Source organism: Coffea eugenioides, chromosome 8, assembly GCF_003713205.1.
Source record: "Coffea eugenioides isolate CCC68of chromosome 8, Ceug_1.0, whole genome shotgun sequence".
In the NCBI taxonomy this organism is placed as follows: Eukaryota; Viridiplantae; Streptophyta; class Magnoliopsida; order Gentianales; family Rubiaceae; genus Coffea; species Coffea eugenioides.
The window spans coordinates 4,250,169-4,311,116 of NC_040042.1; the positions used below are offsets into that span (position 1 = coordinate 4,250,169).

The 60,948-nt window shown below is 33.6% G+C and overlaps 4 protein-coding genes across 5 annotated transcripts; 3 read left to right on the forward strand and 1 right to left on the reverse strand.

The window, feature by feature from the left end:
* The first annotated feature begins 11,886 nt into the window (after nucleotides 1-11,886).
* Nucleotides 11,887-14,265, forward strand: LOC113779685. Its single transcript, XM_027325368.1, has 4 exons — nucleotides 11,887-12,275; nucleotides 12,393-12,590; nucleotides 13,000-13,215; nucleotides 13,490-14,265. Exons 1-4 carry the CDS (start codon nucleotides 12,273-12,275, stop codon nucleotides 13,760-13,762), a joined length of 690 nt encoding a protein of 229 aa, XP_027181169.1. The 5' UTR covers nucleotides 11,887-12,272; the 3' UTR covers nucleotides 13,763-14,265.
* A 26,840-nt stretch (nucleotides 14,266-41,105) lies between these two features.
* LOC113781018 (protein TORNADO 2) lies at nucleotides 41,106-43,573 on the reverse strand. The gene is made up of 2 exons (XM_027326843.1): nucleotides 42,923-43,573; nucleotides 41,106-41,609 (listed from the first exon to the last, which is right to left on the reverse strand). Exons 1-2 carry the CDS (start codon nucleotides 43,418-43,420, stop codon nucleotides 41,298-41,300), a joined length of 810 nt encoding a protein of 269 aa, XP_027182644.1. The 5' UTR covers nucleotides 43,421-43,573; the 3' UTR covers nucleotides 41,106-41,297.
* Nucleotides 43,574-47,522: 3,949 nt separating this feature from the next.
* Nucleotides 47,523-52,850, forward strand: LOC113781503 (28 kDa ribonucleoprotein, chloroplastic). Of its 2 annotated transcripts, XM_027327450.1 has the most exons (5): nucleotides 47,523-47,975; nucleotides 48,287-48,385; nucleotides 50,420-50,707; nucleotides 50,839-50,931; nucleotides 52,387-52,466. In XM_027327450.1, the coding sequence occupies exons 1-4, from the start codon at nucleotides 47,598-47,600 to the stop codon at nucleotides 50,923-50,925; spliced, it is 852 nt and encodes a 283-aa protein (XP_027183251.1). In that variant the 5' UTR covers nucleotides 47,523-47,597; the 3' UTR covers nucleotides 50,926-50,931; nucleotides 52,387-52,466. The 2 variants fall into 2 exon arrangements, with proteins under 2 accessions (XP_027183251.1, XP_027183250.1); XM_027327449.1 differs by lacking the exon at nucleotides 50,839-50,931 and having other exon boundaries at nucleotides 52,387-52,850.
* A 4,720-nt stretch (nucleotides 52,851-57,570) lies between these two features.
* On the forward strand, nucleotides 57,571-58,968 carry LOC113779900 (RING-H2 finger protein ATL52-like). The gene has a single exon (XM_027325675.1). The coding sequence runs from the start codon at nucleotides 57,798-57,800 to the stop codon at nucleotides 58,884-58,886; it is 1,089 nt and encodes a 362-aa protein (XP_027181476.1). The 5' UTR covers nucleotides 57,571-57,797; the 3' UTR covers nucleotides 58,887-58,968.
* The last annotated feature ends 1,980 nt before the right edge of the window (nucleotides 58,969-60,948 follow it).

Sequence of the window (60,948 nt, forward strand, 5' to 3'; positions counted from 1 at the left end):
GATCCCAACTACCCAGATAGCTATCAGCATTAATAGAAAGTGGAACCCGCATCTACAAATTTTTACTAGTTTTTTAGTTGATAAAAAATGGTTTTTTCTTATCTCTACCGAATCAGCCTGTCATAATTATATGAAATACGTCACCAACTTTGATTCAACCTGGTTAATTTTTTCGGTTCACAGTCTCCTCCGTTTCTTGAATCTAAGAACTCTTGCTTACCATTCTTTCCACCTTACCATTCAATCCAACTTTTCCTCATAGTATTTATTTAAACACAAAATATAAATAGAGAATACTCTAAGCAATCGCAAGAAAATTAGAAGAATTTTAAATGCATTACAAAATTATTGTGAAATTACCATGACGCACAATTCGGTTATAGTAAAATGACAAAAAAAATTTTTATCTTTTCTGATACGTTTAGTTTCGATAAAGATTTGAACTCGAGACCTCACACATCTCCTCTGGATGATTCCAAGTGTCATTGAGGTGAAGGCCATTGGTTAAGAAATGACAAATTTCACCAAAAAAGTGAATTGCAATCATTCATTCATTTATATAAATATAATAATCCTCACTTCAAATTGCCGTTTCCTTCGAGTTAAAGGGTCGGAGAAAGATAAAAGTTTGAGTCAACTGCGTCTGTGTGAAAACGCTGGACACGCAGAAACAAAGGAGGCCTGTCTTTTACAAGCAGTACAGTACTGGTGTGCTATGGCCCAAAGGCTGTGGAAGAATTCCATATTGTAAATGCTGTGTGGACATTGCGTCTGCGGACCCCTTTTGGTGGCAATTTGGTGGCTGTTTCTAGTCTTCTCTGGTGTGCCGTGACCGTTGGGTTGAAGCCCTTTTCTTCTTTTGACTTCATCATATCATAGAATAAATAAATAAATATATATATATATATATATATATCTCAGCAGACGACAAGGCTTCTAGACTTCTAGTCAATTTTATACGTCAAGTAACTCACGAAAGGGAAATGTTAAATTCCACTCCGCTTTTTGTTAATTACACTTTCAGTATTCGTTTTATCGTATGATCTAATACATAAAAATCATATGATAAAAATAATAACAGGAGCAAGACTAACATAAAATGGAGTGCGATTCATATTTTCCTGTAAGAAATTAGATCAAATCTTTGACTATTCCCTTTTCAATTGAAAATTGAAATTGCTGGTGTTGCATTATTATTGATCTGAAAGGACTGAATGTATGTATGTCTTTCTAGCATCTTTTAATTTCACCCCACTTTACTAAACAACTTTATGTGGACATTCAGTTAATCAGTTATTAGTTATAGAAAAGGAGTTGTTGGTTCTACAAATTTGAGGAGGAACTCTCTGTTTGGTAGTTCTTTTACTGCTCATATCAGCATTAGCAATTCTTTCTTCTTTTTTTTTTTTGGTCTTATTTTCGTCATAAATAGTAACAATCCCATCTACATTGATAACATAAATTGGTAAATAAATGAGGATTATGTCCTTCACTAATGATATTTGCTAATTGAAAATTGCGTCCATGGAGAGAGATGAGGATTATGTTTCCAAAAGAGTGAACATGTCATGAAAACCTGGGTCAGGATACATACCGTGGTAATTTCTGAGAAACTCCAGAAAATGGAATCAATCATTTTCCTTTGCAATAGGAAGTCAAGGTCAGCTAAATTGATACGTGATGTTTTCATATTCGCACCAATCAGTTTCCATTGCTAGTGCCTAGTATTCAAGGTTTCTTGATTAGTATTAGTATTGAACAATGGCCTATTTAGAAGTGTTAACCAATGTATACAAGCATTAAGTTGTGCATTCTTTCACGGTTTGTATTGAAGAAAAGGACGGAAAGGAAAGAATAGGAGAGGATGCTCTAGTGGAAAAAAAAAAAAGAAAGGAGAGTTGAGGAAATCTAAGTCCATACATCTTGTTTAAATTACGGAGGGAAAGGAAAGAAAACGATCGTGTGTTAATTACCTTTTTATCGATAATTAAAAGTCTATTTTATAAACACGTAATATGCTTTTTAGGAAATTTTAAAATTTTTCATTAATTTTGGTGTGTTTTTTCTCCATTTTCGCCCCCATTTTGGACGAAAAGCAAACAGACAAAAAGTAACTAAACATTATCCCTCTCTTTCCCTCCCAAAAATAAAATCCAAACATAAAAAACTTATCCCTCCATTTCCTTTTCTTTCCTTTCTCTCCCATTCCCTCAAACCAAACTGTTGCTAGATGTATTACCAACAAAAGCTGAAACTAATTTTTTTTATTAAAAAAAAACCTCGGTTTTGTTTAGTAAATTATGCGATTACAAGTAAGCATTGCTTTCAAAGTAACAGGAAATATATATGAAGTCTTCTTGTCCGAGTTTGTCTACTTAAGTTTGTAACTTTGAATGGAAAAAAATTAAAGAAAATTGTTTGACTTTTATAATACTATTCTGAAATAACGATTGCTAACATCTCTATTTTTTTGGCACGATACTTGGAAAAGAATTCTATGCACCATTTGCCCTACCCAATTAATTAAACTAAAGTCCTGTTTCGAGGCATGTTCTGGCTTGCTTTTATCTAGGTATTATTTTGAAAGTTCTCCTCTAACTCTATTCCTGATTTTGTAAACTGATTTCTAAAGCACATTGGCAAAAGTTACCAATAAGTACGATATTAGTTTAGTTTAAAAGATTAATCTTTATTACACTATCGGTGTATACACTGACGGATCTACATGCATGTCGCATCATTTAAATACCAAACTTTGCATGTATAATATGCATTTAGACTCGCAAGTGTGTGCACTATCAACGCACAAAAGGTTTACTCTTAGTTAAATGCATAAACACTAATAAAAGCATGAAAAGGACAATGGTAATAATATCACACGAGAGATATCGGGTTTCTATTTTCACAAATTTTTAGTTAAAAACAATGAAAAAATAACGCTATGTTATTTGTAACATTAATAAAAACATGAAAAGAATAATAATAGTAATATCACATGAGAGATATTGGGTTTCTATTTTCACAAATTTTTAGTTAAAGACAATGGGTATGCCTTTTTTTTAAATAATTTTTTCCAGTAGAGAGGAGGGATGGAACTTAAGAAACGATGAGAGAATAAAGAGATTTTGAATTCAGAACTTCTAATTTCTGGAGCCTCAATCTTAGTCGTGTTATTTGTTATTTAGATATTAGCAACTTTGCATTTCATAAAGTTTTTATTAAATAAAAAGCAAAGTATATTTTCTAGGTAGATGCATCTCGAAAGTCCTCCCAAAGAATTTATAAATTCTTCAAACATAAGTGATTCTATACTTCAAGAAACGAAGTATTGTATACCAATTGTCTACTGTGTAGGTTTATTTGGACAGAACATTATTTGAAAAAGTTACTGTAATATTTTTTATAATATTATGTATGTGAGATAAAAAATGGTTAGAAATATGAAAAGATGGACAAAAAAAATATATTTATGATGCAAGAAAAATTATTTAAAAAAATTGGGCTATCCGAACACACATGTCACCTCTAACGTTAGACAAAACCATTTTTCTTTGATGCGTCTTGTTTGCGGACTTTGATTGGCATACAGTGGCGCTACTGCTCAACAATTCTGCAACTAACTTCTAACTGCAGTTCGTTTTTCAATCATGACACCTCAGACGTAGTCAGCCTACATTTATTTCTTTTCAATTTTTTTCTTTTTAATGGTAATATTTAAAATGTTTGGCTTAAACATTTGTATTTATTCACAGACGTACGGAAATAATCTTCTCTCTTATACTTTCTTTATTCACTGCATTGATTTTTCTAGTTATGACGAAAAGATTATTCATTATAAATTGTGAAAAATGGTTAGTTGTAAGAATCTTGAAAGGGATTTTATGGAAAATGTGTAATCTTTCGACAACTTTTAACTGCAATTTTTTTATATATATAATCACCAACAGTTAAGGAATTACAAGTGCAACAACTCTCATATTCTGTACAATTATTGATATGTTGTCATGTCACCCCGTGCACATCCTCACCAAATTAATGGGCTTGTTTTTTCTAAGAACTGAAAGAAACACACACACTCACTCAATTAGAACAAACACAGGAGTAACTCGCTTCACTCAATTAGAACAAACACAGGAGTAATTCGAAAGAGCGATCCGAAGGCAATCTAAGGGGAACCCACAAGAAACACCTATCCAGCCAATTGGTGACAGGAAGGTGCTCCCATGGATCTTAAACCCAGAGTGAAGACCCCACGATCTTTCGATGTGGGATGGTAGTACATTCTGTACTTGTGAAACTTGAATTGTGAGTTCTTTATCTTAAAACCTCAACCATTATTATTCTGTGATGGTTCTTTAATAAAAAAAATGAATTAAGTTTGATAATTGAACTATTATTTAAACATGTGTTTGGTAACAGTGAACAGTCCAGTCGAGATCAATGGAAGGTTGCTGTCTAATAATTTATTTTCCAATTAGTTTTTCAATAATGTCTTTCTTCCCGTTCCATTCTAAAGAAAACCAAAAAGATGTTCAGCAACTGTATGGATTACTATTTTTTGAAATTTTTGTAGAAAAATGTACTATAACGATTTGATGTACGTGAGATAAAAAGATGATTGAAAAATGTATTTATCAAAAACGTAAAATTTTTTCGTTAGAAAATTGCAATCCAAAGAACACTAAGATTTATAAATTTGGTTTTAGATCTAATAAAAATCTACTCCACCATGTAGAATAACATCATGCGTCCAAACTGGGAACCCATGATTAAAAAAGTAGGAATCATTAAAGTTGATGCTTGGATAACCTTTGAATGTTGTACTTCCTTCCACTCAATTATGTTTGACACATCAAATAAGCCTCCTCAATAATTGAGGTCCGATATTCTTTAGGCAAGAGCCGTATACAACAAAAATCCACACATCAAAAGATGCTAATAGGTGTATTATTCCTAGAGCTTTATTGATTGCCCTTTAATCACACAAAATTAAAATCTTTTCCTTGACTACTTTATTTGGCTTAGTTGTTTCTATTATTCTGTTCTTCTTTCAGCCTACATTAATCACATTTTTTAAGCGTACCAAAATCTACGTAAGGAAGGTTAACAAGAGTACAATAAAGAAAGAAAATGACTCTTTCTTTCTTTCTTTTTTTTCTTTTTTTGCTCCCATTTTTGAACAATAGGAAAGAAAAGGACTTCTTGGTGTAAATATTAATTTAATTAGAGCAATCTTATCTGTAATTTCCAAATAATTTGTTTTAGAGGGACCATCATCCCAAAACTAGGATCTGTAACCACGCTAACATATATCTTGTGGTTGTATTTTAATCCCTAGGTTTTATCATGATTAATAGCAAGACGCTTGAAGTCTATCGCTTTCTATTGTCTTTAAAGCACTAAAAACCAAAGTTGAATATTTCCATTGGTACTCGTTGGTTGATCTACCGTTTCATTATTCAAGGTGGAATCTGGAAGCCCACCCACTAATACTCTGCAGTTACATTTTTTTTAATATACGATTTAACAAGATTAATATTGATAGAAACGTGTTTGGATTGCTATTTTTATACAAATTTTTTTTTTAAGTTTTTGAAGGATAATATTTAATATATTTTTTAATCATCTTTTAATCTCACATGCATTATTTTTTTGTATAATTTTTCCGGGCAGGGAGGTGGGGTGGAATTCAAGAAGCAAGGAAGCAATAGGGATATTGGAGTCACGTACATTGTATCTCGAAATAGTACTATGACATTGTTTTTGCTTTCAAAAACCCTAACAAAAATGCAATCCAAGCGGCCTCACTCTTTGAAGTGACTCTACGTGGATGTGTACGTATCAATTAACCAATATAGAGGAGTGCTTGAATTTTCTTTTCCCTTTTTTCTGCCCTTCTTTCCTTCATGTTTTCTTATTTTTTATGTTTGTTCAAGTTCAATTTATTTTTTTTTTTGCTACCCGGACTTGGAATAAGAAATGCCTCAATTCTTAGAACCTAACACTTTAACCATAACTTTACCTTATGCAATTCAATAATTGAAACACAGCAAACCCCACATTTCTTTGTAGAGTGCAAGGGTTTTAAATGGTAGTATGGTATGAATCAATCAGTTATTAAGTGTACTAATCTGGCATGATCATGTGTTTTCATAATAATTAGGTTGAGAACTTATGACTTTCTATACCGGGCAAGGGCGATGTTCCCCATCCGTTTTTGTTTACCCCATATTATCAATTTTTTTAAAAATTTTTCTAATTATAAGCACTAAATCACTTAATTACCATAGAAGAATGATATTTTGCACTTCCAGCTATTTTAGAATTTAGACGGGTCGAAAAACAAAGAAAATTAATGGGTTCAATAAAATAGTTAGAACCTAGCTTAATTAACTCAGACTTCGCATATTGCTGACATGAATTATGAAAAATCGTATTTATGAATTGGTTTATCATTTTGTAGTATCATATAATTAGTCCCCTCCATCAATAGATGCGTGCAGCATTACTCATATTTGTCGAGGCCAAAATTTGCCAATAATATCTAAACAAATTATGCTGGCAAATTTACATGAGTGGCTCTAAAAATTGGAGCATAATCCAAATTCGAGACTGAATGGTAATTCTTTGAAAGGATGTTGACATCTCGTCTAATTTGATTGTAGGCTTCAGAAGATGTTGTAATTTTGCTAATAATGATTGACGGGACATTGTTTTGCTGGAAATTTTTTTGGACCCTTCTAAGTTTGTACAAATATATTTTGCACGAAAACAATAAAATAAAAAGATTTTTTTAATTTTTTCAGCAAGAAAAAAGTGGGATTTAAAAAAAAAAGAAAAATAAAAGGAGACAGAAACTGAAAGGCTAGTCTTGCTAACAAAGTTAGTACCTCAGGAAAGATTGATATGTCATGACCTTACAATCAACTTACATGTTTCATTGCCTGGAGTCGGTACTCCATGTCTTATGGTCGTAAATTTATCTCTTGGAATACATAAATTAAGCTTTCACTTCAGTATAAAATAGAATCTAAACAAATCGCGTTCAACAATTTTTAATTAATGTATTAATAATATTGACTTCTGTTTTATCCAAAAAAAAAAAATCTAAACATGTCATTGATAAGAATGAAGGTAATTAACATAAGGTTTTGTGGTTTTGGAGAAAATTACAATTAATGAGACTTAATCATGAATAGCTTTTTGGTACACTTTAAGATATTGGTACACTTTAAGACTTAATCATGAATAAATTAAGCTTTCACTTCAGTATAAAATAGAATCTAAACAAATTGCATTGAATGATTTTTAATTAATGTATTAATACTATTGAGTTCTGTTTTATCAACAAAAAAAAATCTAAACATGTCATTGATAGGAATGAAAGGTAATTAGCATTTAGCACAAGTTTTTGTGGTTTTGGAGAAAATTACAATTAATGAGACTTAATCATGAATAGCTTTTTGGTACACTTTAAGATATTGGACAAGCAAAAAGCTGTTATTGTCTAGCTTGTTAAATCCGCAATTTTCTCCAAATGTTGTATGAAACAACTCACATGTAGTCCAAGAGAGTCCACTCTTTTGGAGGATAATGCAAGAAAAGTGTTAAAAAGTAGTACCACAAATTATGGGGAAAAATACACAAACATTCACTGAATTGAGTACTATAATAGGTGACAACAGTCATAATTCATAATTATGGGTATCTTTGTAAAGAACATTAAATCGCTATTTTAGGAAACATTTTGCAACGAAGAAAGACCGTCTGTAGGTTTTTTTTTTTTTTTTGGAGGGTTGAAGCTACCTGTGTTTGGCAAATGTTGCTTCCACTGCGTGGTTTTTTATGCTAATAAGTTGTATCAGAATCCTATATTCAAGAGTTTGATTTTAGGATATTTGTGGAACCTGGAGGGTGTACAAAATTTTTGATAGAGGAACTTGTACCATAGAAGGATACAGAGATTGTGGTAGAGTACTCGTATATTGAAGAATTGGATCATGAGAATTGGTCTTGGAGTACTCATTCATTGATTGAAATTAGGGAAAAGTGACCCTAATTGAACAGAAGTCCATAAAAAAGGAATTCTGTTGAGATTGTTGGTATTGTGCAGTGATCAGGGAAAAAGATCCTGCCAGATTATTGATTGTCACAATAGTGTTTGATCAAGTTTGGAGCCAGGGAAGTCAAGAAATTCAAGTAGGGAAGAAAAATTTTGTGAAAGTACGTAAATTGTTTTGAATTGCCATAGATAGAGAATTTGTCAATGGTAAAAATTATTATCGTAAAAAAGATTATGAAAGGCATGATTTATTAATTGAAAGTTACGTGGATTGTTATTCAAGAAAATATGGTGATTCTAATTGCGAATAGATTAATATGGATGACTTTTTTTATCTAGAAGAATTAGCAACAAAATTGTATACAGTATGCATCAGTATGTAGATGGGTATCAATTACAAGTTGCACTTGAGTCACACTACTACAAAGACTGCAAAGGTGACTGAAACTCGTAATGTCATTGGAGATGACAACTACTAGAGCTTGATTCGAGAGAGACATTATTGACATATTGTAAACCAAACAATATTTGCATATTTAGTAGTTTTAGAATTATATTTTTTATTTGGTAACTATATTAGATTTGATGTCACAATTGATTTAGAAAATAAATTGAGTCATGTTGTTGTATTATAATTAGAATAACATTTGTGATTATGTTTCTCTATTTAAGAACTTGGAGTTCTAAGTTTGTAGTTGAGAGAAATTAGTGAATTGAAGTAGAATATTTTGTTTCCTCTTGTGCCTTTCTTACTTATAAAATTTTAATATTGCTTCCGCTGTATGATTTTTTGTGCAAACACCCTAGATTTTTTTCTTTAAAGTTCCTCCCGTTTCACCGAAATTGGACCAAAGGCTCAAGGGCTCCTCTTGTTGGCTGCACAACTTGCACTTTATCCTTAGGTCGCGATCCAATGAATAGTCTTTAACTGTTAACAATATGATCAAAACATAGTGCGGAGGAATTATTGGAAACTGACTAAGCAATGAGGCGATACTCTTTTAGCATCACTACTTCTATGCTGCTAGGAGGAGAAAGTAAATATTAGACCAATTATTAGTGTTTATCATATCTAAGGGTGCATTTGACAAAATTGAAATCAAAAATTTGAAATTTGAAATCTGAATCCGTTAAGTGATTAAATTGTTAAGTACTAAATCTGATACATTTGAGTATATATCACATTAAGTGATAATTGAATAGCTTATCACTTTTTTTTTTGGAGTAAATTTTCTCTAGAAAATTTAGTGTTGCTTAATTGATTCAAATGTTCTATTTTTTATTATCAAATATGTCTAAACATTTTAAGATTTGAATCCATTAAATTTAAGTACTGAATTGGGATATCAAACAGGATCTAAGTGTAAAAATAAATAAATAAAACAACTGGAGAAAAAGGAAAATGATTAGGTTCGGTTTAGATTGCAATTTTCTGAATTTTTTGTAGAAAATATATTGTAGCGATTTGATATATGTGAGATAAAAAGATGATTGAAAAATGTGTTCACTGAAAACGTAGAAATTATTTGATAGAAAGTTGCTTTCCAAACAAGGCCATATATTTTTGGCCTGGTCCCAGAAAAATAAAATCCAAACCATTCATCCACGTGGTAAAAATGGCGAAATTGGATAGATTAATGTGAAGATTTTTTGGAATATGCTTCTTAGATGTGTCTAGACTCTGTAATGACTTTTCAAAGCAAGTGGTCTTTTTTGGAATACTTGGCCATTTTTTAGAGAATGCTATTATTCTTCGAAATGGTTATTGAGCTCCAACATTTACAAAGGAGAATATGATCTGCATAATTTTGAAGTTATACCCTTGCGGTCCTTAACCGCATATTTGGTCATCGGTCGAACAGGAAAAAGAATCACCAGTTGGCGTCCTTGTTAATTCCAGGACAAAACTGATGAGAATCATACTTTTCTGATCAAAGTTCAAACAAAAAAGAAGGTGCGTAGACACGAGCGAAACTGATGTAAACCCGATTTAAGTATGCATGCCTCATATGGCGAGGGAAAATCCATGGAATTTTGATTTTCTTTTTTGCTTAAATGACTAAAAGTGTTCTAAAATATAATTTTGATTGCTATTATGGATTAGTGGATTTGAAATTGAGGGAATGAATTTCAAATGACCAGATTTGAATTCCACAGAATTTAAATTACCTTGTTCACTTCATAATAACTTTAGACAATTAACAAAAAAAAAAAAAAGACTTGGAGTACAATCAAAATAACTGACAAGTTCTAGGCTTAAATATTAAAATTCCATTTTTGTGCCTCCTTTATCAACATTAGTGTCAAATTGAATTGGTATTTTTAGGAGTTTTGTAGAAAAATATATCATAACGATTTGATATGTGTTAGGTAAAAAGTTGATTAAAATGCGTTCGTAAAAAACGTAAAAATTTTTCTGTGAAAAATCAGAATCCAAACTGCCATCTTCAGCAAATCGGCACACAATAACCCGTTGTTTCTTCCCTCTAATTTCTTCTTCATTTTGGAGATCCTTCTATCATTTTTATTTGTAAGAAGGCATTAGAATTGTAAGACTTCATTTTGTAAATTAAATCATGGGGGCTGAATTGAGATTCTGAAATACGGAGAGGACTACTTTGGCAATGTTCGGTACATCTTTTTCTTTATAATTATAATTATTTTTTTTTTTTTTGGGGGAAGGCGTTATTCGAGCTCATTTTGACTTTGTCCAAGTTTGTCCTTTTGTCCCAAGCATTTTATTGAGGTGTTGATCCATCGCCGCTATTTTCACCAGTCACTGGAAATCCTCACACCCCATTTACCCCAAATTGTGCAAATTTCAAGCACTACCAATATTCAGCCCCACAAATTAAAGCAAAAACATGGACAAAAGAGAAAGTGAGACTCTATTGAATCAAATTAAATGAGGAAAAGACTCTCAGACAAACCATAACAATTCAACAATTCAAGATTAGATGGCTTCTTTGTAACTTACCAATGGACACCCCCATTCATTCTAGTTATAGACGAAGATGCCGCATTTGTAAAAGGGAATAATGCGCCAACTCATTGCCCCAAAAACCAAATCCTCGTGCCATTAAAATATTGCTTCCTCACCATCACTGTGGTTCTCCAAATAACCCTCTATCTCCTACCACTAAGAAAAGTATCCATTTGGATTTTTATTTTCTGGAGTTTCTGTAAATATATATATATATTCTTGCGATTTGATATGTGTGAGGTGAAAAGGTAATTAGAAAATGTATTTATGAAAAATATACAAATATTTTGGGAGAAAATGTCTTTCCAAAATAAAACTCATTCACTTGTTAATTTGGCTTGTTATTTTCTAAAGAAAAGAATTTTACGTTTTTCGTCAATGCATTTGTCAATCACTTTTTTTTTATATATCTTACATGCATCAAATAGTTGTGACACATTCTTTCTTTCTGGGAAGACTTCAAAAAATAGCAATCCAAATGGGTTAAAATCAACAAAAAATAAAAAAAATGTAAATACAAATTAACTACATGTAAATCCATTCACCGTATAAACACCGAAACACAAATTAACTAAAATCAATGAAAAATAGTAAAAGACAATAAAAATTATATGATAAGACCTAAGAGTGAATATGTAACACATGAAAATGAAAGGGGGAAAAAATAATCAATAAATAAGTGCAAATAATAAATACTAGAAAGGAAAGAAGGAGGTCGGTTCCTTGCACCCAACGTATCTCTTGGTTTTGCCTCGGACTTTGGTTCGGAATTTGCTCGTGTATATGACTTTGAAAGGATAAGAACAACCCTACCCCCTCTACTCCCCACCTCCACCCCATTCCCATACCAGACCCCCTTCCCTCCCTCTTTCTCTACAACTTTCTCTACAAGTACCCTCCCTCCCTCTCTCCGCCTCCACTTTCTTAACCCCTCTCCTTAACCCAACAATCTCTCTCTCTCTCTACACGAAATCGCTCAAACACTTACACGCACAACACACACTAGAATAAAAACAGCACTCCTCACCCAAGAGAAGTCCATAAATGCATTCAGTAGAAGAAGAAAATTAGTCCACTCTTCTTTAGACATATTGCAACTACTGGTAAGAAGAAGAAAAGAAACCCTTGCTTAGGCATTTGCTACAAATCATCGAAACTTTCAAGCTGGCGATCGAAAATCAAGAATCAACTGTTCCCCGCGAATTCAAGCCCAAAAACAGACGCATCATGGTATTGCCATTTTTCAATACTAACTGAATTTGTACAGCAATCTTGGAGTTTTTTTTTGAGAAAATGGGAATTTTGCTCTGTTTTTGGCTGACTTTTCTGGGTCTTGGTTTCTGGTAGGGAGCTGGAGGGCCTGACGAGGAGGATAACAGATGGCCACCGTGGTTGAAGCCTTTGTTGAGGGAACACTTCTTTGTCCAATGCAAAATGCATGCTGATTCTCACAAGAGCGAATGCAATATGTATTGCTTGGACTGTATGAATGGGGCTCTCTGTTCTCTCTGTTTGGCCTCTCACAAGGACCATCGCGCCATTCAGGTTTGATTTCAACGATTTTTGGTGGAATTTCTTTGGTTTTTCCTCCTTTTTTACCCAATTTTGGCATCTGGGCTTCTGCCATTTTTGTCAAAGTTGCAGCTTTTTGTATCAGTCCTCCTCTTTTTGCTACTAATAGCATTAGAAAGAAAATTCCCAAATCCTTCAATTTCCACCTTTTTCTAGTATTGTCCAATTTCTTTACAATAATCTTTTAGCTTCATTTCCGCATCCCTTTTCAGTTTTTGAACCGTTGACTTCAGAAATGGCATTTTTGTATTCAATGTGTTGAGTCATTTTTGTTTCACTGCTGATGAATGTATCGATTTGAATCAGCCTAAAAGGGTTGAATGTGTATTGACGTCCGGTGCTGTTTTTGTGTGTTTTTTTTTTTTGGCCTGATGATGAACAGATAAGGAGGTCATCCTACCATGATGTGATCAGGGTGAATGAGATTCAAAAGTATTTGGACATCTCATCGGTTCAAACCTACATTATCAACAGTGCCAAAGTCGTGTTCTTAAATGAGAGGCCTCAGCCTAGGCCTGGCAAAGGCGTCACCAATACTTGTGAAGTCTGTGAGAGAAGCCTTCTTGATTCCTTCAGATTCTGCTCTCTTGGCTGCAAGGTAAATGTCCATCAATTTCCATTGGAACCCAGGATCCTTTTCCATTATTAATGTCATCCCAAAAGTTGAATTGTTCCAATCAAATATGGGTGTCTCTGAGATCAATGGGCAGAGTTTCTTGTAAATTGTGAAATTGATGAATGAACATTGGAGGCTATTTTGGCATTAACGCTAAAGTCAAGATTTTTGGTAATTTGTAAAGACCAAAAAGAATTGAATAGTAGTCATTGTTTTGATTAATATAAACTTGATGGTTGGTTTTGATTTTTTTCAGATTGTGGGGACATCCAAGAATTTCCAGAAGAAGAAGAAGCATTCCCCTGAGAAGAAAAGGGCGGCACTGATGGCGGCAGCTTCTGATTCTGAGGACTCCTATAGCAGCAGCAGCCATGGAGGAAGGCACAAGAGCCCGAGCAGTAGCAATGGGAAGGTTCAGAGCTTTAGTCCATCAACCCCACCTCCAACTGCTGTTAATTACAGAACAGCCAAGAGAAGGAAGGGAATTCCCCACAGAGCCCCAACTGGAGGAATAGTTATTGAATATTAGCCCCTGCTTATATGTCTTAATTAGCTTAATACCCCAACAACTTATACTACACCTTAGATATCAGAATGGTACTGGTCAGGAGGTCCATTCCAAACAGCTATAGTGCTTTTTCACCTCAAAAAAGGCCAATGTTTGGAGGGAGTTCAGCTTACTCTTATTGTACATAGAAGCAGCCGCTAATAGAAATATGGTGGAAGTAGATGTGGGGGCGCAAGTGGGGAATAAGAACAATGTGGAGGACTAAAGGGTGAAAACAGAAGTTAGAAGAACTTTTGGACTTAGAAAATAAGCTATTATAGACTATAGTTTGAATATGAAATACAGTGGCTTTAATTTAAGGGAGTGATTATACATAAGCCTTTTTTTTTTAATATTTCTTAATAGTTTATGGTAAAGATGTAAATATGGTTTTGTAGTAGGGTTAGCAATGGGATAACAATGTACCCCTTGAAAATACTTTTATGCTGTTTATATATGGAATGGAATAATATTTTATAATGTAATTTTTTTTTTGAAGAAAAAAAAAGAGTCTTTTTGATGCTTTAAATTTCTGAGCATTGCATTGTTGTTATTTTGGGAAAGTCTTTTTGGACGGTCGAGGTAACTCCAGATGAATGGGGCCCACGGTGGCCGCCTCGTGGGATTGGTAGAAAGAAAGGCGGTATCACTCCCATTACGTGTCATTTGCTGATTGGTTCGTGGAAAGCTATGTGTCTTGGTTCGCGGAATCATGAATTAGGTCAGCCGCCCTTTGATATAATGCGGTTTCTTGGTGGAGGGGTTTTCTTATTGCTCCCAAGAGTTTAGTGGGGTGGGATTCGTTGTGGTCCGTCCGATTGGATTCAACGGTGGCGATCTTTCGGGGCTTTATCGTTGAGTGGGTTGGTTTCTCTTGTTTGTGATTTCGTGGCCTTTTGTTTTGATACTAGAAAGAAATGATTTTGACATTATTGAAATGGTTGGTCTATTAAGTGGGTTTGGATTGTGGGCATTGGTGCCATTGATGACTAATTGGAATGGTTTTTGAAGCCATCTAACAAAAAAACCTATTTCCTTTTTCTTGTTCTTTTTTTTTTTCTAATTTTTTGGTAGGTTTTAATTAACCAAAAAAATGTGGTTTCATCAATTAAGAACCTGAAAGAAAATTCCATAAACAATTTGGCAATGCTAGGGTGGAGGATAAGTATGCATTGCCATTGTTTATTCAAGTAGTTGGGGCTTGGAGGCACGTGAAACATGCACCCTACATGAATATTGAGCTCATGGGAAATGCCTTGATGAGACTTAGAAATGTGTGAATTTGAGATGGGATGGGATTCTTAGGGTAGGATGACTTTTGCTCCTGTGTATGGATGAATCAATTGAGCAATTAGTGCAATGTTTACTCCTCTCTCTTTTTGGGTTGATGATGTCTGAGAAATGTTAATCGCGCTTCACTTTTTATTAATCGTATTTGCGCTATTTATTTTATCATATAATTTGATAAATGAAAATTATATAATAAAAATGATAGTGGAAGTACGATTAACAGAAAGAAAAGTGAAATTAACAAAAAAAAAACATTTCCCTTTGTTGAATACTGCTAATTGTCATAATTAATAGACAATGATAGAATGCCAATATAGTCATAATTAACTAAAGCGTAGTCAATAAGGATTTCAATATGGTGCATTGTAGTGCTGATCTTTTTAATATCAATGAAATGATTTTTGTTATTTATAAAAAAAAAAAATGCACTAAAAGTAGTCAATAATGTTTTTCTTTTTCTAGCAAAGTAGTCAATAATGTAAATAATTGATATTGCTTGTCCTAATTGTTGTTACTTGTCCTTGTTGGAATCTTTAAGGGTGAGAAGATAAAGGAGGAAAACTATGATGGCATGTAGAATCTTTTTAAGTATTGGTTGAATGCAATTTTTGAAAGGAAAATGACAAAAAAGAAGGAAAACTATGATGGCATGAGTAAAAGGACATATCTTGGATCAACTTATTTTCGTTACAAGTATTATCAGTATTGCATAGTTCAATTAACCTACAGATATTTTAAATCCTACCAGATTTTGAATTTAATAGAATACTTTTTTTTTGACATCAGAAGAAGGTGTTCTTGCACAATGTGTTTGTATAGCAAATTATTTATACAAATTTATCCACTTGTATCATAAATACATTTTCAAAAATCTTTATGTTTCATATATATCACATTGAAAAAACATTACATTATTTTATTTATACAAATTTATCCACTTGTATCATAAATACATTTTCAAAAATCTTTATGTTTCATATATATCACATTGAAAAAACATTACATTATTTTTTTTCAAAAAAAATATTTCAAATAATCTCCTATGCAGATAAACGTATATTACTAAATTTTTTTTTTTAGTTCACATCCATAATAAGTTGCTCTAATTGAATTGTTTGAGGCATACAAATGTAGTAATTGAGTAGAATCCATGAACTTATTATGTTGTGCAGTACTTTTATTCTTATACAAAACCTAAGAGGATTGGATTTATCCTCATTTGCCACAAAAATTTGTTGAGATTATTTGCCATAAAATCTTTGCCATCCAAATTCAGAGCATCAAATTTACGTTAAATGACACATTCAAGTTGATAAGCATGCGCAGCTCATCAATGCTCCATTATGTTGACTTTTTAATTTCTTTACTACCAAATTTTTGTTGATGCTTCTTCTTCCGTCCTTTCCTCCTTTTCACTTTCTTGAAAGCTAAATTGTCTTTGCAGATTAAAATGACAAATTTGCCCATTCATTATTGGTGTGCCTTGGCGGTGCAAAGATTCCTTTTTCTTAATTGAAGACCTTTCTATAGCTATGGTCTAACATTCTAAGTAAATAGTACACCATGGTTCAATTAGTAAGAACGTCCGCTTCTTCTGTTTAGCGTGTTTGAATCTCATTGTCGACACGAGAACTATATTGACAAGCGACCTCTATAAATGAGCTATAGATCTGAAAGTATATCCTGATCCTGCAATGGTGCTCGAAGCCAAACCATCCAAACTTTTTTTCTAGTGAAGTACAAAACTAGTGCCAAGCATACTAGTGGTTACATGCAACATCCCGTTAGGAAACGGTAAAGGGCAAAAGCACAAGGAAATTAGAACAGCAAATAAATGGGAAATTTGGCAATATTTAATTTACCTTTCTGATTAGTCTTTTTTGGGCTTTAGAGAAATAAATGTGATTCTCCTTTTTGGTATTTGATATTCCCTCCGTCCCACTTTGATAGTTTTAGTTCTTTTTTCACATAATTTAAGAAAAAGTAGTTAACTTTGTTGAAACAATCAATTTAGGTAGCTATTTTCCTAAAATACCCTCACATTAATTAGAGTACAACTTTATGGAAACTTGAATTGATGGTAAAAAAAGAATAAACTCTCATTAAATGGGATAGGTTTATAGTAACAACAACTTACATTGAATAAGGGTATTTTAGGAAAATTAAAATACAACTACATTCTTCAATTGGAAAGTGAACTATAATTTGGAACAGACGAAAAAGGAAAACATTACTATCAAAGTGGGACGGAGGGAGTACAAAAAGTGATAAAGTTCACGTCTTTTCAAGAAAAAAGTTCTCCCCATGTTTAATTAATCTAGTGTTTGGAAACGTAAGATGTGATGAAATTTGGAATTGGGCTGACTATTATTTGTTAAGGGGAGACAATTACCATTGTCATGCAACATTTATTAATCTGCCATTAGAACAGCGGTATAAATCAAATTGTGCTGGATAATTTTCAACTATCTATTAATAAAATTTGCATTTATCAAAAAAAAAGTTCATCAATTAATCATTATGCAGCAACCCCAGTTCAAAATTCAAGGAGAAGGGAAAAAGAAAAAAAAGAAAAAGAAAAGAAAGGCAAACTACAACGTTATCCTTTATTTATTGTTTCCGATATATGTAACCTATAAATTGCAAAAATATGCACCTCTCGTTTTGTACGGATTTTTAAACATTATCCCAAAGGATCCTGTCTTCTGAGTGTTGGATAAAAAAACATCATCCAAAGACATTTTGTCAAATGCTTTTCAATTTTTTTCTTTTTCTTTTTCATTTCAAAAGAAACTTTAAACCTTATATTATACTATTATAGAATAAGAATGAGAATGAGTTTAAGTTTAAGAGTCAAATTAAGGGTCACCAAATTGAATTTCTTTGATTTAAACACACTACTATTTCTTTCTGAATCGAGATTTATCTACAATCACTACTGTTGTAAATGTAATCACACTGAAAATTCCAACAAAGGACGAAGTAGATTTCATTAGAAAGCTGCTTTATACCAGTACTACTACTACTTTTATTATAGACCCCTCCAACTTTGACTGTGATCTAAAAGTCCTTACAATCAAAAGCAAGGAAAACACATCGAACAAGTGTTGGAACTCACAAAAAGGAAAAGATCCGAAACTGACATGTGGCTGCTGATTCCTTCCTTAACCGTTTTTTCTGGTATTTTGCATTCCTTTCATGACTTCAATATATATATATATATATATTTTTTTTTTCTTAGTCGAACTCAACTAGTATTTGTACGAAGGAGATTTGTAGCACGTAACTTGCCTTGTCTCTTTCAGCCCTTTAGTTTTATATTTTTTTTCTTTTCTTGGTAATGAAAAATTACAAATGGTCAAAATTGCGTGAGCGATGACGGGCCAGGTGGCTCAATGACTACGCGTCAAAGTGTGCCACCGCATCAAGAACGGTGGTGGGTGGTGGGGACTCTTTGAAGTATGTGGTATCGATTCCTTGGCGGAACCGTCCACCTAAGGCCTCTGCCTGTGGGAGGATCCTTCCTTCCTTCCTTCCTTCCTTTTTTTTCTTTCATTATACTATATATTTTGCCTGTGAGGAGTCTGCCCCCTCTCGAGTCCTTAACTTTGAGTGGAAGATGGCGATAGATTAGCAGCAACACGTACCGCGTTATTATATGACTCATCACACGTGCACCTCATCAACTAGCTCTTCACTATGCTCAAATTAATTATCCTTTTTATTTGTACGAAAACAGATGCAGATATCTATAATTTATATCCAAAAAAAAAAACTATTATCCCTTTTATTTTCTCCAAGGATCTTCAAGTTTTCCATCACTAAATTGTTAGGAAATTGATTTAATTTCTTTTAAGCAAGTTTCTTATTTTGTGTGGAAGTAACTAGTTTTCTAATTGATTTTAGTTACTTGAAGTAGCAATCAAGAAATTTTCTATTTGTATGAGTTTAGGAATAGGAGTTATTTCCTATTCTGAACTAGTGTAGGAATTAGCATTGGTTTCAATTGTTATTTGGCTTTTGGCCAAATAATATTATTTATAAATGGATGGGTTGACATACTACACAAGAGACACACAAGGGGCACACAAGAAACGACATGTAACCTTATACATGAGTGGTGAGAGGGGATTCTTGAGAGATGAGAGATGGTATACAAGAGTCGGGTTTGGGTTCAAATTGTATTCTTGTATAGGATTTTTTTCTCATAATAAAGAATAGATTTCTCTCCGTGGACGTAGACTCAATGATGGAGTCGAACCACGTTAAATATTGTGTGTCGTTTATATTTCATGCTTGTGATTTGTTTGTTATGAAATTATTGCGTACTTGATATCTCAATAGTTATTTATTTCGCGCTTGAATCCTAACATAAACAACTATAAATTTACAACCAACGAGTACAATAGTACACTTAATTTGGTCAGGAGACTGACTTTTCTCCTTTCTCTATCAGATAAAAGTAGCGTAAAACTGTTAGATGAAAAAGGAAAAAAAGACTATGAATTTACGACCATTAAAAAATGGTTTTTGAGTTTCGGTTTCCTAAGGGCATACAATTAACAAACAAAAGCACGGATGGATTCACTGATAAAAATCTAATATTATTCATTTATAAAGTTTACATATTGTGTATATTGTTGCAGAAAATATTTAATCACTTGAGGTAAAAAAAAAAAATTAAATGAGATACTTGTTATGAATTCTTATGAATTGCGATGGCTTTGAAGCGTAAGATTTAATAATGTTTCTCTTTTGCATCGACATTGTCACATGTTGCAGTGTTTCTAATATATTTTAATGGTTCACGTAATGAATTAATAGCCCCGCAGAGTTCATGCATTTGCGTGCACTTAAACAATAAACTCTAATTTTTATTAAGTCCTAGTTTCAAAAAAAAAAATTTTATCAAGTACTTTCTTGATGGAAAAAAAAATTAATGAATAAAAGATTTTATGACAAGCCACCATAATAGTAAATGGGGTCTGTATCAACTAACTCTAAGCTAATGAAAACGAATTGACACACAAGCAAAGGCAAAAAGTAAGCATTAAAACAAAACTATAACCATGTGCTTCATGGACTTTTAGGGCATGTACTTATTAGCCCCTTCGTTTTAGTACAAAAATTTGAAAATAGCTAACAAGTACACAATAGTATAAAGACCAATAATTACAAACTTGTGATTTGACTTTGGTAGTTAGGGGAAAAATTTATATATATAATATATATATATATAGCACTACTGCCTGCATTCCTTTTATGATAAATGTAAATATACATTATTTTTTTGCTTTATCAAATTAGTATTCTCATTGGAATATTTCAAAGAATTTAGATTAACAAATTTTTAAAGTTATTTCTTTTATCTAAGTATTCTATTTAATTTAGCATATATATATATATATTCGTTTCAACACTTTAGGCCGGGGGACCTTAAAGAAGTGATGGTGGCCCTTCCGGGATTGTGCATGTATAAATGTTGGTTACTGTGTTGATGAGGTGCCAAAAGTATCTGCACCGTACACCTTTCCTTTGTTCTCTCTCGACTTTTGACCGGAACCAAATGTGTGAAATTTGACCATGACTCTTTAGATGTAGAAAAAGTCATTGCCATGGTAGGTGCAGTACTTAATTATATTTTGGGGAAATGTTTTATTTACACTCTTGTTTGGATTGCATTTTCTTAGATTTTTTGTAGAAAAATTACTGTAGTGATTTGATGTATGTGAAGAAAAAAGATAATAGAACAATGTGATCACGGAAAACAACGCAATTTTTCGACCAAAAATGGCTATCCAAACGGGGTATATAATTTTTATCTATTAGATTGTGTAATAAAATAAATGATAAGAGTATAAATAATGTTGAAGAATAGCTAATGTCTTGCCTGCACTGAAATGTAGACACCGGTGCTCAAAACATTCGTATTCTGCTTTTGCACTCTTTTCTACCCAAAAAGGAAAAATCAAAAGAATGACTTCGAAATTGTTTGGATTGCAATTTTTCTCCAAAAAATTTTTTACGTTTTTCGTAAATATATTTTTTAATTATCTTTTTATCTTGTATATAGTATCGTTATAGTTTATTTTTCTATAAAAATTCTAGAAAATAGCAATCTAAACAGACTTGTTTCAGTGATGATTAAATAGAAAAAGGAAAAAAAAAATCCAAAAGGGCCTGCTGGAGATGAAAAGTAGTGAATACATACGTTTCAATTCTGCACTTGTGTTGGCTCTTCGATTCAAGTTTGAGTTCATTAAACCGTTGACTTTGATTAGTATTTTTTTTTTTAATTTCGAAAGAGACTTTAATCTTACAATAATATGGTGTACTTTTCACATACAGGTGGTGTTGAAGTTGCCTGGTTTGTTTCCAGATCAAACTTTTCTTTTATTAGCGTCAAACGTCAACCATTGCGAACTGAAGCTGAATTTTCAATTGTGAACTGGTTCGTTAAGACGTTGTCCAAGAATTCTGCATTAATTTGGAGACAAAATTCGATCATTCACAAGAATAATTGAGCCTTAAATTATATCTGTCCACAATAATGTCTTCTAGAAAATGTCAAATTGCAAGAATTTAATGTTACACGGTTTCCAAATTTTATTTTTTTCCTCTTTTGGAATATTGGAATTTGCACCCCAAATTAGTGCATGTTCCTTCAATTGCACTCCGATTTTTTATGATGGCAGTTGGAACTGTAAATTCCTTCTAGTAAGAGACCATGTGAAATGATAATAAGTTGGTGTCACTATAAAAAAAAGTATTACCAACTTGTATAGTATTACTCTTATTTTCTTTTTCACCAAAATATCTGGATAGGCACTAAACTTTTTGAATAATCGAGTTCTGGCTACACAACTATTAATAATATATTTATATTTACTAAACTATCAAAAGTGTAAACTTTGGGTCATTCTGTCTAATTTTATTGTTAATTCTGTCATATCTAACTATTAATAGTATGTCTCATGAATTGTGTGATACTTTTAATATATTAATAGTATGTCTCATGAATTGTGTGAACTTTTATATCTGACAGAATGAATTAACGGTGGAATCAAACGGAATGATTCAAAGTTCATACTTTTAATTATTTAGTGAATAAAAACATACTATTAATAGTTAAATGACTAAATTTTGACTATTCAAAAAGTTCAGTGACTAATCAAATAATTTGCTCTTTATTTTTCCCCCTTCTTTCTCTTTCTACTATTAACTAGAAGTGGAATACCATCATTTGTTGCTTTTTTTTTCCTTGTCATGTTCTAAGTGGAAAGGTCAAGAATCCACTAAACTCAACATGGAACATGAGGCAATGAAAAGTGATCCGATGGATTATTGTTATTTTTTCTCTCCCCATGTTGTTTTAGACTTTGGCCCTTGAACCCATGTATTCAAATTGGCCAAATTCTGGTTTGGACGTTTATACTATAGGCGCAATTCCAATTTAGTTTTTAAATTTTATTTTTGAATAATTTAGTCCTTAAAGTGTAAAATCTGTCACACTTAATTCTTAAAATTTTGAGTATCACTCGTTTATTGTTTCATTAGTTTTGGCAATTAAATTTTGGACATCAATTGCCTACTATTCTGTTAGTTTTGACAATTCCGTGAGATCGGTTCCATATTTTAAGGGATGAATTGTCTGAAAATAAAATTTTTGCATTAAAGTGGGAATGCTTCTATAATTTAAGAGTCTAAAGTGAAATTTAGCTTAATTTAATTAGTAAAGATCTGGTGAACTGAATTGAAAAGTCATCATAATGATTCAACTTTAGACTTAAGTTCAAAAACATCAAATTGTTTGTTGCTTGAGGCTAATTTTCACACATTTGCTTCCAAAGGAAGACAACTGATAAGAATTTACAAGCAAAATGACGTAATTGGTGAAATACAAGGAAGGACCAAAATTATTAATTCTTTCCTTAACAAAATGAAAGAAAAGTCAAGAACCCAAAATCAATACCACTCTGCACGTGTACACTGCACAACACCTATGCCAATGTAAGATCCAATCACAATTGTATGCATAAAAAGTATTTTTACTTTTTATAAACAATTGATGTCAAAAAAAAAAATTCCTTAAGTGGGTTAAAAATGTCAACAGATATGTGCAAGTTGCCTGACTAGTGACTAGTACAACTTCCTAATTGCCATTCTGGTCGTGCCCCATCTTTACCAAATTCTCTGTTGCTCACCTTCAAGGTCTAAAACTTGCACTTGGAAACTCAAGCATTTTGGTGGAAGTTGTAGGACAACTCCTAGTCATTTCTGGGAAAGTATGATGTCTATACTGTATACAAAGGGAAAGGGAAAGGGAAAGGGAAAGGGAGAGGGAGGGGTTGATGTAAATTTTTTTGTGTCACTCTGCGTTCTTTCTAAACTATTCTCGAGAATGATCTACTTCCAACTTTCAATATATTCTTCTTTCAATTAATATGTATTTCTTATTATTTTGTTTTTCAACTTATTTAGTAAATCTTAATTTTTATTAGCAACTATCAATTATGGTTATGAATTATTATTATTAAATAATTATTTTTTATATATTTTATTTTAGTGAATTTTCTACATATTTACTATTACAACACAAAATTAATTTCTTAAAAATGGCTTTAAATATGCTCAAAAAATTTTACACATATTTTTTTTATTAGTGACGCACATATTTGTGTGTGCCCTGAATATTAGGTCAAATAAACATGGTGGGTAGTTCTGGCAAGCAATTTAGCTGTACCAAGAGACAATTGGTGGACTATAATCAATTGAATTGCCAATTCTGATGTAATAGATAATTTATTGCAAAAATACAAGGAATTATGTTGTGAAATGTGGTACATTTCAAGAAGAGAAAAGCGTTTAAAACATCCCTCACATCAAATGAATTTTTTTATCCTTTACTTTTAAAATATTCACTTTATGTTCCTTATGAAGTCAAGCTCGCAAAATTTAATTCCAACCAGAGTTTTTGACCATTTTTTAGTCTAAAATCACAATGTGGCTCACAAGCAATACTTTTTATACACAAAACGTTAGATCTCACTTTTTTAGTGATAAAAATAAATATAGATTGGGTCAGATCTTACTTTTTTAAGAAAAAATAAATATAGTTCGAATCAAATTCTGTTTCTTTAGGTTCAAAAATGAATGTGGATTGAATCATTTGTTTAATTATAAATGGGATCTAATTTTTTTGCTCGTAAAAAAATGATTATATATTTGTCACATGATGAATTCAGGGTAATAAGTGGTCAAAAATTTAGAATGGGACCAAATTTTATTAACTTGATTTTGTGATGGATGTAAAGTTACTAGTTTTAAAAGTGAAGAACAAAAAAAAATTATTTGAAAAAATATGAGAGACGTTTTAAACTATTTTCCTTTTCAAGGAACCAGTAAACAATTTAGACTCAAAAGTAAACTGCATGGAATATATGCATGATCATTTTTTTACTAGAAAAATGTTTAGGTGAATTCCATTTTGGTAACCATCATAGGTCAGAGCATGCATCCGGAATCATACGTTACTTACAGAAATTCTTACAGACCATCTATCAACACGATCTTCATATGGATAGCGCGATTTGAATACATGATCTTTTTGTAAGGAAGTGGCCGTCCTTACTAATTGAACCAACTTGCATTGGCAAATATATGCATGATCATGTATGGAAACCAACATATATTTTCCGATCCGCCATGTTATGTGGTCTACTAGCTTGATGAGCTGCCCTTTAAAAATAGCAAGATAAGAAGGGAATGGATGATAAGGTGATGACTTGTCTGTGTAAAATTAGACTCAGGACAGGTGTCAGATTACCTTTGAGTTTCAATTAATGGCTTTAACATCAAAATACTTACAGGTACATCTGTTTCTTTCTGTGTATGATCTGGATAGTATACTTGGAAAAGGCCCCTTTCAAAGGCATGCAAAAGCAAAAGAGGGGCAGCTGATGGATGACGATGGCTATGGTGATTGGCTTTTTATAGTCGATCTTTTTTGGTGGCTACAAGATAGCTCAAGAAAACAAGATGATGTTTTTGTTGATGACACCTTCTAATATTTTAATTTTTACCAAGGGTTTTGATGTGTATCTGTTTGTGCTTTAGCCACCTTACAAATAGATATATATACACATTAAATTAGGACTAAACTGTTGACTTCGATGACTTGCGCTTATGAATAAGCAAGACCTTGATGGAAACTGACAAAGTATAAAGAGAAATTCCTATTGAATGAGGCCAAAATATCCTCAAATGAGGGTAAGCAACCACCACCAAACACAGCGTGGAAACTTGCGAGAAACCTGCGCACAGCAACAAGCACTATGAGTAGGATTGTATTTGTAGGTCACCACATAATAAGCTGAGATTTGTGTCAAATAAAAGTAGTAATCCTTATATATATATATATATATATATATATAGATTATCCTTTCTTGAAATAGTTAAAGACTGGTTCGTAATAGGACAACTAATGGATCAAAATTATCCTCAAAATCTTCGTGGTTCTACTTTTATATTCAGTCTCACTTTTTTATTATCAGCTTATTAAGGGTCTAACAAATAATAATAATAATAATAATATTTCGGCTAGTTGTTTTTTTTTCCTAAGGGTTTTTAAATAATTATTTTTTTCCTTCTAGGTAATCTACCTGCTAATCCAGAAAGAACCTTGTGATTACAAAATTACCATTAAATATTCGAGGTTGTACGTGGATTCAATGTCATTTCCTCCGGCTTGAGTGAACAGACAAAAGAATAGAACAAAATGCTATTTCTTGTTTGCCTTTCAAAAAGTAGTATACAATACATTACTCAATGTTAAATGTAAATGATCAAAGTATATTTGAGTGAGGTTTTCATGCGACTTAAATCTCATACCAAGCGATGTTACTACGTGCAAAAAAAATAAAAAAAAAAGGTGGATTTGAGGTTCCTTTTTTTGTCTAGTGGCGGCCACATAGGAGCACAAAAGGCTCAAAAAGATAGAAGTGGAATTCGTGTGGATCTCACACTTCTCTTTCTAATGGGCTAAGTTGCGTCTGATTAGCTACTTTTTCTGTGTTATATTTGCCATCCCTTCTTTCTTTTGTTCTTTACACAAATATTATATAATTTGGCATGTCAATTATGAATCATGTTCCACATCAATCCACACCCCATTTCATGCAGTCTTGGCTAAGCTCTTTCACTTTAAAAAAACATAAGAATTAAATCAAGTTGCCTAAGCCCTGATGTCACTTAGTTTACTAACTCTTGTGGGATGATATATAAAGTTGAGAAGCCTATTTCATTGCCCACAATATGCTGATGTCTCCATTTCTTTATCTCCCTAATGGGACCTTCATTGAATCCGTTGGTTAGGATTGATACGTTAGTCCATTGTCAGTTCACCAATATTACCTGCTTTGGCATATCAAAATGGTATTGCCCCATCACTCTTCTAAAGCTATTTCCTCATTCCCTGTTTTCCTTGACCAACTGTTTTGTATCTTTGGGCACGATTTTATGATGTTCATTCATTATGTTCGACCCACATTATAACACTTTTTTTTTTTTTTTGTTATTCGGTTGATAATACTTCCCATCACCCATTAATTTCATTATAGAAGCTTTTCAATCTTAACTTAAAAGTCATCTCTCGCTTGGATTGCTATTTTCTAAAGTTCTTATAGAAAAATATACTGTGACAACATAAGAGCATTTTGGAATCAAAAGCCTTGTGTACAGATTAGAATTGTATTCTAAATTTCCTTCACTTGCACGAGGGTTTTAAATTGTGAAGTTGATTTTGTGGGCACAAATTAAGTTAGAAATTTGGAAGTCAATAGCTTCCTCATCGGATTTAACATTTCAAGAAACAAGTGTCAAGTGACACAAGTTTTCTATTGTGTTAAATACATATTTAAGCATTATTTACTATGGAATTTAGATAAATATTTGATTTGGTATAAAGCCATTTAGTGATCTGCTGAGATTTACATCTTGTTGAGTGGCAAACAATCTAAAATAACAACACATTAATCAACAAACCAGGAAATAGAGAGATGAAGGAGAAATCCTATGGTGGATATATAGTACTTGTAAGGCTTGTGCATGATACTTGTATGGAATAATAAAAGAGTAAATCTTTCCTACACTGACGGTGTATATACTATCATCGTTGGATTCATGACATGTGTGCAAAAGTTGAATTTCAAATTCAAATTTTGCATAGATGTCATTCATCCAACGCTGATAGTGTATACACTGTCAGTGTAGGAAAGATTAATCCATAATTAAAAAGGCTAAATCAACAGCTAGTTAACATAGGTGGTGATATAAAATTGTGAGGAGATAAATGCAATTTTAGAAACTATAAGGGGGTCCTTGTAGAAGATGATTTAGATGGATGATTAATGTAAGCCTTTGAATTCATCTTATTTAGTTAGGTCTTGGTGTGGTTAAAGTTGTTGTGGCTCCTTATCAAAATCATTCATCTTATTGTTTGTGATGTTTGTTTGTGAATTGTGATAATATCTTAACAACAATATGCCGTGCATCACAATAATTTGGATATCAAAAAAGTCGCAAAAGAGTTTTTTGGGCAGACAATAATCACGTTAATCAGGCCAGCCCAATTTATTGGGCCATGAGAAACCAACCCAAGACTAGTATCCAAGTCAAACTTTGATTGGCAAAAAATGGAATTATGATGAAGCAGCTTTCTTGGTGGGACCAAATGCCAAGGCCAAGAGACAAACCCTTCACAAGTGGTAAGAGATAAGATTGAGGGGTTTATAATACATTTTTAGCAGAAATAATGTGAGACCGGTCACTTTACAAAATGCCAATCAATTAAATATAGTGATGCAACTGCGTCTCTAATTTCATATCATACAATACACATCCCAAACTCTTCCACCGCCCCTTTCTTCAAGTTGAAAGGTGGGGATCACATAGCTTTCAACAAATGGGGAGAAAGTACAAGTCATGAAACACAAGTTGCATTAGACACTCCTAGAAAGCAAACTTGTCTTTACTTCAACCAATAATTTCATAGATAGTAGATGCATATTCTGTGAGAACTCCACCGCTGATGTGACAGTTGTGTTGATAGGCGATTTGTAAATATCTCTGTAAGTGATCTATAATTCTAGAAATATGCCCTAATTTATGATGATGATTGAAACTGAATCCAATCAAACTTTTCGTACCAAAATAAAAATACATATTCTCTTCCAATAAGAGTTCGTTATTATTGGCCAATTTTTTTGATTGTTTTTTAATGTCGATGTTGTTTTTTTTGTCATTTTACCTTTTCGATTGAGACCTACATTGGATAAGAACTAAGACTTTCGTCTAATTTGTTCACCCTTATTCTCCACAATTGAGGAATAATAGTGATTTGGATCTCCAACTCGTGAATTTTTAATTGAAGTTAAGAGCTGAGAAAAGTATCAGCACTTTCCATGCTACAATTCTTTGTTTTTTTTTTCAGGAGCAAACCCATTAATTTATCAATGTATCAGAAAAGTTTATACAAAGACATGGGGTCTAAAGTGGACTATAACAAGAGAAAACACATACAAATAGAGGCCTAACACTAGCACCATAGAGAGTTACTCTTATCTATATTCCCTGAAATTTAATCTCTCAGTTTTGTCTGCTTAATTTTAGTGTCTTGTAGTATCAAGAATAAGATTATGAAATCTAAGGAATTATGTATGATTTACTCAAGTATAACATTCCTCCCATTATATGTCGATTATCATTCCCCCCCAAATTGTGCAGGATAATTACAATGCTGATTTTATGGTTCCTCAGATGTTATCACCCTGTTTGTATGAACCCTAATTAAATGTAATCTTGTAATTTTATAATCACAAAGTGTAAAGTACATGTGCGTTTTATGGATGACACTAAGTGAAATTAGGTATCAATTACACTCAATGAGATAAGATGCTGAAACCAGAGTTGGTTCTAATCAATAATATGTAACATTGCCTGAATCAGTCTCATATCTTGGTTTGATCTTATGTCGGATACTTGTCTGAATCTTATGATTTCGACCTATATCGAACTCGTTCATATGTCAATCCAACACCTAATGCTATTATGCCATTCCTCTTTCTGCAGAAAGTAGGCGTCTGTACCCGATTTTGAGCCTTAGAGTATCAGGTTTAACAAACGATCAAGTGATGAAAATAGGGTTAGATTGAATCGGGTACCTTACCAAATCTTGTTCTTGTCTCGTGTAAAGGATTTAGAACATGAGATTATATGTATTACAGATAAATGATAAAACCTTGGAAAGGCAATGGGCTTGGGATGTGTAACAGAATAAAAAAGCTAGAAAAAAGTTGTCCTAGTCGAACAAATTGGTGGGAACACATCTACACTTGCGGGTTCAATGAATCTCTCATAATGTTCTCGACCAAAATAGAGAAGCATGAACATGTGCCATGAGTATCTCATTCTCTTCCTCAATACAAGGGGAAAAAAAAGGCAACTGAAAGTATCTCTTGGCTCTATGTGATATATAGTATATGATAATCATAAGGGAAGAGATGAGTTGGATAGTTCGGAAGAAAAGAGTGTAAGTGAAAATCTCGAATTTGAGGCGTTTCACTTTTGCTAGTATAAAAAAATGATAATCAGGTGTCAATTTGAACTTGGTAGAACGGCCAAAGATTCAGTCCAATTTGAAGGCGACTGGTTGCGATATAGGAAGTCACGGGCAGAGGAAAAACGCCATTCTAGACCCCCATTTGTGGGAGCAAAACTTGGCTCACGAAAATCCCTTTTTTTTGTTTTTTTTTTAAAGTCTGTACCCAGCAGTATTTCAAAAAATCCGCATTTTAAATTGTAGCAAAGCAATATATGCGATTACAAAGTGCTAATCAGTGTGTCATTTTTAGTGTAAAAGGTAGAATTTTGTTGGGGAACGATTTGAACTAGATTGTAAGGTAGGAGGAATTGTAATTAGAAGGTTGTGGATCCAAGATCTTCCATTTATCATAAGAAAAAAAGGTGGAATTTTGACTCTAACCATCAGATTTGGTAAGCCAACTGTAATAGTGAACATTTATAGGACCACAATAATCCAAATTAAGTTGTCGAATTTTCCACGAAAGGATTGTAGAAGACTCAAAACCAACGCAGGTCCAGGCACGTCTTGACACTATATATATTTCTCATGCCTAGACTTTAATCATTAAAGCGGGATTGAAAACTGAAAAGTTACGTTACCTCGCAATTCCACCACAACCCCATAATTCATCAAAAGGGAAAATGACAAAACAATCAACAGACAGAAAATGAGCCATTGACGAGACTAATTAAAGTTGGAGAAAAATTGGGGTTGAAGCATATAGAAAAAGGAATTTGAGTTCTTCAAGTCATCTTGTGTCGGCCCTGAGATTGTTCTAACATTTTGTTATGAGCTGGCAAGATGGAGTGAAGGTCAGAAAGATTTTACCAGTTCAACTGGCACAGGACCTTCGGTCCAGCAATCCCTATTGGACCATGTCCAAAAGTCAACTAGTTTCACTCACTCGAAGGGAGTGAGTGAATAATTGTTAACAAGCAACTCCAACCTAATCCACATTTGACTTAAAAGTTTCATAAATGCAAGTCCATTACTGCACAGTACATTCACGATTCTTATATCTAATTGCTTATTGTTTAAGAGAGAGAGAGAGAGAGATCAAGATGGTGGAATCCTTATCCATTTGTATCTAACAAGTTCTAATTAATGCACCAGGACCTAAGAAATAGAATTGGTAACACAAGTCAGTTCAATTGATAAGAACGAATCACTTCTTTATAAAAAAGATTGTGTGTTCAAATTTCACTCTTGATGTGAAAATTGTGTTCGTAAACGATCTGTAAGAACCTCTTTAAATGACCTATAATTTTAGAAGCTTGTTCTGATCCGTGGTGGTGACTGGAGTCGAACCCAGCCAAACTTTTTTTGTGCAAAAAAAAAAAAACTAAGAGATAGGATTGTACGTTTGGTGTCAGACCATTTTCTGCTCATTTTCCGGTGTTCAAAATGAAAAACATGTTGGCTGACATTGGCCTGAAATCCTATCCCACATCGAAAGATCGTGGGGTCTTTACTCTGGATTTAAGGTCCACAGAAACCTGTTCAGTTACCAATTAGCTGAATAGTGGTTCTTTGTGGGTCCCCCTTGGATTGTTTTTTATCGGTTTCGATAAAAGAAAAAAAAAGACATTGGCCTGAAAAGCATTTTGGTGCCCAATAATAGATCAAGATTGATTCCTCTAGAGATATTCCAAATTAGCTTTACTACTTAGGGCTATAAAATAAGATGAGACGCTTATAAGAATGCTAGCGTTGGCCTGAAAGGCATCTTAAAGCTTTTGAAAAAGAATGCTAGCCATTTGTCTATAGAGTGGCCCGGCATTGGCCTGAAAGGCATCTTAAAGCAGTTGAAAAAGATTTGTGCCCACAAATTTGTTTTTGGTAGACTTGTGGATTTGTGCCCACAAATTTTTCGATCCTTTGGCTGCAAATTTTGTATATTTTACTCTTTTTTTTCAACAAACAAATTTTGAATATTTTACTACTTAAGAGCTATTGCAACACAATTGAAAATCTGAACAATGACGAATTGCAAGTGTAGCTGCAGTGAATGCACAACCTCTGACTTGAGGCTGCTTACCAAGTTTCCAAGTCAAAATTGGGGAAGTCAGTTTTGACTAAATGACTAGAAGTCAACACAACCTTTTAACAAAAGTCAAAGTCCTAATTCCTAACTAGCCTTAACTTAAGAGAAGGGAAGTCTTGAGTCGAAGGTTGATCATCTCTTATCTTACCATCAGTTTTCCTTTGCCATTAGCTGAAGGTTCATCTTATAAATTAGCTTTCTAGCAGCAAAAAGGGGGAAAAAATTAAGGGTAATGGACAAAAAGATACAGAGAACAAATGAAAATGATGGCCTCGTTTGGCAAGTGAGTTTTTTAGATATTTGTTTAAAACTAAACTATAACTTACTGTAGAAGTTTTTTAAAAAATTTTTGAAGTGTGTAAATTTTTGAATATTTTGAAGTGTAGCTAAAATTTTTAAAAAAACTTACAGCAGATAAACTTGGCAAAAAACTTGCCTGCCAAACAAGGTTGATAACTCACAGTTTATGATCATTCAAGTTTTTGATCTATTCTTGATCTTAAATTGCGGACAGAAGTCAGCAATTTTTGGCCAATCATGCAAACCAATGACAAGTATCTTGATTCTGCCTTGGGGAGAACCCTAAATTATTTTGTTTAATTTAGAAATGTACTTCTAAATATAGGCCACAAGAGGGTGTAACACTTTTTTGGGACAGATAAGAAGGCTAAAAGGCTCACCTCATTTGGTCGGATACTATTGTTTTTGGACTTAAAAGTTAAAGATAGGATACAGTGATTTTCAGCACTTTGCTGGTAATTGTACTTCAAAAACCAACTTGATCTTGTTTGTTTTGTGACTTAGGAATGTTAGGAAAGTTAAGTGACATATAATGCCAAAATGTGATTCAAATGAAATTGGTGCTCCAAAATTCAGCTCATGTCTGCATTCAAGTTTTCTGGGGATTCCTTCTTGGCTGTTCTTTTCTTGGATTATCTTGACGATTTCTGTCTTAATTATCACATCCGTGTCTAATATTTTTCAAAAAAAAAAATAAAATTCCTGTTGCTATTTTGCAATCAATTCCCTTGGATAAGAGAGATTCAAGAATTAAGCACTGCATTCTTTTCTAGTTGGCATATTTATGTGAACATTTTTGTACTGTCATTCTGTAATTCTATCAGTATCCAGATCAGGAGGCAATTAACTATTCAAAAAGTACTCACAAATTACCACAATCTTGCTCATTATACATCAGATTTGTATTCCTAGCCAGCAGATCTCAACTCTACAAGGCCATAAACTTTGATTGGGCCATTAGCAGAAAAACTACTCCAGTACCTAAGCGTTTTATGAGATTCACTTCGTCCAGCCCACAACAAAATCGATCATGCGTGGGCTGTTCGGGCTGCTTTAGTCTTGGTCAACAACCTTACAAAACCTTCGGATAATTCAATTCTTGCTTCCTACATTTTTTTTTTTTTGAGAAATATGCTTCGATGTCAAAGCATCAATCTGCTGCGTTTAGGGCTGTAAACGAATCGAATCGAACTTTTCATAATTTGAGTTTGATTCAAAATTTTGGACTTGATTTTGAATTCGAACTTGAATTCTATATGAGTTTAAAGTCTAAACCCGAACGCAATTTGATCTAATATTCGATGGGTTTGATCTTGATTCGAGAGCCCAAAATTTTATTAATTCTTCAATTTTAATATTAAACGAACACTAATTCATTTATAGTATATGTATAATAAAATAATAAACATATAATTTTATATAAAATATTAACAAGTAATTTAAACAAAAAATATTAAAAGTTTTTCAAATCAAATTGAGCCTTAACAAGATGAATATTTACAAGTTCGAGCTCGATTCAATACTATAAATGAATCATAATTCCTATTCGAATCTGAACTCGAGTTCGTTAAAAATCAAGTTTGATTTTTAACGAAGTTCTTAACGAATCCAGTTCGAATTGTTCGTTAAAGTTTGAATTCGTTTACAGCTCTACTGCTGTATTCATTAAGTTACCGTTTTAAGTGTCCTTATTTCCATCAGTAAATTCATAGGTAGGTACATATTCTATCCCAACAGAGTTCATTGTTATTAGCCAAACCTCGTCGTTATTATCAATGTTGTTTTTTTGTCATTTTACCATTTAGGTATAATAATGATTTGGATTTCCAACTTGATTTCCTTCTGTTCCGAGTATTTCTAATTGAAAACCAGTCATTGCTGAATGACTGGATATCATTTAGAACGTAAATCACCACCATTGCTGAATGATGTGGCAATCAGTCATTGGATATAAATTGAGAGAACTATTCCCTGAAAAAATTTTAGAAATTTTCCATTCTATCAAGTTCAAATACAATTATGAAGGGAGAATCTGAATTTACATCCTTCCCGTGACTATAATTTCAACGCCTTTCATGCATTAATTCCTTATATATACACACACATATATATATATTGGAGCAAACTTATTCATTTTATCAACAATATCAAAAAAGTGTATACAAAGTGAGTATCTCAAGCGGGCCATAACAAGAGAAAGCACATGTAGAAAGTGGTCTAATCCTTACGCACCATAGAGAGTTACTCTTACCTACATTCCATGCAATTTTGATCTCTCATTTTTGTCTGCTTATTTTTAGTGCCTTGTGGTGACAAGAATAAGATCTTAGAACCTGTGGAATCATATTGGACCACTCTCTATGAAATAATTAGATGTCGAAACCAGACATGGTTATCTTTAATCATCTAAAAAGTTCTACAACAAGTAGTAAATACAACAATTTTATGATTTGGGCAGCTTGAAATTGTCTGTTCCGTCTGTCCAGTTCCTATTTAACTGTCACATGCGTTGATTAATAACTCTTATGATTCTATTGTGGATAAATCCAGTAATAAATAACTCTTAGAATTCTATTGGGAATAAATCCAATAGTACAATAGCATTTAAACAAAGATGGGATAGAAACAAAATTCAGAACAGATGATTTGAAACGGATTTGGACCTATATTGAGCTCTTTCATCTGTCAAAGGAACACCTAATGCTATAATAGCATACTCCTCTTTTTGCAGAAAGAACTTTCTGTAATGGTGTGTGTCTCCGATTCTAGGCCTTAGGTATCCGGTTTAAAATAGACGATCTAGTGATAAAAAAGGCTGTAGATTGAATAGGGTGCCTTACCAAATCTTATCTCGTGTAAAGGATTTAGAATATGATGATATAGTACATAATATGTATCACTTGTAAAAGCTCGGAAAGGCAATGGGATTGAGATGTATATCAGAATAAAATCTTGAAAAAAGTTGTCCTAGTGTAACAACTTGGTGGGAACATATCTACTTTTATGGATAATGGGCTCAATGAATCTCCCATATTGTTCTAAACCAAAATAGAAGAGCATGAGAATCTCATTCTCCCTCTCAATACAATGCAAGGAAAAAGTAGTTAGAAATTAAATATCTATTGGCCCTGTGTGAAATAGTGTATAAAACTGCCAAAGACTCAGTCCAATCTAAAGGCGACTGATACAATGCAATATGGGAAGCTATGGGCAGAGAAGAAAACATCCTAGAGAAGAACCCTTAATGTGGGAGCAGAACTTTGGTCATCACATCCTGTTTTTTGTATGTACCCTGAAGCATTTCAGGTCAGCAAAATTTTAAGAGGGTGGCAAAGCAAAATATATGCGATTGCACTGCTAATTAATGTGACAGTTTTAGTGCAGGAGGTAGGAGGTGAGACGGAGGATCGGATTGAGTGGTAAGATAGAATGGATTATAGGTACTGAATTCTACATTTCCCACTTCTCAAAGAAAAAAAAAGTAAAAGTTTTAGTGACTCAAACATTAGTTTTTTTTCAAATTATTTTTACAATGGAGAGATTATGCATATGGTACCTTAAAAAATTGATTTACACCTGGATTTCTTTTTATTTTGGGGCCATTAATTAAAAGAGCAATTACCAACTAATCAGATTTGGGAAGGCAACTGCAATAGTGAACATTAACATCTATAGGACCATAACAATCTATTAAGTGGTCGAATTTTCCACAAAAAGTATTGTCAATACCTACGCAGGTCCAGTCTTTTCTTGACTTTGAATATTTCTCCTACGTAGACTTTGCTCGGTCAAGTGGGATTGAAAACTTAACATTCCCCAGCTCCCTTCCACCACAGCCCCATATATGCATTAATCAAAAAGCCAAGTGGCAAAACAACCAACAGACAAAAATGAGCCATTAAAGAGACTAAATTAAAGCTGGAGAAAAAATGGGGTTGAAGCATACAGAAATGGGAGTTGAATTCTTCAAGTCTTTGTTTGTTAGTTATCCTTATTGGACCACGTCCAGAAGTCAACTATTTTCACTTCCTTCACTTCAAGGGAGTGAATGAATAATTGTTAATAAGCAACTCCCAACCTAATCAACATTATTGCATACTTTTAAGATTTTTATATCTAATTATGTATTGTTCTCAAACAAAACAAAGATCAACCGTGGAATCCATATCCATTTCTACCTGTCAAGTTCAAACAATGCACAAGAGATTGGATTGTAACTGTTAGAAGTCAACACAACTTTTTAACAAAAGATGTCATAGTCCTAAGCCCTAACCAGCCTTAAAAGCAGGGAAGTCTTGAGTCAAAAGTTGATCATCTTTCTCACTGTCACTTTGTGTTTGCCATTAGCTGAATGAAGGAGAGGAGGGTTCATCTTATAAAGTAGCTTTCTAGCAGTTAAAAGAAAAAAAAATAGAGGTAATTAATGGGCAAGACATACAGAGAACAAACTGACTAAAAATGCTCAGATAGGAGGTAGTCTTGGAAACTACCTTAATTTTCGCCTTTCTGGAGAACCCTGAATTATTTCGATCAGTTTTAGCTTAATTCAGAAAGTACTTTAGAATGTAGGCCACAAATGGGTACAATACTTTTTGGGACAATTAAGGACACCGAAAGCTCATCTCTTTTGGTCGGATATTCTTTGTATTTATAGATGGGATATTGTCATACAGGCTTGTTCTCGATTGATTATTTTAATTGATTATAGATTTTGATTTTTAGATAATAGTTTTGTGATGCTCTCGATTACTTTTGTATTTTGATTATAGATTTCTTAATGACAAAAAAAAGTTAAAATATATAATCATTTGAAGAGTACCTTTTACTGATTCTAATTATTCTTTATAATCAGATTTTTGTAAAATCTAAAGCAACCGAGAATTAGGCCGTAGTTTTCCAACAATTTACAGGCATTTCTACTTCAAAACCAACTTGATCTTGTCTGTTTTATATGTGACTTAGGTAACTAATTAGTAAACTTAGGTGGCTTTGACCGGCTATAGTAGTACTTGTCTTTGCATATAATGCCAAGCATTCTCATCCAAAAAATTATTCAATTCAATTGGTGCCCCAAAATTCAGCTCTTCTCTGAATTCTAGTGTTTTGTGGGTTTCTTCTTGGCTTGTTCTCTCTTGGATTATGTTGGCCATTTCTGTCTCAACTCTTAATTATCACATCCGTGTCTAATATTGTGAGCAAAATACAAATGGTTTAGTATTAACCAAGTCACATTTTCTCCTCAAAAAAAGCCCAAAAAAAAATCTCTGTTGCTATTTTGCAAAATTTCCGTGGACAATAGGGATTTGAGATGTAACCACTTTTTTTTGGCAACACTGAGGATATCCCAGCATTTTTGCCGAACTAATCTCTTACGCTATACAGAGTCCGCCCAAGAATGCACAGCAATGTTAGTATGGTAGGGTTCGAACTGGTGACTTACGGGATACTACAGCATGTAGTCACCAACTGAGCTCCTGCTGGAGGCAGAGAGGTAACCACTTGGTAACCACTTGGCTCTTTTTCTAGTTTTATGTGAACATTTTTATACTCTTGGCATTCTGAAATGCTATCAGAGTATCCAGACTACAAGGCGATTCACAAATGAAAAATTGCTCACACCTATCTTGCTACTTGGACCTCGTATTTGTCTTCCTCGGCCTGCAGATCTTGACTCTCCAGGTTATTAATTTTGACTGGGCCTTATCCTGAAAACAATCCCCCCATTGCTGAACCCTTTTGGGAGATTAATTTTCCCTGGCCCAGAACAAAAGCAATGATGTGTGGGCTGCATCATTCTGGTCAATAACATTTCACTAGGGTCGTAATGGGCCAAGCTTTGGTCGAGGTAAAGGAAAAAAAAATCAATTCCATGTACCCACTAAGGATTTGTTCTTGGTTAATTATTTGAATTGGTCATAAATTATAACTTTTAATAATACAATTTTTTGTTCTCGTTTGCTATTATATATGGATTATAGATTTTTTTAACAATAAAAAAAATTAAAATTCACAATCTACTAAAAAGTAGCTTTTGTTAATATTAATTATTCTAGTTACTTACTTATCAGATTTTATAAAATCTAAAATCAACAAGGCCACAATTAACTAGGGCGTCAATGACTAGTGTGGGGAAGATGTAATCAGAATTCAGAGGAAGATACTTAACAATTTTTTTTGTTAGAGTAGATGGCCAAAAAGGTCACTAAATATTAAGTATGACACAGATTAGCTACCGATCTTTTTTTTTTTTGTGGCCACAAAGATCACAGCAAAAACGGGCCAGCGAAATCATTTTGTCAAATTCTACCACTAAAACTATTGGTTGCCGAATATAATTTGGCAAAAAAAATCGTTAAATTTCAATAATTTACCAATCTTCTTATCGACAAAATTTGACAAAATGATTTCGGTGGCCCGTTTTTGCCAATTTAATGACGTTTGTGGTCAAGCAAAAAAGTTTGATGACTAATCTGTATCATCTTTAATGGTTTAGTGACATTTTCCACCTTTCCCTCTTTTTGTTACAAAAAGCCAAGTGCAGATTTTGTTACTGTTGACATTTTCCCAGAGGTCCATGCATACTGAGTTACGAGATCCTTAGCAGTTTGAGGTACACAATTCGAGGTATTTATGACTGCTTAGTAGCAAAACTTTGAATCATTACCTAGCAGGAGAAATAAACCATCAGCCCATCCTTTACGGTAATCAAGAAACTAATTCATCTCTTCATTCACATCATCTCATCTTTCACACCAATCAAGAAACTAATTCATCTCTTCATTGAACCCATCTCATCTTTTACACTAATCAAGAAACTTAATTCATCTCTGCTTTACCCTCCCAACAATTTCAAGGGTTTACCAATTTATTTCTATATAAACAAACTGCCCTTGCAGCTCGAGAATATGAGACAGAAAGTTCAGGGTAGCAAAACAAAAATGAAAGGATCAGAGATCATCAAGTCAGTTGCTTCTGCAGCAGGTTTAGGTCTAGTTGCATGGGGCATTTCTCAACTTTTGGAAATCTGGGGCGTTACAAAAATTTTTGGATTGGCATTACCATGGATAAGCAGGAAACTGATGAAAGCACCAGGAGGCAACTACTACATCTTCAGGGATGTCTTCGAGCGTGACCCTGCTGGCTATTTCCGCGGCCTTCGCAATTTGAAAAATTAGTTATATCTGTCTTCAGGAAAACTGATGAATATTACTGGTTTCTTAGCGGCTAATGATTGATATATCTGTCTTTGCGGGTAATTAGTTGAATCTCCTACTGAAGTTGTAATGCATTAGTAAAATTCCCTTATCCCTGATCTGATATTCATAAATTATCGATGGATTAATTGGGATGCTAATGGCATGAATATGTCCAATGTTGGATAACATTCTCGAATTCTCAACTTCTAAAATGTAGTGGCATCGATCATTTACTTGTAGCCAAGAGGAAAAACCAAAACAAGAAGCAGCTTGCATTCGAAGAATGTAGTGGCCTTTACAAGTGCCTAAAGGAAATAGGAATTGCTAATTCATACAAGCGAGTGATTTTATTACATAACCATAAATTATTCAACAACAAATGATAAGGCTTGATGGGCATCACCACGCCTAGAATTATCTCACTGTAATGGCCTCTAAGCCCTCCAAGAAAGAGGTACCCACCAATAATAGTGTCTGGATTTTTACCTTTGGAGGGACCCTAAATTATTGCCAGTTTAGAAAAGTACTTTTGAATACACAAAATGGTGTACTTTTTTTTTTTTGGGGATAAAGTGAATTTCATCAATTTGCAAGAAATTATACTACAAAAGTAAAGAAACCAACTTGATCTTGTTTCTATTGTGATTTAGGAAAGTTAAATGGGCTATCAATTGATATAGTGGTACATGTAGGTTACAAGAGCTCGGGTATGGGAAACATTCTCATCCAAAATATGACTCAAATATATTGCTGCTCCAAAGTTTAGGTCTTGTCTCAATCCAAGAGTTTTGGTGCTGCTCTTTCTTGGATTATCTTCGTTGTTTGAGTCTCAATTATCACATCCTTGTGTAAGGCACCAAAATGAAGTAATTATACTGTTTCAATTAGTGAATTTATGGGAATATCATCCAACATTTCCATTAGCAGTTGGTGATTATTCGTATTAGGTATTGTGCAATTGCAATTATTGCATCTGTCTCCAGGTTACAAGGCAATTATCAAAAATTACAAATAGTAAATTTTAACTCTCAAGGTGATAAAGGATGGACGAATTGGCTTCGCATTAATAATTTTTTTTAAAAAAAAAAAAACTCTCAAAGTGACTAACTGATTCGGTCATAGACAAACCAAATTCCTCCAACACTTGACCCTTTATTTGTGACGATTCAAGTTTTGTTTCCTAAACCAAGAACATGCAGAGTATTTATATTTTTTATATTTAGTTTTTGTTTTTATCATGAGCCTATTCGACCAGTTCAAAAACAGTTGCATTTTCTACTCGATTATTGAATGAGTTTGATCTTGTGTTCAAACTAGATTTATTTGCTATAGAATCGAGCATTTTCAAATTCGAATAAGCCAAATATGAACATATAAGCTAATTGCAGGGATCATCAAATGCACTAATAGTACAAGTACTACAAAAAGGAATTTTTAAGTTTTACAATTCTAAACGCTTTATGTTGGAAAGCTAAAGATAGATTTTTTTCCCCCAATTGTTCGTTACATTTTCCAAGAGTTTCATGCTCACTAGACCCTTAATATTCAGCAAATACACAATTCAAGGTATGTATTATGACTGTTCAGGATTCTCATCTCATCTGTTACACTGATCAAGAAACTAATTCATCTGTTCATAACCCTCTGATCAGTTTTCCAGGAAATGTATTACCATCTATATAAACAAACCGCTTTTGCAGCTTCTGAATATGAGCTAGAAAGTTCAAGAGCAGCAAAACAAGAATGATGGTCAGGGCAATTGCATCTGCAGCAGTTCTGCAAAATCTATCACTGTTAAATGAGATAAAATATTTCGAAAATTGGAAAGAAAAAAAAAAAAACTTTCGGCGCCCCTCCACAAATCACGTTAGTCTTCTTGGATTTGACCATACCATTCATTACTTTTTGACATTACCTCAGTACATCAATCCCAAAGTTCTTCTCGAATACACAAATCCATGATTCATCAGCAAAAGATAAAAGCCAAATAGTACTGCTAGAAATTAGGAACAAATACCCCACTAAACCCTATCGCAAATCTCACTTTTATGTATAACCTTGCTTGTATTTGCGAAACAGGTCCTCAGTCTTGGCATTCCTAAAAGCACAACATCCAATTAAATAAACCCAAATCAAGCCCACAAGTGTGATTAATAATATAATGTCTGCTCTTCTCCATTCTTTCTTGAGATTAGCCAATAATCCTGCTTTGCATGAATCGCATGAGTAGCAAAGTTGTGTTTGCTCATTGCTCCATTGAAGGCAATCCATGTCTGCTGCTGTGTCTATTGGACTAATCCAGTATGTTGGGTTCACAAATGTGTAGCCGCATTGTGTTGGAGGTTTACAGCAGCCTGACTGTAAATGGAATATCAAGAAAAAGATTAAAGGTGAATCATTCCTAGCGGGTATATATATATATATATATGTGTGTGTATAAACCCATTTTCACACATGATTAATTAGGGGCTTCATGATTGACAGGAAAAAATATAAAAGATAAAAATTGAACTTAAAACCCTTGTGTATAAACACGTAGGAAATTTTTTTTTTCAAGTTTTTATTTTTATTTTTTAGCCTCCCATCCTTCCCCATAGGTCCACTCTCTTCTCACTCCTAACTATTGAGATTTGAATCTTAAATTTGATGGTAGAAAAAACTATAAAAATCCTCCCTTGACCACTAAACGGATCCTAATGGTTAACATGTAAAATTTTTTCTCACTCATGTTTCTTATGTAAATGTAACATTTTGTAACTTAAGAATTTAGATTCATGCAATTGCAAAAATAAAATTTGCAGAAACAAAAACTCAAATTTTTACACAATGTGTCTTATTCTTTTGTTTTAAAAGTAGTGTAGTAACAAAACCTAATCTTGATTTAGGCTTTGTTTTTTATTAATCTTTCTATTCAACTGTTAGCAGCTATTTGTGGCTTTAACTATTGAGGTCCTAAATTGTTGTGTGGAAGAATCTTCACTATTCTAAGCTTTATGATGCTATTAATTCTTTTCTGTACCGACAAAGTAAAAACCTTGTTTGACATAGAAAGCACTCTAAGAATACTTTAGATGCTAAAGCATACGTGTGAAATAAAAAAGAAATGATCCCTACTAATCACTTTTCTTTCATGATAAGTTTTTATATTAGGTTTGAGTCATTGATCCTTTTAACATTTTTAGTGGAAGAAGGTATCAGCAGCTTTAATATTTGAAGAATGTAAAAAGAGCAAATCTGGAGGATGGTGTAACAGAAATCCACTACTGTTACCTCACCTTTCAAACAAAAATGCTGAAGTAAGCAGGTAAATTCAAAATCCCAAAACAAAAAAGGGAAAATAAAAGCAAAAATAAAGGTCAAATCCTTGTTAATCCTCTTTTCTTTTCTTTTTTTGGAAATAAGCAAGTATGCAATGCTTAAAAACCAAAAAGAAAAGGAAAATAAAGACCAAAAAAATTAAAAACTTTGTTGATCCTCCTCTTCTTCTTCTTCTTCTTTTTTTTTATTGCAAAGAAATATGGACCATATGTTACTTGAGTACACACATTTGGTAGTTAAACTTTTGAACAATATTATCAGTTTTAATGTCCAACCATGCAACATTTCGCCATAGAACCAAAAAATGATCAGAAGTAAATTTTTAAGCAAGAAAATGAAGTTCTTGAAATTACCTGTAAGGGACTAAGATGTGCATTGAAGAAATCTTGAGGCATACGATAACTTTGGTTCAACTCAGCACACATGCTAGAAGAGCTAAGGCAACTTCTTATTCTGTCCCATTTATAAGAGCTTTGAACTCTTCTTCGAAGCCATCCGGAGAAGTCATCAAGATGATATTCCAAATAAGCTCGGTTTGTTGCAGGCCGGCCAGAGCCTCTGATGGTAACCATATAGATAAAAACCACCAAACAAGCAAGCAAAACTATGAGAACGAGCATAGCAATGAGGTACAAAATAAGAAGCCATGGAATCCTCCAAAACCCTCCAATAAAACCCGCAAGAGCCACAATCAAAATCAGAACTCCCAAGATAATCACTGGCCATTGAAGAAGTTTTACACAGGAATTGTCTGGTTCTGTTGCTAGCCAGATTCCAGCACCGATGATGGGGATTGAAAGAAGCATTGCAACAAAGTTTATGCAACCAATAACATTATTGCTTAGTGCCATTTCTTTGAAGAAGGAAGAAATGCTAAGTCCTTTTTTTTTTTTTTTTTTTGGGGGGGGGGGTTTGGCTGAGAAGAGTAAGGATGGAGGAAGAACAGGAAACTAAGTAGACAAGATAGAGATTTTGATTTGCAAGTCACTAGTACTAGTTTTTGTTCTTTTCCTTGGAAGGATGAAAGCTACTAAAGCAAATGAATCATAGATGTAAATAGGGTTATGAGCTCTTGGACCAAACGTTCAATCACTTTAGTTTAACTTTTTAAAAGGGAATAGTTGTAAAGAAAACAAAAGTAAAAGAAAGAAGAAATTCCTCTCTCATGAGTAGAAATAGAAACTTGTGCTCTGTCATAATGTTGGGTACAACGAAGACTTTGTGCTTCAGATGCCTCGGGCTCCATACACACTGTGGCATCTTTTCGCTGAATTAGATCTACGATTGCTTGGGGTAAAAAAGTTAATTATGCTAAAGAAAAGAATGAAGAACTAAAATCACCTGGCTCATATGTCTCTATCTTTGTATCCTACAAAAATATTTAAACGTAGTGCACTTCGATTGGTGAAATCCTTTACCTATAATTAAGAGGTGGAGGGAATAGGAGGAATAGGAAAAGCAAGGAAATGAAAAGATGTTTTGATTGAGTTTTTAGGAGGAAAAGGAAAGAATAGGGAAAGAAAGGAAGGGATTAAGTCTAATTATTTGTTGGGTTAATTACATTTACCTCCCCTGAGGTTTGACGAATCGATCCCTGAGATTTGACCAAATAACAAAAAGGTCCCTCAACCGTTAGTCTTTGCCGTTGACTGTTAGGGTTAATTACATTTACCCCCTTGAGATTTGATCAAATAACGAATCGATCCCTAAAATTTGATCAAATAACAGATTCCTCCCCCACACTAACTTCTGTCACTTATATGTAACGGAAATAGCCAAAAATCTAAATAACCCTTATTGATTTCCATCAGATTTTTAAGGATTAATTACATCTATCTCCCTTGTGGTTTGACCAAACTACTTTTAAATCCCTGTGGTGTGGTAATATTACATGTACCTCCTTTTTAAGTAATCTCGTCAAAGACACTTAAATAGAAGTAATGAAATATCATATTTACCCTCTTTGTAAAACTTGTAGTTAGAGAAAACTTACCGTTAAAAAATCGAAGGTGGTTTCAATAATAACGAATTAAACTAAGAGTTTATTACTTAAATAAAACAGTTTTTAACCAGTATAAAAGAAAAAAACCAAGCATGTAATAAATCAAACTTGATAAAATATGCGCATAAAGGAACAAAAGAAAGAAAATGAAGAAAGAAGAAAAGCTTAGAAAACAAAAAAGAAATTAAAATGTGAAAAGCAAAGAAAGGAATGGAAAAAAAAAGTAGAGTGAAAAAAGGAAACCGACAATTGAGCGATGAAATAAAATTTATAGAAGCAATGTAAAGGTTCACTCAATCCACCACAAAAATGAGACGGACATGATTTTCAAAAATGAGACCATTACCGGATTCTCAAATATCCTTTGACTACTTAATCGGCCATGACAAAGTGTTTTGTGCAGAAAAGCCTTCTGCTAGTTTGGTTTTACAATGGGTTACTAATAAATAGAGTAAAATGTCAATAGAAATCTGGTACTTCATTTATATAATATAGGAAAAGTATAAGGAGCTGGTACATTATGGAAAGAAAAAATGCGTACTACATTTTCAACCCTCTTATTCGCTAGAAATTTTAAATTTACTTTATCTTTTAAATAAATTATTTTTTGAAAAAATAGGTACTTTGTTCATATAATTGGGAAAAGTCGTAAAGCACTGGTATTTTATGGGATAATGGGTATTACCCCATGTAATCCAAAATTTGTCACTCTATTTCACCAAATTACAAAATACGTGTATGGCAAATTTTGCATTACAAGGTCTATCAAAATTTACTATGATTTTATCTGTTAAATAAATTAATAATTTGTTGGATTCAAAATTTTATCTGTTAACCAAAATTTTTTTCTGAAAACACAAAAATCGATAGGTCAAAAATTTGATGGAAATCAATAAGGGTTATTTAGACTTTTGGCTATTTCCGTTACATATAAGTGACAGAAGTTAGTGTGGGGGAAGAATCTGTTATTTGGTCAAATTTTAGTGATCGATTCATTATTTGGTCAAATCTCAGGGGGTAAATGTAATTAACCCTAACAGTCAACGGCAAAGACTAACGGTTGAGGGACCTTTTTGTTATTTGATCAAATCTCAGGGATCGATTCGTTATTTGGTCAAACCTTAGGGGAGGTAAATGTAATTAACCCTTATTTGTTATGAGCCTGTATTCCGTTTAAAAGTAGACAGACATTGAGGGAAAATAAGCCATTAAACCAAGATCAATGAAAATGTTAAATTTTTTTTTGAAATATCCTTGTATTTTTTCATATTTATCATTAATGTAATTTATCTTTAATACAATCTCCACACTACCTTATAATCTAAACTTACTTTTTTAAATTATATCTGAAACCTCTAAATATTAGATATTTTATTAATATTTACTATTATTTAAAAGATTTGCTTTTTGTATTCTCGAGTTCTAATTTCTTCTCCTAAAAAAACTTCAAAATAAAAAATATTCGATTCATTTTGAAATACTATTATCTTTGAGATTTTCGTGAACATAAAAGGATGAATACAAATAAATCAAACTAAAAAGGAGAAAATAAACTAAAAGGAGGGTAAATTAGATTGTGTTAAATTATGGGCAAATTCAAAAGGGAAAACGTTAAAAACGTTGCTCATAGTTCGCTAAATGAATTGTTTTGTCTTTCACTTTTAAAATATTAACTTTACGTTCTTTACAAATTCAAATTAGCAATATTTGGTCCCAACCTAAGTTTCGAACCACTTTAAAATCTGAAACCACCACGTGACTCATATGCAGCCATTTTTTATTTACAAAAAGGTCATATTCCACTTGTTTAGTAGCAAAAACGAATATAGATTGGATCAGATCCCATTTTTTTGATGAAAATAAATATGATTCAGATTAAATCCTACTTTTTTACAAGTAAAAATAAATATGGATTGGATCATTTGTTTAACTACAAATTGGCTCTAACATTTTTGCTCCTAGAAAAATGACCATATACGAGTTATGTGATGGATTCAGGGTAAAAGGTAATTGAAAACTTAGGTTAGAATTAAATTTTATCGATTTGATTTTATAAAGGATATAAAATTACTATTTTAGAAATGAAGGACAAAACAATTTATTAAAATGTGAGGAATGTTTTAAACAATATTCCAATTCGTAACAAACACAGTGATTCCTACCCTGATCCAATCAATACCTTTAGTGTTTTTTTTGAATTAATTTTTTATACACTGACAGTGTATATACGTTTACCATTATATGCATGACATGTAATCCGAATTTGAATTTGAAACTCAAATTTTACATATGTGTTTTATATCTAACCATAATAGTGTATATACCGTCATCGTATATAAAATTTACTATTTCTTTTTTCCTTCCATATCCGATCTAAACAAGACAGTTAGAATCCGCTTGCTCTTCTCATTCTTTTTCACTAGAGTCACTTCCTTCCTTTTTCTGCCCTTTCTTTTTCTTGCAAGGCCACTACTATTTGCTTTTCCTAAAAGAATTCTTCATAAATATGTAACTGTACCCTTAAAATAGAGGAATTTAACAAAAAACATATCATTTAACTCATTTGTTGCACAAATAAAAAAAAATATTGAAATAGAAGAGGCGTGCAATGAATGTCCTTAACTTGTAAGGTTTTCAAACTGTCCTTAATTTTTGAACGTCAAAAATTTTATACACGTGACATGCATTCTGCATGTATATTTACCTTTAGTGTAAGAATGATTAATTCATATATATATATATATATATATCTTCTGTTTTTTAGCATGAACTACATCAACAAGAACATCAAACATGTACTTTCTTTTTTCTAAAAAGAATTAACAAAGGAAATATTTGTAGAAGGATTGGGCCTAAGCTGAAATATAGTTACAAGCCCATCAGTTTGGCAGCCTGGTCTCTTGTCAGCCCAAACCAAATTAATTTGCATGATCTGCTTTGGGAATTGAGAGGTTATCTTTCAACAGAAAAATCTCTGGAAACCATCTTCTCCGACGGTTCCTTCATTCAGTCAGCACTCAGCAGCAATGGCTGCAATTGAAGCAGCAGCATTCTCCATACTTTCTTCTTCCTCTTCGCTCCCGTCAACTTCCCCTAAATGCTCTTTGCACTTCCTTAAACTTCCCATTTCCACCTGTGCCCTTCCTTTTTCCTCGAAACGCCCACTATATCCCCTCCCTCCACTGCACTCCGCAAGAAAACCAAGGTTCCAAATATGCTCAACCTCCACAATTGAAGAAGTTGTTACAGTAGAAGAAAAAACAGAGCCATCCGAAGAGAAAACAGAGTCAGCCCCACAAACCAATCAGAAAAGAAAGCTTTTTGTGCTAAATTTGCCATGGTCCTTCACCGTTGCTGATATTAAGAACCTCTTTGCTGAATGTGGCACTGTTACTGATGTTGAGGTACTTCCATGAGTGGGATATTTCTGTTAAAGAACTTACTTTGGATGAATTTGTTGAAGTTGAAGAAGTGATTTTAGTTGGTGGTTCTTTTTTCTTTTGGGTCTGAATTTGTTATTGAAGTGAGATTAAATCGTGGGTTTTGTTTGTCCTGCATAATTTGTTAATGAAGTTATTTTTGAATGGTGGGTCCTGTTTATCTCGATGAATTTGTTAAAGGAGTCATTTTGAATCGTGTTTTCTGTTTTTTCTTGGATGCATTTGTTGAAGAAGTGATTTTGAGTAGTGGTTTTTGTTTTTCTTGGATGTGGCAGATTATAAAGCAGAAAGATGGTAAAAACAGGGGCTTTGCATTTGTGACAATGGCTTCTGGGGAAGAGGCTCAGGCTGCTATTAAGAAATTTGACTCTCATGTGAGTTGTTTTGGAAACTAAATTTTCTGATTATTGTCTATTATCAGTGTCCTTTAATGGTTTACTAGATGTATAGCACAATGTGTTTGTTATCAGAGTCGAAAGGATAAGGAAATAATTGTGATTGAGTGGTGGAATGAGTGTGTATTTGCGCAAAGTGATGGGTAAGAGTATTGGAGCAATTTTGTTGATATTTACATATCTGACTTCCAATAATGTGAGAAAATGGTAGTTTTGCTTCGTTAGTCAATGATATTTGAATCTTTAAGGTGTAATTCTAGCTGCATATAAGATACTCATCTATAGCTGGATTTGATGAGTTGTACCTTCATCTTAAGTTCTAAAATTGTATTTGTGATGCATGTTATAATATAAGCAAAATGAAAAGTCTAATAAGAGGAAAAGAAAGATGAGAAAGGAAAACTTTTGTTGGATACTGTTGGGGCAGAAAATAGGACAGAACACAATTACAGATCATGGATACACATCTTTAACCTCGCACCCCCCCCCCTCCCCCAAAAAAACACCAGAGAAAGTTATTTCCTTGTCACCCCCTTGCAAAATACTTGAAGAATGTTGATAAATATTTTCCCTTGATATCCCTTCTTTTCTCCACAAGTTTTCCATCCAAATGATATTAATATTCTCATCTCCGGAGACTTGTGAATACTGATATAATTTTCCTGGTTCAAGTGAGAGACTGGTAATGTTTGTCAAAAATTACGTAATGTAAGATATATCTTCAAATCTGCAGAGGCTGTAAACCATCAACATTGCTTTTGTGCTGGCTATCTTAAGGAAACATGCTGATTATTTTTAATCGATAATGGTTTTCTTATTGACTGTCAACTATGAATTTAAATTGTTCTTTCACTTTTCACTGGAGCAATGACCTTCTAAGCTCTAAAGAAATGAATTCTTATTTACTTCTTTCTGATTAAAGTCCAATATCATCTATATTTCAAATGGCTATGCAAAATTTTTTTAGGAAAAATCGCATTGAAAACATCCAACCTAATTGATAACAACTATTATTTTTGATAATTTTCCTTTAGTACTCGATGTCTTTAGTCATTTTGCCAGGGTATACCATGAGATACACTAATTACAACTTTTTACAAGTTTGAATTCTTTGCTTGTGACTTTATGTCAATGAAAAAAGGGATGTATAAAGGGCTATCTTTAAGTGATCTAGTAGCATAATGTACAGCGAGGAAATATAAATGTGGGGGAGTCCTTGGAAATCCTTTGCTGTCTTAATTTTCTTGAGGAAGATGTACCAGTTGGCACTGGCCTGGGGTTTTTCTGCCTGGCAAGTTCTACAAGTACTCTGGTTGCTAAAGGTGATTCTTCCGTGCTTCAGCAATAAGTCCCCTTTTTCATCTGTCCTTCCATTTGAACATGGTAATAAGCATGACTAAACCTTCAGGAAGTAGATTGTAAGAAACTACAAATGAGGGTATAGATTTGTAGCAAAAATAGAAGAAATGATCAATACTATAAGGATAGGGAATGACAAAGAATATGCGTGCACGCCCATGCATCTTCTGCTAACTGAATTGTGGCACTCTAAGAGGGTATGATAAAGGCTTTTATTGTGTCTTTGACAAAGTGTCAATCACTTCAAGGCTGCAGCTTATGATTGGTGGTAAGCCGCGTTGATGATTTCATCAAAGACCTTCTTCAGAATAGAGAGCAAATTCCTGAGGATTCAAGGTGGCCATCATTGTGCTTGGTTTCTTTTAGTTGTAATATTTTTGAGCAGGGGCTTTGAAGAAAGTAGTATTTTAGGGGTAGAAAGATTTCTGTGTAATTATTTTGTCTTCGTTAATGTTATAAATGACACCAAGTAACCTTCAAAAGAAGATATATTTGCTCATTGACCTTGAGAAAGACTGAAGGCAAATACACGCCTTTCCCCATTTCCTTTGGTGTTTCTGTTTGAATATATATGTGTTCATGAGTTCAAACAGAAGAAAGATCTCTAACAACATCTGTCCCAGTATTTTATTTATGTTATGTTTTGAGGCACAGGAATTGTCTGGTAGGATTATCAGGGTAGAGCTTGCAAAGAGATTCAAGAAACCCTCACGTTCACCTCCTGAGGTTCCTTCCCGTGGTGAGACCCGCCATAAGCTGTATGCATCCAATCTTGCCTGGAAGGTGAGGTCTAGCCACCTGAAAGAATTCTTCTCTGCCTACAGTCCAGTTTCGGTTAGGGTTGTCTTCGATAGTCCTTCAGGACGATCTGCTGGGTATGGTTTTATCTCATTTGCCACAAAGGAGGAAGCAGAAGCTGCAATGTCTTCTTTGGAGGGCAAGGTATTAACAATAAACTATTTCTGCTTCTATTTGGTTGACTTTCTTTCAGCTGACTTGACAATGGGGTTCACAGAATTGTTTGGTGTGGAAACAATTATTTTTTTGTGACATAATTTTATGCATGTCTACAGCCTTCAAAGAACTCCATCTTCTCCAAACTGCATATCAGTTTGTCTTGGTACAATCCTCTAGCAGAGAGTGGGCATGTATATCGGTAGCTCATGGTAAGTTAGAAAGATGTTAGAATCAATATCAGGAACACAAGTAATTTGATTATTTGAGACGTTGATTGGGATATCCAAATATTGGAAACTAAAGATCTAAACTAGAGGAGTTTTAAGTATGCATGTGCAGGATTTGAAATGGAGAGTATGATGTACTTAACTAAAGGGATTACTGATGTAGTTAAGAGTTAGTAGTTTCATTGGTGGATGGTAGGAGTGTATAAGGTGATCATGTCTTCAAGGAAGGAATAACAAGTGATATTTAGCTTTTAACATGACGAGTTGGATGATGTTCAAGATACCCAAACTTGGTTTTATCTTCAAGTATTATTGCACCCTTTTGTGCATCTCACTGTTACAGATTTTGTAGATACCCAACAATATACACTTGAATAACAAGTGGTACTTACTTTTTATTGCAATCTTTTGTACTCGCTGCTAAAGACTTTTTACATATCCAACAGTCTACAGAAATTCCATGAGCCAATGCCTATTGAGCCTACTAAGCGTAGCACCTTCTCTAAATTTTGTACAAGGCTGTCGAAGTAACCCTAGTATGTGTATTACATAATTTATATATTTCAATATAGAGTGTACCTGAAGGACGTTGGGTTCTTCAGTAAATAGCCAATTAACCATCACAAACAGATTGTCAGATTGAACAACTAAGTAGTGGATATTAGGAGCATGGACACTCCTTTTGGGTCTGTGTATGTTGAGAAGCATCAAGTGGAATTAGCATTTTGAAAGATGATGTCAAAAGGAAGAAGAAACTGATTTTGGATGTATTTCTGGTCGTTTTAGTGCATTAAGTGGGGCCAGGAGTAAAAAGAGGAATAAACTAGTGTATATGCTTAGCATTTTATTAGAAGGTTTTGCTAAGTCCTGAAGTTGATGAGAATACACGTTTTCTATATTCTAATTGTGCACAATCTGCACATCTCATGGCAGAAATCTTTGGGTACATAAACTTTTATGCAGTGCAAATTGTAGAAATATGGACTTTGGGGATATGCTTTTGGTCCCTGCTTGTCTGATAATAACCCTTACTGAGAGTTCTGCTTACTGGAGATTCTTCATAGAGAAACTCACTAGCTTTCAACATTTCCAATGATTTGTATTAAGGGTTACACCTGTAATTGTTTATGAAATGGTATCTTACTGGCAAATTAGTTTTATTCACCTCTATGCTTTCATTTCATTTTCCTTGGTAATTTTATAGTGCTCAGATTACAGTTTTATTGCTGCTAATCTTCACTTCCCTCCAATGTATATACATCTGCAACACTGGCAGGGTGATCAGCAATTGTCTCTCCGTGTGAAACATGATTCTTTGGCATGAATTCTTTAATTCTATGTAACACATTAATTTATGGTGTTAATTCTCTATGCTCTACATAATTTTTTGGCACGAGTTCATTACATTATTTGTCATCTTCGATTTCCATTTTGTAGGAGCTGTTGGGCAGACCTATAAAATTGAAGTTCAGTCAAAAGAATGATGACGAATCTGAAAATGAAGTGGAAGAAACGACCGAGGAACAACCTGCGGATCAATAGCTTCACACTGATTCTGGCTTTGATGATGGTGCTTGCAGACAGAAGAGGAAAATTACAAGTTAAGTTGATGTTCTTCCTCTTATCCTGTATATGAGCAGCCAGGAGCACCATCATCTACGTTTTTGCATTTCCTTAGATTATACTCTGTAAGTACTCAAGCTAGCAGTCTGTAATGGCCTTCGTCTGTTGTATGATATTCTCCCTGCAGATTTTACACTATACAGTCTTAGCAACGTAGAAATTGTACAATCATGAATCTTGTGGCAGCTCAATACTAGGCACATAGTTTGTGTACACAAATATGATTGTGAAATCTCCATAGCAATTACTTGCAAATAAATGAGACTTTTCTTACTTTAGCCTTGGTGAATCCTAGAAGTTCCATTGATATGCTATTGTGAGGCAATGAAAAGATAGCCAGTGAGTTGACCTATTTTTCCCAAAAAAAAAAAAACACAAATACAAGGTGTAAGGACTTCAAATCAATTGTTTAAATTTGGTTTGAAGAAACCAATAATTTCAAAATTCGACCTCCGAATGGGGTGGTAAGTTGAATGATGCCTACGATCTTTTTTTCCATTCGATATGCAAAAGACCGAGGCATCAAACATCGAGTCATGCTAAGTTCAAAACCAATCAAGTTTAATTCATTTTTTTCTTTCAAGGACTTAATAAAGCAAAGTGAAAAGTAGTGGAAATGGATATAGGAAAATGATCGGTTTCATCCTTCACATTTTACAAAAATATTCTTTTCGTCCCTTACTTTTAAAATGAAACAATTTCGTCCTTGACATTTAAAAACTAAAATTATTACATCCCTGAACTCAAATTTCAATATGAATCAAACCACCAATCAACCTGATTACAAATTTTGGGGGTGTAATTGGTAGATCACTTGATTAACTCAACTTGATATTCATGTAAAATTTAATGAATCTAAAAAGAAAAAAGAAAAAATTATAATATAAAAAAGAAAGATTAATCTTTTCTACATTATCATTGTATATACTGACGGTTTTATGTACCGCCATATCATTTTAATTTAAATTTAAACACCAAATTTTATATTTATGATACACATCTAGATTCGCAAACGGATATACTAACGGTGCATGAAAAGATTTATCAAAAAAAAAAACTCTACTATTCCAAGACAAAGAATGGCCTTTTATGTTATAATTTTTATTTTTTTGGTTTAATAAATGCCATGTGAATACGATGAAATTGACCGAATGATCTATCAATTCTATTTTCGAAATTTATTACTGGGTTATTGGATGGTTTGATTCAGATTGAAAATTAGGTTCAGGGATGTAATAGCTTTAATTTTTAAATGTCAGGGACGAATTTGCTTCATTTTAAAAGTGAGGACGAAAAGAATATTTTTGCGAAATGTGAGGGATGAAACAGGTCATTTTCCCATGGATATAATACAAGATCTAAGTACAAAATTTGGTTTGTTTTATAAAGATCTATAGAGTTATAAACACAAGAAATGTTCCCCTAGATATTTTTTGCAAATGTGACCCAAGTGTGGGTGTGCAAACGAGTCGGGTCAAGTCGAGTTTTAACCTAATCGAACTGAGTCTCAACTTAACTTTAAGAAACTCAAACTCGACGAGGTCAAAATGTCAAGTTCGAGCTTAAGTTTAAAAAAAATAATTATTTTTATTTTTTAAAAATAAATAAAATAATTATTTTTCTTAACAAATAATAATATATTAGGGATATATATGTAATTTTACTATTAAAATAAATAAATAAATATATATAATCGAGTTTGTGAACTAATGGGTTTAATATTTTTGAACTCGAGTTCGACTTGATCGACTCAAGCTTGGACTCGAGCAGCTTCGAAGCAGTTCAATTCGTTTGCAACCCTACTTGAGAGTAGGCATGTATCCTTGTAGGGTAGTTGTGGGATCATACATATATATATACTCACACACACTGACGGAGCCAGATATTTATTTTTGGGGGGGCTGAAGTGTATTAAAATTTTTTTTTTGTGACGAAATAAATATATTTAACAAGTAAAATTTAGAATCAATAATTATAAAAATAATAAAAACATATAATTATACATACCCAAAAATTTGTTATTGATTAACACTTGAAGTATTGGTAGTTGTTGCACTCGAATAACGAAGAGGAGGCAATTGCATTCTGCGAGTCTTCATCCGTTGAGATGGGGGTTTAGATCATTAAAAAAAAAAGTGTTAAAAACCGTGACTACTTCCGAATAACACGGACATAAGCTAATGATCCATTTGCTCCAAGTCTCGGCCTCACAGACTTCCTTTTGCGATCCATTTGCAAATGGTGCAAGCATTTCACTCCACCGTGAAGCTTATAATGCGTCTGATTTCCAGAAAATTGAGGTAGGAGATCGAATTGTTTCAGGTTGTTTGACTTACTCTTTTTTTTTTTTTGTATAAGACTTTCCAGCAAAAATCAACGGTTTCTTGATCCTCTATTGTATGTATCCCAGCAATTGTTCGATGTCAGCTAGGGACAACAAACAATTACTCGAACCAGCCTTTTTAAAGGCCACGTTGCGAAATTCAGCTCACTTGGAACATTCATTTACAAATTTTTCGCTCTAAGAACGCATCTTCCTAGTCGCTAGGGCTTAGGACAGTTTGGGATGAGAATTCACGAGTGGGAAAATCAATGAAAAGGAAATAAAAACAAAGACACGAGTGCAGCAGCATAAGAACATCAAAAAGAAGTGAAAGAAAGGTTTCGTCTAGTTTTGAGCTTTACACATGAACCCAGAATATTTAGTTAAAAACATGTCCACGTCCTCTAACATTCTAGTGCGGAAACTACTAATTAGTGAACAGTAAGAAAACAATAGTCAAAAAAAAAAAAACAGCGCCTGCATAATTTCACTGGAGTATTGCAGAACAGTCAGAAACTTAGGGGGTTTTCCGGCGGCTTGGGGGGGGTTTAAGCCCCCACCAGCCCCCCCTTAAATCCGTGGCTGCACACACATGGAGGGAATTAACACTTGCAAGTTGATGGATGTAATTATTTGGCCTGTCGCAAGCGTGAAGGACAACAAATTCAGAAAACTGGACGAAGATATGCATTGTCCTTGTGGGTTCTGCTTATATTGTTTGTTTATGGATAAACAAATCTTGGTAGGATATACATTGTCTCAGAGAAACAGAAAAGAGAAAACTTTCTTGGAGTTTATATAATATATATACACATTTTGGAACACAAATAAGCATATGAGCTACCAAAAGAACAAGGGTTGGTCAAGATAAACAGTCACCCTTTCTCCCCACCCTTTCTTTTACTTTTTAAAGTTACTGGGATGTGTTTCTGCGTAGGAGTGAATAAATTCTTGATTTTAACGCCAATCATATTCTTGACTGATTTTGATTCGAGTCTCGAGTTACCAAGAAAGAGACCTGATTGACAGGAATACTCCAGCCCATCATATTCTTTATATATATATAGTTGCTGATTAAAAAAATTAGTGCTTTAACCAAAAAGGACAAAAAAAATCAGTCACCATGATTCATCTCAACAAAAGCTAGTTAGCTATAGGAAGAGACAGAGTGCAGTTTGACATTCTTAATATTCCATTGAAATCCAAGCTTTATTCTTGATCACTCCTGTTTGGATATCAATTGATGAATTGAGTTTGTAAAGCTTGAGATGACTTGGTGTTATTTGCGCGTAGCCTACTCCTTAATATTCATTATTAAAAAAAAATGAGAGCTCCACATCTTAAAAGTGAAGGGACAAAATCATGAATTTTACAAAGAATGAATATATATGCCATATTTTAACCAACTCGTCTTAGGTGCGTTCTTCACCATGCAAAGCATGAGATGCAGGTCTGACTGCAGCAGGCTGCGCATATGGTAGAATTTAAAAGGTGTGTAGTAATGCATTCTTTCATTTAGAAATGGAAATCATTCATTATAATCCTCGTTATTTAGTTAGGTCATTTTTTAGATAAGTTAAGGAGTAAAAGTACTGTAGAAGTGATTGATTGGTCAAAAAAAAAAAAGAGAATATATGCCCTGTGTTAAGTGGCGTTTACTCTTCTTCCCATTTATAGGATTCCCGGACCTATAGGACTATGATGCCCCTTGGAAAATGAAGGTGACGAATCATTTGACACATTCAGATTTTTCTATCATGCAATATCCTACGTTACCTAGATCCTCATCTTTTCCAGATACACTGCACGGGTAGCATATAGTCATATAGTACCAAAATTTTGTTGTTTTTTCAAGGGAAAATCAACTAGTTTGTCTCCAATTTTCAATCGTGCTGAATAGAACATTCCCCTTTAAATCATTCTCCCTCCTCTCTTTTCTTTCTTCTTTTTTCTTTTAAAAATTTGTTCTGTATTTTTGATCAGCTAGCTTTTGTTTGTCTATTTATTCATTTATGGACACATTTGGTCATCTAGCTTTGAATGATACTCTTTTTTTTTTGGAAAGATAGCTTTGAATGACACTGATACCCTACTGATCTTTTATCTAGTTCTGCAAAGTCGGGCAGGTTCAAGTCTTGCAGCTGAATATGATTTCAATCACTGGTTCAGGTAGATCTAACTTGATGGATGGCTGCAATTCAAATCAGATTTCGATGTCTCACATCAATACAGTTTCTGTGTTTCAACTTTCTATTTGTCGGTGAAGATATGGTAAATTGTGTCAATTTCACATCTTTATCTTTATGGAAAAAGGGCAACTGTCTCGCTCTGAATACACATGCAATGTGATATTCATTCAGCTACTTCACTTTGGCTAGTGGCCTCTTGAACAATGATATAAAAGCATTGATTACTTTGATGAATTCCCAACCAACATGACCACCCTAGCTCTTTGTCAACAAACCATTATCTGAAAAAAAGTTAAACGAAGGAATTAATAAAGAAAAGAAAAGAAAAGAAAGAGGAAAAGAAAATGGACTATAACCAATCAAAGAACAGTCTTCCTCGGCTTTCTATCCAAGCTGCTTTTTTCTGCTTTTCCACCTTCAGCCTTCAGCTCATATTTTCAACAAATGTCCCATCAGAGCACTCTCTCTTATTCTTCATACTTGATACTTGCTCTTCAATCCTCTCAAACTTTCCTCAATTTTCATCTCAAATCATGTTATATAATTAAATGTGCTCCCTCCCTCCCTCCAAAAACAGTTCTTATCACTGCATAGATAAGCAAACATTGACTTTCGTACTTTGCTTATGTTTTTGTGCTGTGATAAACCAAGGCAGATCATTAGTGCTCCATTAGTTACTATTCTCTGATCTTTCTTTCTGTCTTCTGTTCAAGATGGGTTCTATGGCCAGCCCAGAACCTTGGGTTGCTTACACAAACACCAAAGATTGTTCTCAGGGTTTTTGTAGTGTTTACTGCCAACAATGGTGCTATAAGGAATTCCCTCCTCCACCTCCCTTTGAATTCCCTCATGCAAGTGCTGGAATTTGCTTTCCACCTTTTGTTATTGCCATTATAGGCATTTTGGGAAGTGCTTTGCTTCTTGTGAGTTACTATGCAATAGTTTCCAGGTATTGCAAGAAGAGAGATTCCTCCAGAAGGAGAGAAACTCACTTCCCAATTGTGGAATCAGTGGAGAATCAACATCCTTCAAACCATGAGCCCTGGATTGTTTCTTCTGGCAATGGCTTAGATGAGGCTCTGATCAAGTCAATTACACTGCTCAAGTACAAGAAAGGAGATGGCCTAATTGAAGGGACAGATTGCTCGGTTTGTCTAAGTGAATTTCAAGATGATGAAAGCTTGAGGCTTTTACCAAATTGCAGCCATGCTTTTCATGTAATGTGCATTGATACTTGGTTCAAATCTCACTCGAATTGTCCATTATGCCGTGCAAACATTGCTTTTGCCAATGCTTCTTCTCCTCCTCAATTGCCTCCTGTGATGGAATCTCCACCAGGCAATGAGTCCACATTGCATAGCGATCACGAGATTGAGAATGTAGCTTCTGAAGAAGACTTGGAGATGGGAATCAGGGAAGCAGAATCACAGAATGACATCACGAGAATTTCCACCAGACAGGCTACCAATTTGGCCACTTCAGGTGATCACAGCAGACTAAGTGGCGTTACAATTGAAGAATGCGAAAAAATAACAAGATCAGTGTCTATGGATTGCACAAGTCAGAGGCGATTATCGTTAGCTGATGTTTTGCAGATTGATCAGGACGAAGAAGGTCAATCAATGGAAAAGATCACGCTTAGAGATGATGTTGGGACATCAAAACAACCACATGTAGATATGATCAGGTCTAGCAATAGGAATATAGTGTTGCATTGTGTCTCAAGCCCTGCTATTCTGAAGAAACCATTTTCGAGTGCTAGATTTCTTTTCACAAACGCTGGAAGGGAAGGCATGAACTAATTCCCCTGTGAAATTTTGGAAAATACATTATCAAAACGAAAAGAAGAAATGTCATTGAGCAATCAAAGCTCCTATTTTATTATTTTTGTTTTGCTTGTCCTTAAATTTTTGTTTCCTTCACCAGAGAATAATGTTTTTGCCTTGAATTTTTGAGGTCCAAAAAGCAACTAAAGTGAAGAAGCTTGCATGGACAGCACTTGCATGTTTCTCCTTTCTTCTTTACAATTCCACTCTTAGTTTCAATCTATTACTTGGCCATTCTTGGCATTTATTCATCCAGATGAAGAAACCAGCTCTCGTTCAGTGTTTTGTTTTTCGTTCTTATTGGCACATGCAACACCTTACCCTTTATTTATGTTCTTCATCACAAGTGCCATAAATTAATGGTAGGCAATCTGCATTTGCAACTGAAATTTGGACTCTTGAATGTTTCTATTGCTCGTGTTTATAAATCCACCAGTTCTTCTGATATTAGTGTTTGAAGATTAGATTTGGACTGCTTGAACAAAATGAAATACTCAATAGTTTTTAATAATTTCTGATTAGAAGACTAAACCAAGAGTTACTAGTAAATAAATGTTTAATTAATTGCCTTGAGAAAGATTGCTTTGTCCAGCCAAGTAACTTTCTCTGTGTGGGATGTTTTGATGAATATTTGGTAATTATAACAATCTAAAAAGAATATTTAATATATTGGACAAGTAAGCATGGCCTCCTCAAAATCATTATAGCAAGCCAACAAATGGCCCAAAAAGACATTCTTGACGTTTGAGCTAAGTTACATAATCATATCCTCAAAAGAAGAAAAAAGAGAGAAGACCAGAAAAAAAGAAAGAAAAGAAACCGAGAATCATGCCCAACATAAATTCCAGGTTGGGACAAGTTTATGTACTATATTATTCAAACTTCTTCTTTTCGTGCAGTATCATGGATTATGACAAATGAAAAGGAAAGGGTAATAGTGTCCTTCAGATTTGGCCTTGCTGCAAAATTGTGCTTAAAACATTAACCCGTTAAACAAAATTCTGCCCTTCTATTAGTGCCCTTTGTTATTTTTTTTTTTTTTAGGTGTGTCCCACGGGGAGTGAATCTTGCAGACTATTCACCACCTTCAACAATTTGCTGGGGTCTGCGAGATTCACTCCCCGTTTGACACACCTAAAAAAAAATTTAAAAATTGAATATCTAAATTAATTAAGTGGCATTGAATTTTATAGGCAAAACTTATTTCTAAAATTAAGTGATAAGCTATTCACTTATTACTGAATGTGATGTGCACTCAAATGTATTAGATTTAATATTTAAAATTTTAAAATTTTAATAGATTCAAAATTCAGATTTTAAATTTCAAATTTCGGTTTTCAAACTTTACTTTTATCAAACGCACCCTTAAAAATTTTTTCAGATTAACTGCTAACTAACATCTAAAACCCCTTTTAACGAACACCCTTAAGCGCCCCCCCCCCCCCTCCAAAAAAAAAGGTTACCTTGTCAGATTAGTGGATTTGTTGGCCTATGCCACCAGTATTCACACCTAGATTTTGTCATTTTGTCATCCAAATATTATGGTGTGTGAGAAATCCACATATAAAACAAAGGGTATAAATATTTCAAACAACTTTTGGGGAGTCAGAATTGTGGCGGGAAGGGTGGGCACTGAAGAGTGAAGGCGAAAGGAAACATGACATCGAAGAGGTAAACTAGAGTTGATACAAATTTTTACAAAAAACAGTAGTCCCAGATCGAAGGCTGTTTACCAAGAACACCTTTATAGATGCTACTGTCCAGCACCGGCAAAACTCGCCAACCAAGAGACTCTTCGAACGCGGTGCAAGGAGGGCTTCCCAATTCCCATGATCGCCTTCTTAGGCTTTTGGCCCGTGGAACTAGTAATTGTTTTTATGGGCTAAAGAAGTGGGCTTTGACAAAGTTCCATTTGTAGTTTTCTTCGCAATGCTTTAAAACTCAATCCGAACCAGCTGGTTGGACCAATTGAACCATCAACTAGCCTCCTTTTTGGTCTGAATTTGCTTAAAAAACCTATTAGTATCAATTTATATTT

Bases quoted from the DNA above. Each gene is read 5' to 3' on its own strand.
- LOC113779685 (XM_027325368.1), top strand. The intron at 12,591-12,999 runs GTTTGATTTCAA...GATGATGAACAG, and splicing joins AGGACCATCGCGCCATTCAG to ATAAGGAGGTCATCCTACCA. The intron at 13,216-13,489 runs GTAAATGTCCAT...GATTTTTTTCAG, and splicing joins TCTGCTCTCTTGGCTGCAAG to ATTGTGGGGACATCCAAGAA.
- LOC113779900 (XM_027325675.1), top strand. From the start codon at position 57,798: ATGGGTTCTATGGCCAGCCCAGAACCTTGGGTTGCTTACACAAACACC.
- LOC113781018 (XM_027326843.1), bottom strand. From the start codon at position 43,420: ATGGCACTAAGCAATAATGTTATTGGTTGCATAAACTTTGTTGCAATG. The intron at 41,610-42,922 runs GTAATTTCAAGA...TTCCATTTACAG, and splicing joins CACATCTTAGTCCCTTACAG to TCAGGCTGCTGTAAACCTCC.
- LOC113781503 (XM_027327449.1), top strand. From the start codon at position 47,598: ATGGCTGCAATTGAAGCAGCAGCATTCTCCATACTTTCTTCTTCCTCT. The intron at 47,976-48,286 runs GTACTTCCATGA...TGGATGTGGCAG, and splicing joins GCACTGTTACTGATGTTGAG to ATTATAAAGCAGAAAGATGG. The intron at 48,386-50,419 runs GTGAGTTGTTTT...TTTGAGGCACAG, and splicing joins TTAAGAAATTTGACTCTCAT to GAATTGTCTGGTAGGATTAT.